The sequence below is a fragment of the Xenopus laevis genome, chromosome 9_10S, assembly GCF_017654675.1.
Source record: "Xenopus laevis strain J_2021 chromosome 9_10S, Xenopus_laevis_v10.1, whole genome shotgun sequence".
NCBI lineage: Eukaryota > Metazoa > Chordata > Amphibia > Anura > Pipidae > Xenopus > Xenopus laevis.
Window position 1 is genome coordinate 97,687,081 of NC_054388.1, and position 72,089 is coordinate 97,759,169.

Below are 72,089 nucleotides of genomic sequence, written 5' to 3' on the forward strand. Positions count from 1 at the left end.
CTACTGTTATATTATTATGGAGAAAAAGGAAATGATTTCTAAAAATTTGCATTATTTAGATAAGTTGGAGTCTATGGGAGACAGCAATTCCGTAATTCAGAGCTTTCTGGATATCGGGTGTCCTGATAAGGGATCCTATACCACACTAATGTATATATTTAAGGAAGAGTTTTGTATGTATTTTTCACCTTGATAAAGGTCCCAATGGGGACTGAAACGTTGGTTTTACATACCATGTAACAGTATATCACGATTTTCACGTCAAGACCCCTGGTACTGTTTTTTTTATTCTACTATATATATATATAGCTTTCTGGATAATGGAATTCGAGATAATGGATCCCATACCTGTATTACCAATTTATGAATGTATTATTAAATCTACTTATGGCCAATTAAGTAATATCAGGAATCTCAGGCATAGATTATTTTCACATTATATTAATTATTCTTAATTAATTCACTAATAATACATTTATAAGCATCATTCTGCCCAGTGCAATCACTTCACTTCTTATGATAAAACGCTGACTATACTCCTCTTCTACAATACAATTGGATTACTGCATTGGAACTATCTGTAATTAAGCCAATTTTGTAATCAGGTTATGAGACGTGGGTAATTGCTACTTGTTGAGAAGATAAGGTGGAGTTTCGTTCCTTTAGAAGTTGCGCTGGAAAAGCAGCTGACTTTCTTTTTATTTCTACCCCAGCGACCAGAAAGCATATTGTCAGCATGAAGCTGTTGTTCCTCCTCTTGTGCTTCTTTATCTCCCTCTCTTTAGCAGATGATGTGAAGACAGAAACAGGTTCTGAAGTCAAGAAGCACAAGCCCCCTAAAATTAAAGAGGAGAATGATGTTCTTGTTCTGACAGGTTCAAATTTTGCTAGAGCCCTCGAAGAAAATAAGTATTTATTGGTCAAATTCTGTAAGTATGAAGTAGTTTTTGTGATAACTAATCTTTCTTTTTGTGACAATTAATCTTGCATTTTATAATGGAAAATACATGTTTTTGGTTACCATATTGTTTATTATCTGTGTTACACTCCTTTTCCAGGCCCCAAAACTGGCCACTAGGAATTAACATAGTGGTTGAAACAGGATTTAAATCACAGCCTTATATCCTTATATAACTAAAGCAAGGGCAAAATAAATTGTTGGTCTTAGCTGGTAACGCTCATTAGACTTTAAATCAAAGGGGTGGTTCATCTTTAAGTTCAATTTTAGTACAGTATGTTACAGAATGGCTAATTCTAAGCAACTTTTCAATTGGTCTTCATTATTTATTTTTTTATAGGTTTTTAATTATTTGCCTTCTTCTTCTGACTCTATCCAGCTTTCAAATGGGGGTCACTGACCCCATCTAAAAACAAATGCTCTGTAAGGCTACAAATGAATTGTTATTGCTACTTGTTATCACTCCGCTTTCTATTCAGGCCTCTCCTATTCATATTTCAGTCTTTTATTCAAATCAATGCATGGTCGCTGTGGTAATTTGGAACCTAGCAACCAGACTGCTGAAATTGCAAACTGAAGAGCTGTTGACTAAAAAGCCAAATAACTCAAAAGCCACAAATAATAAAAAATGAAAAACAATTGCAAATTGTCTCTCTCTACATCATACTAAGGGGCCCTCACCAAGCTCGAGTGAAGGATTCGAAGTAAAAAAACTTCGTATTTCGAAGTATTTTTTTGGCTGTTTCGACCATCGAATGGGCTACTTCGACCTTCAACTACGACTTCGAATCGAAGGATTCGAACTAAAAATCATTCGACTATTCGATAGTCGAAGTACTGTCTCTTTAAGAAAAAACTTCGACCCCCTAGTTCGCCACCTAAAAGCTACCGAACCCAATGTTAGCCTATGGGGAAGGTCCCCATAGGCTTGGCTAAATTTTTTTGGTCGAAGGATAATCCTTCGATCGTTGGATTAAAATCCTTCGAATCGTTCGACTCGAAGGATTTAATCGTTCGATCGAACTATTTGCGCAAAAATACTTCGACTTCGACTTCAAAAATACTTAATTAACCCTCGATATTCAACCCTTGATGAATTTGCCCCTTAAAGTTAACTTAAACTCTTCAAGTGAATTCCTTAAAAAAAATTTAAAAAATTTCAGTATAATATTTACTATAGTTAGTTAGGACTTTACACAATGGTCTCTGGTATTTTTCTTTAGTGAGTTATCATTTCTGTTACTCTTACCTGGAGAGTCCAACTCATTCCCATAGACACAATGTTCCCTCAATACATTTTACACACTTATTAAAACCTCCATGGCAAGATGGTCTGGCATGCTTTTATGCTTTTTTAATTATGAAGTCAATATATATCTCTACATTATCTTCAATAACTGTGACTGACAACAATCCATTTCAGTTAATATTCAGTGTTGCAATATAACACTTTAATTTTCAGGACAGATTTTATTACTAACACAAGGCATTGTGTAAAAAAGGCTAGTGTTCAAATATTTGTAAAGTTCTATTTTATTTCAGTCTTTGATGTGTGATAAGACTGGAGCATTTAGACTCCGAACGACTTGTGTCCTTCCATGACATTGTAAAAAAAAAAGACTGAAATTAAAAGAAATATGGGCAGGTAGCCATCTTAGCACTTTAATCAGTGTAAGGTAGAATCTGTTGGATCAGTTTTCATTAGTTTGGATCCCATTGACAAGTTCCAGATTGCCCATTGAAGCATGGGATGAGATGGCATACACAGACACACAGGGGCACGTTTACTAAGCTCGAGTGAAGGAGTCGAAGTTCGAAGGTTTTTTTTGGGTACTTCGACCATCAAATAGGCTACTACGACCTTCGACTTCGATTCGAACGATTCGAACTAAAAATTGTTTTACTATTTGACCATTCAAGTACTGTCTCTTTAAAAAAAACTTCGGCTACATACTTCGGTAGTTTAAACCTACCGAGCTACAATGTTAGCCTATGGGAACCTTCCCCATTACTTTTCTAAGGGTTTTTTGATCGAAGGAAAATCCTTCGATCGATGGATTAAAATCCTTCGAACTATTTTTTCTTCGATTGATCGATCGTAGTATTTGCGGTAAATCCTTCAACTTCGATATTCAAAGGATTTTACTTCGAGGGTCGAAATCGAGGGTTAATTAATCCATAATTTTCCATTCAGCACTTCCTACATGTCACGGCACTTCTCACATTTCCCTTTCCCTCCTCATAATTATCTAGGGAACTGCACATGGGCATTAGGTTCCCCATTCTGGTGTATACACAATATTTTATTTTGGTACACAATTTATTTTAATAACAGTGTCCACAACATGGCTCCTGCCTGCTTGGTGTGATAGTGTAATTCCAAGACTGAACAAAACAAAATTTAAATAATAAATATATTTTAAGTTTATTTTACTCAACTAACATGATAGAAAATAATTTGGCGTTATTTCTTAGGGTGACAGGTCCCCTTTAAATACATACTGTATAAATGCCCTTGGTTTCAGAATACAATGTTGGATAGGCAGGTATCTGGATATTTTTTGGAAATATTGTGTTTATAATGCTCTCAGCAAGTACAAAACATTACTGAATTATGTAACCACCATTTTATTTCAGACATTGCTTTATCAGACCCGTCACAAACCATTCAAGAAGAATTTTCAGTCGCAGCAGGGATTATGAAGAAAGACTCCTCAGAAATAAATTTTGGTCAGGTTGATATCACTCAAGAAAAGCAACTTCGAAAAGAGTTTAAGATCAAAGAATTTCCTACAATAAAGCTGTTTGCGGATGGTGATCGGGAAAACCCTACTAATTGCAAAGGTAAATTATTGTGCTAATGTGATTGAAAAACAAACTATTTGGGTAAACTCCAGATTCTTTATTTTTCATTTATTTTGATGTTGCCGTCACAGTGAGTGTGAGCTCTTATTTCGCATCATATCCAACTGCCTTCCTTTACTTTGCCCCTTACATATCAAACATTTGGTTCTGCAGAGTGCAATCATTTAGGAAAGAAAGAGTTATAGGATTTAGGTCTCACATATCCATTTTCCTCATGTTTAAGGTGTGAGGACTGCATCTGCATTTGTCACATGGCTGAACAGAAGAATCCGACCCAGCTCTCTTTACATTAACAGCACAGACCAGTATGAGGCTTTTGTTCAGTCAGATAAAGTGACTGTTGTTGGCTTCTTTAAGGTATGCGAAACAAGGACTATATGGTAAATACTGTACATAAGGCAACGCGCAGAAGAACTTCAGGTTCTCATTCTGTTCAGAATTAATAGTTTGCCGTTTGTTTACAGAAATCACTAGATTTGTGTAGAAATTCAGTAAAGCAATAGATTATGAGCACTGTACAGGTATTGGATCCATTATCCGGAAACCCATTATCCAGAAAGATCCGAATAATTGGAAAGGCTGTCTCCCATAGACTCCATTTTATCCAAATCATTCGAATATTTGAAAATGATTTCCTGTTTCTCTGTAAGAACAGTTCCTTGTACTTGATCCCAACTAAGATATAATTAATCCTTATTGGAAACAAAATCAGCCTATTGGGTATATTTAAGAAACCCATTTATCAAAGGTCGAATTTTTTTATTCTAATAAATTTGAATATACTCATAATTCGACTGGGAGGTTATTTAAGAAAAAAATCGAATGTCTAAAACTTGAACAAATATTACTAAGCCTAAAACTCAAATTTAAATTGAAATTCGACTAAACTTGAACTTGAAACATTCGGGGAAAAAACTTGAATGTCAGGAAGGCTATTAACATCTTCAAATGGGACACTGGACCTCTGCCATTGACTTCTACATGAAATCGGCAGGATTTAGGTGGCGAATAGTCGATTTTCAAATTGTTCCCAGGGTCCAGGTATGATAAATCTTGAATTTGAATTAGATTTCAAATTTGAGATTGGATTATTCCCAACTCGAATTTGTGAGTTTTGACCAATAATCCAACTCAAAATTTCATTTCAACCTTAATAAACCTGCCCCTTAATGTTTACATGTTTTTCTAGTAGACTTCTAGAATGACGATCCAAATTACGGTCTATTATCCATTCTGGATAACAGGTCCCATAACTGTACTGCTGAAGGGGCAGTCTCTTTTAAAAAGCAATGGACACAGCAGTCCTAAACACAAAAATTATTATCACTATTTAGGGGCCTATTTATCATGCTATGTAAAAATTGGATAAAAGATCATTGCTTTTGCTTTGTAAAGCCGGCCATAGACATAGACATTTTTCACACCATGACAATCGGTCACTGAGTCAATCGGACAGGTTAAACTAATTATATTGGCTATCGATAATATATAGATAGAGAACAAAGAAGGACCGCTACTGCTCACCGCATGTTCCTGAAACCAGGTGCTCAGTCAAACAGTGTCCCCACTGTGAACGTTCACAAGACTCGACAGACAGACGGCACTTCTGGAATAGGTTTATTGGGGTTGCTGCTGTAAAACCTAATGCCTTTCCAGAGTAAATCCCTTAATCATAGGAGCTATGATTAAGGGATTTACTCTCGAAACGCATTAGGTTTTACAGCAGCAACCCCAATAAATCTATTCCAGAAGTGCCGTCTGTCTGTCGAGTCTTCTATCGATAATATATCCGCAAATCAGTGGGAGATTGTCAATACTATTTGCCAGACATAACTTTCGTACGATCGCTGTCTGTCAATTAATGGCCCGAGCATTGTGTAATTTGTTCTCTTTACTACTTTTCATGAATCTAAATGGTTAGTTGCAGGTTGTTCTTCCGACATAGGCTATAATCTGCGCATCTATGGCCAGCATAACTTGTAGGTGACTGTTGAAATCTATTGCTGATTTTGTTGTTATGGGCAACATCACTGGTGATGTTTTCCTCCAGTTTTTATGCAGAGCAAACAAAAATGGGCCATCTGGCACTCAAGTGAATCCACAGGACCAAAATATAGAAGTAAAAGCAATATTTATTGATATAGTTAAAAAATACACATCTCCATAGGACTTTATCTGCATAATATTGTTTTACTGTTTCCCGAGCTGAGAATCTGGGGCTGGTGCACTTGGACCACTAATTCCACTTGGGGAGTTATCTGCTTTGGTTGTCTGTAGTACCTCTTCTTTCTCTTCCTCCAATTTTTACATGATAAATAGGCCATTAAAACTATTTCCTTTTTTAAAAAAGTATGTCCATTCATAACATTGCAGAATAAAATTCTATACCTCGATGAGCACCTAATATACATAAAGAAAGGCGATATACAGGAAAAAAGAAATGCATGGAGGCTGTAGGGCACCTGTAAATGTTGAATTACTGAAATGCTGTAAATGCTACATTTTCTTTTAGAATGTGATTCCTGAGGACTACTAAAACACATTGTAGACGTTTACCAAATATTAGAAGTAGGTTGTTTCAGAGGTAAAGATACACTTGGAAAAAATGTATGTAGGGGTGACCTAGAAGTCATTAGGATGGCTGATGAATTGCCCAGAGGTAAAGAAAAGGACTGAAATGGGGTTGAACTGGGAGATGAGAGTATGTAGTGAGAAACAGAGCTCTGATGTATACATCATAAGTGCCCCATCCTATTTAGTCTTTGTCTGACCCAACCCTGACATCACTGCTACAGCAGCCATTACTGAAGAAGAGTCAGAGATCAAAATAATAAGCAAAGAATGGATATGCCTTTGGTTTTCATTAATTAACGTGATTGCGCACACGTAGTGACATCACAGGGGGAGCGAGCGGAGTTGAGGAGACCCAGCAGCAGCAAGAAACCTGGACTAGGGGTAGGCAGAAGGCTTTTCAAGAGGTTCCTGCCCAGCACGCCCTAGGCAGGTGCCTGTTCTGTCTACCCCTAGTTATGGCCATGAAGCTGGAGCAACCATCCCTAAACAGGAGAGTGGACCTGTGACACTGCCTGTAAGCAACATACAATGCTGTTTTAATATTTTAACCCTGGCATATTCACAACAATTCACACAATATGTATGCAATTCTGAATGTTCTATGTATGTAATGCTGCATGTTCCTTGTATAAACATTTATTTTACAGTGCTGCAAAATATGTTGGCGCTGTAAAAATAAATGTTAATAGTAATATTTGAAACAGCCAAAGCAGCAACAGGCAGACCTCTGCTCAAAACTGCTCTCATGATCTATTTAGCAGTAGTGAAAGATAAACAATGGCATTATGACTTCTGCTGTTTTCCACTGGAGGGCAGCAGTGGTCAAAACGCCACGTGTGCTGTAGGTCTTAAACAAATGATCAGCAATTTATTTTCTGCAGGGAGAAAAGAATAAACAGAATACTGCATTTAACAAGAGTATAAAAATACAAATTTTTCAGCTATTGGTGAATTATATAACTCATATATAACCCTGAATCCTTTGTATATGTACAAAACTAAAAAAAAAAAAAGAACCTACAAATGTAATTCAATGACGCAAGCATGAGCATATTAGTTTATTCCTCCAGGAAAGCTTCATATTATGATAAATGTTTACCTTTCATCCCCTCAAACAAGTATGCAAATCATTCCATCATAAGAATCATGCGCACCTTCAAATTTATAATGCAACAACATTTCTACATTATTCTTTTCAAAAACATATTTCTAGCTAAGATCTTTATAATAACAATCATTCATTTTTGAATAAACAGGAGCCGGATAGCAAGAAAGAACATTTTTTTGAAGCTGCCAAGGATATTCCTGACTTTCCCTTTGGACTGGTCAGCAACGATGATATATTTGAACATGTTGGAATCACTTCAAATATGATTGCAGTATACAAAAAGGTACTGAAGAATGTTGGAAATAAATAAACAGTTAATAATATATGTTTTAGCACTGCTAAATAATGTAGAACACTTTCATACACAGGACCAAAGACAAATGATTTAAAATATGATCACTAAGACTGTTATCAATAATAGATATTTACTAGTATTATAATATTACTAGTATAATAATAATAACATTTATCTTGGGAAACATGATAGAATGTAATGTTCCATTTGGTACCTTTTTCACCGGCCTTTTATCATAGTCTGATCGGACTGTTTAAAGTTATGTCATTGTGCAAATTCATTCCCTTTATCATATTTTATAAATACTAAGCAATTGATGTAAATTACATCAAGGAATCCCTTACAGCTGCATTTATATTCCCTTATTGGTTATAAAGGACAATCCTGCCAACTATTTAATACCAGAAGAAGAAATTGAAAGCAAGTTGGACCTAGTGAGATTAATCCGAACCTACTTTATGGACGTGGTGACTGAGTATAATTTAGAGGTAAGGAAAAGGTAAACAGATTCAGTTTAAAGCAGGGGTGTATTGTGTGCACTTTTTTCGGTATGGCTTATGATTATTTTGGTTTATTTTACTTATATAGAAAAGCTTTGAAAAGACGTATAATCAATAATAGTTCATGAAATGCCAGTTATGAACCAGAATGTGAAACATTGTATATCTGGGATATTTATAGGGGCAAAACAGTGATGCACAAATCAAATATTATTCAACTGGCACCTACCCTGAACCCACCCAAATCAAAAGACAGCCTTTTGCGCTAATTTATATATCTGCACCCAACTGACACATCTCTGGCATCATCACTGGGGCAGGGCGGAACAAGTGCAAGTATATAAATCACAGTGGCAAGCAAGGCCAACTATAAGATAATAGTATTAAGCGAAGAGGTGCGCTAATATCCTTTTTTCAATATATACACAAACACCTAGAAAGAAAGAACTGTATATAGAGTAGTAAGTTCAACACTTCTTATAATTTCTAAGATATTGGAACTACTCACAATATAGATCGTCAAACAGAAGCGTGTAGGTTGTTTTCCTATGGCAGGGTATATGTACCCGATGTAAAGCTGTGCGGTAGTTCTAGAAGGCAAAAGCTACAGATAGTGAAGAATCGTCGGGAGTCAAGTACAGGCCCTGCGGGTCCTAAAAACTTACCAAACGGCAGCAGGATAAAGCGTTAAATGGACCGCAGGGTAACCGCTCGATGTTAGCGTGTTCCTGAGACGCTGTTAGACACCGGTCTTTGGATGAAGGCGGCCTCACGGATGTAATCAACGTCCCCGATCGGTACCGTATCTTTTTCTTCTCTCGCAATCAGTCAGCAAGCCTCCGGTGCTGTGTAATACTTGAATAAGTAATCGAAGGGGAGAATAAATCTTTTCAAACTTTTATTTCAGTAATAAATATTGCCCAACGCGTTTCATATCCTACGATACTTCCTCAGGGGCATCACACGTGGAACTTCACGTCATGGATTAAATAGAGCAAGTCATTAGTTCATTAGCCTAATTGGCAATTGGCAACAGAATTTCGTTTCCAAAACGTACAATTTCGTTTAAAAATACATCAATTATAATAAATTACAATAAAAGAGTTATTTATAACACGCATAAAACACTGTCATTATTAGATTAAAAAACATTTTAAATCAATTTCTATATTTAAACCTTTTGGACTAAGTGTTTTGAGTTTATGTATCCAGTATGTTTCTTCACGCGATATTACTTGTATAATATCACTTCCTCGCCAGTGATTTTTCTTCTGTACTATTCCCATAAATTTTAAAAGAGAAGGGTCTGAGTTATGGTGAGTTTTAAAATGGGCTGAAACACTGTGTGTCAGTACTCCTTTTTTTATGTTATTCATATGCTCCCTTATTCTGATCTTCAAAGTTCTATTTGTTCGTCCTATGTATTGAAGATTACAGGGACATTGTAATAAATAAATTACATTATTACTGTTACAGGTTATCAGCGATTTAATAATGAATTCCTCTTTCGTTACATTTGAGTCAAATTTTTTGTAGTTTCTATCATTGATTTTACTTGTTTTGCATCCTTTGCAGGTTCTGCATGTAAAGAATCCGTTTAATTTTTCTTTAGAAAAATGGTTGGTTATTGATTTTTGATCAACAGGTGGTAGGCAACTTGGTGCTAGTATTTGTTTAATTATGTGAGGTTTTTTATATAAAATATATGGTTTGTTGGGTAAAATGTCTTTTAAATCTTTGTCTTTTTTCAAGATATGCCAATGTTTTTTTATAATGGCTTCTAATTTTTTATTTGAGTTATTGAAGGTCGTAATGAATGAAATGGGATTATTTAATTTATTTTTTACTTCATTGTTATTGTTTAGTCCAATTCTCTCTTTTTTATCGCATCTGAGTTTAGCTTCCCTAATCGTATCTTCCTTGTATCCTCTATCTCGTAAGTGGGTGCTCAGAATTTTACATTCTTTTTCATAATCACTTGGTTTGCTGCAGTTCCGTTTAATACGATTAAATTGTCCATAAGGTATATTGTTTAACCATTTGGTGTGATGACAGCTACTGTTAAGAATGAATCCGTTGCAACTATAAGATGTTGGGCTGGGACATGCAGGAAAAATTGAGAAATGGCTGGCCTACTGGCGAATTTGGTCTGCAACTTGCTGCAGAGCTAATTTTGTCTGCCAGAATCCACCTGACCTGCAGCTTTCATGCTGACCCCTAAATCACTAGTGCACAATTATTTTGTGTGAAGATTTCAAAAGAATTTGGGATGTATGACATTTTTTATTCGGACAGCTAAAAGTCAAGTTTCCACTGGTTTTTAAATTTCTTGCCATAAAAGTAGAGGATCCGTTATCCGGAAACCTGTTATTGAGAAAGCTCCGAATTAAAGAAAGAATGTCTCCCATAGACTTAATTTTATCCAAATAATCCAAATTGGTAATAATTATTTCCTTTTTCCCTGTAGTAATAAAACAGTAGCTTGTAATTTAACCAAACTAAAATATAATTAATTATGTTTTTTTTAATGTTACATGATTATTAAGGTATGAAGATCTAATTTCTGAAAAGATCCGTTATCCGGAAAGACCCAGGTCCCGAGCATTCTGGTTATCAGGTCTATACCTGTAATATATAATAACAAGTAGATTTATTGCAATGAAACAGGAATGCAGTAGGAAGTTATTGGAACAGTTAAAGAATTGCATATTTTTTCTGAAAAGAAATTCTAAAATTGTTATGTTCAACATAGATTTATATTGGGAGAATAAACCAAATTAGATTATTTTGTATGCCTTTTTTTCATTTAACAAATGATTTTATGAAAATGCTATGCTATCAAGTTATCAAGTCACTTAGATACATGGGTTTATCGATGTCTGTCTTGGTTTTTCCAGACTCAGGTCACTATTTTCGATGTCCCTGTTGACAGTCACATTCTGCTCTTCACCTCCAAATCCTCTCAATTATTTGGTGCAATTTACGAAAATTTTGAATCTGCTGCCCTTGAATTCAGAGGCAAGGTTTGTATTGCAGTATTAGTATTGCAGTTAAGTACAGTATTGGAGTTTGAGCGGGCAGGTTTGAAATAAATTTCAAGGAAGGTACAGAAATAAAGGAAGTCAATAGGAAGGATTAAATACCAGTATGGGTCATTATTTTATTTAGTCTATTTAAATTTAATTTATTTATATTTTTAATTTTGTCTCAAAATCTATGTTTTTAAAATTAAAAACCAAAGGGAGGATGGAGGCATAGCAGTATATAGACAAATTATTAAAAATTAGTGTCGGGAAAAGAGATTTCAAATCAGAGGAATTAGGTTTAATATTTTGCGGGATTTCATATACTCTAACTGTATGTAGTCATATATTATAATGACCTAGGGGCACATTTTCTTAGCTCAAGTGAAGTAAAAAATACTTCGAATTTCGAAGTTTTTTTTTGGCTACTTCGACCATTGAATTGGCTACTTCGACCTTCGACTACGATTCGAACGATTCGAACTAAAAATCGTTCGACTATTCCACCATTCGATAGTCGAAGTACTATCTCTTTAACAAAAACTTCGACCACCTACTTCGCCACCTAAAACCTACCGAGCATCAATGTTAGCCTATGGGGAAGGCCCCATAGGCTTTCCTAGCTTTTCTTCGATCGATGGATTAAATCGTGCGAACGAACGAATATCGGTAAATCCTTCGAAGTTCGATATTCGAAGTCGAAAGATTTTACTTAGACGGTCGAATATCGAGGGTTAATTAACCCTCGATATTCGACCCTCAGTAAATGTGCCCCCTAATGTAAGATTACCTGGTGGTCTAGGGGGCCAGCGAAAGGGTCACTTGCCACTGCCATCACGGGGACGATACTCATTTTTAGCCCAAAATATAGTCAGTGCCATATATTATTCATTATTGCCTACAATATTATGTGTTTTTCAGTTATCCTATATCTTTCCTCTAATGCTTTCCCAGCTTGTATTTATACTTGTGGACACCGACGAGCCTCGGAGTGGGCGTATCTTTGAGTATTTCCGCATCACAGAAGTTGATACACCAGCAGTTCGTATCTTAAACTTGACCACTGATGTGAAGTACAGAATGCCAGCTGATGAGGTTAGCTTTGAAAATCTGAGGCATTTCTGCAGGAGTTACCTGGATGGGAAAGCTAAGGTAAAAAAAATAAAGGGTAATGTGTTCAAGTGCATGTCTAGTATCCAAGGCTGTCATCAGAAATCTTAGGGTCCAGATAAATTAATTTGGCCCATGAACACAAACTCATAGTACCAACATTTTTAGTCATGTCCATTCTATACTCAAATGATCCACTAGTAGTTTGGTTGGTTTTGCCAGGACATAAGGTTGAACCTGATGGATGTCTGTTTTTATTCAACCATAGCTACAATGATACAATCAGGGTGTAAATGTAGAGGAAACAGCAGGACTGGCACTAAGGGGTAGATGCCTAGGGTGCAAATATGAAGGGGCTGCTGGGAACATACCTCTTCTTCTTGCCTACCACACCATCACACCCTCCCACTTCATCCCCCACTCATTCTGTATTGCAAATATCGAGACAGCAGGGGTAGGGGCAAGAACAGGAGGGAGGTGTGATGAATGTGGGGGTGATGAGCAGGGGAGGTGACAAGTAGAGGATCCTGCCAGTGCCATGGCACATTCACCTTATGGTTTGGCACAGTAGGAGCAGATCCTACAACTGCTTTTGGGGGCATAGGAATTATAGGGGACCAAGTGAGACAGATAAGCAGCTGCAATATATGCTTATGGGAATGTTCTTCTTCTCAAGACATTGGGGCCAAAAACTAGTCATTTCACTTCTGAAAACTTGTAGGAGATACTCAGGGGCACATTAACTAAGGGTCGAATATCGAGGGTTAATTAACCCTCGATATTCGACCCTCGAAGTAAAATCCTTCGACATCGAAGTCGAAGGATTTACCACAAATACTTTGATCGAAGGAAAAATCATTCAATCGAATGATTAAATCCTTCTAATCTAACAATTAGAAGGATTTTAATCCATCGATTCGAAGGATTTTCCTTCGATCAGAAAAAGCTTAGAAAACTTATGGGGAAGGTCCCCATAGGCTAACATTGAAGCTCGGTAGGTTTAAAGTGGCGAAGTAGGTAGTCAAAGTTTTTTTTAAAGAGACAGTACTTCGACTATCGAATGGTCGAATAGTCTAACGATTTTTAGTTCGAATCGTTTGAGTCGAAGTCGAAGGTCGTAGTAGCCTATTCAATGGTCGATGTACCAAAAAAAAGCCTTCGGAATTCGAAGTTTTTTTACTTCGAATCCTTCACTCGAGCTTAGTAAATGTGCCCCTCAGTATCAGTACATAGATCATAATATAAACATATGATTTTCATTTTTAATAAGAAGGTCATATAAATAGTCCAATTCATGCTTTTTTTAAAAATTCTTTGAGGATCAGTGGCATTTACCTTAAGTTTTAATTCATTGGGGGTCAGTGGAGTTTGTCCTAAGTTTAAACCTTACACTCCCTGCTGCCCCGTCAAGCTGAGTGTTGTCATTTACTTGATACGTAAGTAACATAAATTAGAAGACTTTAGAAGATTTTGTATTAAATGCCCACAAGGGATCTGTGGGATTAAGTAATTTGGGATTTGGGTCTCTCTTTCTCTCTTTGGGGCAAATTCCCTAAGCGGCGAAAATTCGCCAGCGACGGCTTCACAGCCATCACAACACTTTGCCAGGAGTAAATTTGCTAGGACAACACTAATTCTCTAAAATGTAAACTTGCGTCCAGGGCGCTGAACGCTGGCGAAGTTTTGCTGCTGTTACTTCGGCTAGCAAAGGGAAGTTGCGCTAGTGCTAGCTAATTTGCATACGGCGGGAAGTGAAACTTTAATGGACGTATACTGTATGTTGCAGGAAATACAATACACTACACAAGCCCAGGGAACCTTAATAAAATAAAGTTGTTATAATGCCCTACACATGAGCCCAGTGTATAGTTTATGTGTCATATGTTAGCAAATGTAGGGGAGAACCAGGTAACCCAAAAAACATTTTACGGTCTTTTGCAGGCTATCACCCTGAAAAAAGTAAAAGACGCCAGCATTTTTTGGGACTTAGAAAATTTTTCAACAAAAAATTGAGGCAATCCAATCCACTCCATTGCACTTCGCCAGGTCTGAGGTGGCGAAGGCAAGTCTGGCGCAAGAGGTAACGTTCAGTAAAATCCGCATCTTACTAAATTTGTGGAGTTACGTCCCCTTGTCAGAGCGAAAATTCGCCTGCCGATAGATTGTGAATGATCGCTAGCGTGTGTCTCTTTGGCTAGCAAAGTTATGACTGCGCTCGTTAGGGAATTGGCGTAGTACCGAAATTACGTCACATTAGTCACTTCGCCCTTTAGGGAATCTGCCCCTATATATCTATCTATCTATATATATCTATATCTATATATACTATTGAAGGACTATATATATATATATATATATATATGTGTGTATATATATATATATATATATATATATATATATATATATTAACCTCATCTGTAAACTGTATAACTTTTAGTCTAGTGCCAGACGTAGCAGATTTTCTGCAGGCCAAGTATCTTCTCCTCCACTGCTTGATGTACCTGGACCTGGATAATTTGCCTCAAACTAGGTGCAGGAACATGCTGCGGATTTTGGCGTTGATATGCAAACTCTTGCATTTTGATGCTAAAATACACTGATATGCCATCAATGCTGTGTAAAAAGTATATACTTATGAGAAGAAAGATGATAACTGTTTGTAATTTGACTTCTTCCAAGGTAACGATTCAGTTTTCTAAAAAGCCTTTTATGCTGGACAACAAAAATGTAAGAACTCCAATTTGAGCAGAGAACTAAATAGCTGAAATATTATTTGTTTTCTTGAGACAGCCAAAAAGAGACAGTGAAGAAATCCCTAAAGACTGGGACAAAAACCCTGTAAAATTGCTTGTTGGAAAAAACTTCAATCGAGTTGCGTTCAATAAGACGACAAATACATTTATCATGTTTTGTAAGTATAATTACTTGCTAGTTGCAAATAATGCCAATAGATTTTTGACTCAAACTCAAAAGGTTCTAGATGTCATACACTGCAATTAGTATTTTTCATTATCGTTTTCATAAATCACACAAAATCATGGCTAAGGAAAGCAAAATTATGATTTTATGATTGTTTTGTACTGTGGAACCTTGGTTTGTAAGATGTAGAATATTAGCGACAGTAAACATATTTACAAATAATTTCGAGTATTGTGTAACTTATTCTGTAAATGATAAGGATATTAGAAAAATAGATGGGAACTGATATTTTTTTAGAAAGATTTGAATTTTAGTGGTTTTTGTTTTTCTGTTTAGTGGAACTCATTTTGCAAGATGTTTAATTTCATTTGGCAAAAGAAGTACATGGGCAAAACTTGCAAGAGATTTACCAGTGCAGATGCAACAAAGGTTTTTTTTTTATCAAAATCTGAAAATCAAAATGCAAAAAATTACTCCAACAGCAAAAACTTTATTTACGCTCAATAAATCTTTCCACAAATGTCTCATGCGGGAAAGTACTTGATAAAATCGTGAATCCTACAAATTTTTCGGATTTGTCACTGAAAACTGTGACTTTTTCGAGTTTGACGCCCAAAACCTCAGAGTTTTTTGGATTTGACACCTGAAACCACAAAATCTTTGAATTATTGAATGTAACCCAGCACAGATCAGGATATCAATAAGACATCTGCCATGGACTTCTACTTGAACTCGGCAGGTTTGAGTTGGAGTACTTATTTATTCATACTATCAGAGTTTAATAAATCATGAAAATAATTCATTTTTTTCCCTTTAAAAGTCCAACCAGAAAAAAAACGGACTTTAACAAATAACCCCCTAAGTGTCTGTGTTGGTAGATACAGTGGTGCACAAGCTGCAGTGCCATTACTTCTTAATGGCACTACTTTTGGTGCTGCGATGCGGGGGCATCAAAACTGGCATTAGTATGTGATTCTGTATTGTACACCGTGTGCTCTACTAAGTGCACAATTGAGCAAAGCAGAATTAACTAGCACATTACTGCGGGTTCTGATATGGCTCCTGACAGTCATTTCTCAGAGTGACTCGGATATCGGATGCAAAACAAAAAAAAGAGCCTGTTCTGTGGAGTAACACAAGTGAGTTGTAGGTTACATTTGCAGGAAATTAACACAAAATCAACAAATTGAAAGAACCATCCGAAACCATTGTTTCCATAGCATTTTACCCCGGGAATTTAATTTCTCCTGTATTAATGAATTTGCAAATTCATATTAAATTATCATGATCCATTGTCTAGATATGTGCAATAATTTGCTTAAATAGGGTTGGCGACAGGGCAAATAGCACTTTGTGCAACGCAGTCTAGTGGGCATCACGTACAAATAGGAAAAGTAGTGTGCAGAGTATAAGGTCTTCCCTTTCCTTGTGTATTTAGGGTCTAACATTTAAAAATACATTTAAACCCTTCTGCACTGCACTACTCAAGCCAACACTAGGGTCAGATTTATCAAGGGTCGAATTTCAAAGTAGAAAAAGCTTCGAAATTCAACCATCGAATTGAATATCAAAGTCTAATAGTTTTTTACATCGAATTTGGCCATTTGCGGTTGAAGTAAAATCGTTCGATTCGAAGGATTTCATCCATTGATCGAATGATTTTTCTTAAACTTCAAAAAACTTAGAAAAATGCTCTAGAAGGTCCCTATAGCACTTCAGCAGGTTTCATTTGGCGAAGTATTGAAGTCGAAGTTTCTTAAAGAGACAGTACTTCGATTATCGAATGGTCGAATAGTCAAAGTATTTTTACTTTGAAACGAAGTCGCAGTAGCCTATTTGATGGTCGAAGTATCCAAAAAATGACTTCGACCCTTGATAAATCTGCCCCTAGATATTATCATGCTGGGAGCTGTAGTTCAGAAACATCAGGGTTGTATTTGTAAAGCAATATTGCTCAATAAACATTTCAAAATCTTTTCCCCAACTCTACATAGCCAGCAATTGCTTTAAAATGCAAAATATCCTCCAATGAGAATGCCAGCTGATCTGTATCGATCTACAAAATAAAGGTAGAAGACGCACACCCTAAAGTTAAACTACAGGGTGCTAAATCCATAGGTGACTCCCCATAAGGGTCTCCATATGCGTTACAAATATAAAGATAATGGATGTGCTAATGGGTGTGCTACCCAATTTGAAAAAGTAGTGAATTTATTACAAAAAGGAAAACAATATTATACAAAAACAATATACAAAAAAATTAAATAATAAAGTTAGCCCAACGCGTTTCGACCTTAAGGGTCTTCCTCAGGGGCAAAAAATAAATCAAAAATCAAAAAGGCAGAACGAGTCTTAGCGGCCGATTCACTAACTTCGAGTGAAGGATTCGAAGGTAAAAAACTTCGAATTTCGACCATTGAATGGGCTACTTCGACCTTCGACTTCGAATCGAAGAATTCGAAGTAAAAATCGTTCGACTATTCGACCATTCGATAGTCGAAGTACTGTCTCTTTAAAAAAAACTTCGACCCCCTAGTTCGCCATCTAAAAGCTACTGAAGTCAATGTTAGCCTATGGGGAAGGTCCCCATAGGCTTGCCTAACTTTTTTTGATCGATGGATATTCCTTCGATCGTTGGATTTAAATCCTTCGAATCGTTCGATTTGAAGGATTTTATCGTTCAATCGAAGGAATAATCCTTCGATCGTACGATCGCACTATTTGCGCTAAATCCTTCGACTTCGATATTCGAAGTCGAAGGATTTCAATTCCCAGTCGAATACCGAGGGTTAATTAACCCTCGATATTCGACCCTTAGTGAATCGGCCCCTTACTGTCTATGTCCTTTTATAACCTTTTGTTGGTATCCGTTGAAAATCCGGCGTCTGACGTCACTTCCGCCCCCTGTTACTTGAGAGGTGGAGCAGAGTCGCCTAGGTAGCGTGCTGGAACGCAAATGCGTTCCACCATAGTGTACATCCTGTCTATGGCCATGCTGTACGTTCGTCCAGTCTCCGACGTCACTTCCGCCCCTTCTTATAACAAAGAGGCAACGCAGCACTTCTTGGCTAACGTGCTGGAACGCAAATGCGTTCCAACACAGCGTCCATCTATAATCACAGAAAGAGATCATAATAAAGATGTGATCAGTGTAATGTCAATGCATCTAATTCCTCTGAAAATTGGTAAATCAATAAACAATGGATAATCAGTGCCACAATAAAGTTCTGAAATAAAAGACATACTGTACATACATATATCACATTCTGGTATTTTTCTTTTCAACTTGTATCGATCTGGCTCCATGTTCTTTGTTCCTGCAATTGAAGTTGGAAGCTTTAAGCAGTTATTTCCTAGCACTTAACAATCTGTCCTTTATCCCCATGTTTGATTTCAGTGTAATATAATGAATTAAAAAATGACACAATAATGTCTGTATGTAAGATAAAAGCAAGATGCCTGACGTAGTGTTGGGAATCAGAATTCTCACTGGTCAGTGATTTTCATTTATAATGAAGTTTTTGGTCAGTAGAATTATCATTGGTGAATTTCCCTGCATTTTATTTTTGACAACTTCTATAGAAAACCAAGGGGCGCTGTGGGACAGCATTACTGTATAGAACCCCTTTAAGATGTTTTTAATGAATTCATTTGCTGGCAACAAACTATTGGAATTCATAGAATTCTGAAAACTCTAGAATTCTGACATCGCTAACATCTTTAGGAAACAAATGCTCTCAGATAAATACAAAACAAGAACTCAGAAGGACTCAGAGAAAGGGAGACTAATAAAACAAACTACTTTTTAATTTGGCATTAAACTCTAATTTAACTATGTTTCCTTGCAGATGCACCATGGTCTCAGGAATGTAAGGCTTTATTCCCAATCTGGGAGGAGTTAGGGATGACCTATGAGAATCATAAAAATGTGACAATTGCCAAAATAGACTGCACAGCTAATGATATTAAGCTGATGGTACTGGATCGCTACCCTTATTTTCGCTTCTTTCCTGCTGGATCAAGTACTCAGGTAATTTTAAAGGGAATCTAAAAACTGTTGCTCAGCTATATTTTATTTAAATGTTGCTGGACTATAAATCCCAGGCTAATTTAACATATTATATTTAAAGGGATACTGTCATGGGAAAAAAAAAATTTCAAAATGAATCCGTTAATAGTGCTGCTCCAGCAGAATTCTGCACTGAAATCCATTTCTCAAAAGAGCAAACAGATTTTTTTTATAATTAATTTTGAAATCTGACATGGGGCTAGACATATTATCAATTTTCCAGCTGCCCCAAGTCATGTGACTTGTGCTCTGATAAACTTCAATCACTCTTTACTGCTGTACTGCAAGTTGGAGTGATATCACCCCCTCCCTTTTCCCTCCCAGCAGCCAAACAAAAGAACAATGGGAAAGTAACCAGATAGCAGCTCCCTAACACAAGATAACAGCTGCCTGGTAGATCTAAGAACAACACTCAATAGTAAAAACTCATGTCCCACTGAGACACATTCAGTTACATTGAGAAGGAAAAACAGCAGTCTTGCAGAAAGCATTTCTCGCAGGCACAAGTCACATGACCAGGGGCAGCTGGAAAATTGACAATATGTCTAGCCCCGTGTCAGATTTCAAAATTGAATATAAAAAAAAATCTGTTTGCTCTTTTGAGAAATGGATTTCAGTGCAGAAGTCTGCTGGAGCAGCACTATTAACTGATGTGTTTTGAAAAAAACATGTTTTCCGATGACAGGATCCCTTTAAGTATTCTAAGAGCTCTAGTTCAGCAACATCAGGGTTTTTTCATTAACGCAATATTGCTCAAGGCTGCTGCATTAAAATACAAAATAATTCTCCAATGAGAATCCTAGCTGATCTGTGTAAATCTGGCTCCATGGTTTTTGTTCCTGCAATTGGAGTTGGAAACAATAAACACAGTTTCCCAGCACTGAATAAATCTGTCCATGTCTCATGCCAGTGTAATATAATGAAACCAAACTGACAACATCATCTCTGTATGTTAGATAAGAGCAAGATGCCTGACATGGAGCTGGGAATCAGAATTCTCAGTGGTAGAGTCTCTTGCATCTGTAAAGACATTATGGTCAATTTAATTCTCTTTGGAGAATTGTCTTACATGTGTAGTTATGTTTTTAGTCTGTAGACAACTAGGGAGTGCAGTGAGTTTAAAGCACTTTTAAAGGAAAACTATACCCCCCATAAAAATATATGGCATAAACATCTCATACAGTATGTCACACTGCTTCATGTAAAAAAAACATGTTCATAATAATATACTTTTTTTGTATTATGTGCCATTGGGTAATCCTAAATAGAAAATTGCCATTTTAAGAACTACAGGCCACCCCCTGGGACCATACAATTCACAAACCAAGGTCACACATACATGTTAGATCACATCAGCCAATGAATGTGATCTGACACCTTTTGTCTTTTCCTCCCACACTTCTTCCTGTTACAATTAGAGCTGCAGTATTTCCTGTCAGGTGATCTGTGAGGCAGCACACAGACCATCACAAAATGGTGGCTCGAGAGAAAAGATGTAAAAGGGCAATATTTACTGATATCTGTATTCCAGTTTGGTCAGATTCATTATTAGGCCACTTAAAGGGCATGTAAAGTCAGAAAAATAAAATCCCATTTTTACATTCTTTAATGAAAAAGAAACCTATCTCCAATATACTTTAATTAGAAAATGTGTACTATTCTTGTAAGAAACCTGACTGTATGCAGTGAAATTCTCTCTTCATTTACTAGGAATTGTCAGACGGTCCCTAACTGCTCTGCAGTCTGCAATCATACTTATGAACAGCAGCACCTTACTTCCCAGCCATGCAGAACTCAAGCAGCTTTGTTTGTTTCCCTGTAGAGCAGTTGACGACTGTGTAGAGATTTGTGTTGGATTTTATTTTTGCCTTTTACATCCCCTTTACTGTTTTCAACTCCAGCTGCAGGGACAAAGATCATGGTGCCAGATTTAAACAGATAAACTGGGATTCTATTTGAAGGATCATTTTGCTGCAGCCACTGGTTCTCCAGATTTGGAAAAAGTTTGTATTAAACAATACAAAAAACATAACATTCACATCAGATTACATGACAACACAGGACCCAGTGCAGTCTGCCTATTCTGATTATTAATCAGTCTTGCTGTATCGGCTTCTGGCAGATATTGTTTGATAATTTATGACGATCCCTAAGCAGCCCAGACCACACTGAGCATGTGCACAGTCTTAGTCTTGCAAAGATGTATAACAAAGTTTCAAGGTGGTGACTCCCCTGTGGCCAACTTTGAAAGGATAAATCATTTGTTTAATTAGGCTTGTGGTGCAGTAAGTTCATGTTTATGTTTAGTATACAAAATTCAGCATTTCTAGCCTTATTCTATTTTAGACTAAATTAAACTGTCTGTTGGTTAAAGGGATTCTGTAATGATTTTTATGGTGTCGTTTTTATTTCTAATTTACACTATTGACACTGCAAATAATTCACTCTACAATATAAATTTGAATTCCTGAACCAGCAAGCATTTTTTTTTTAGTTGTAATATTGGTGTGTAGGAGCCATCTCAGGTCATTTTGCCTGGTCATGTGCTTTCAGTAAGAACCGGTAATTTAGGATGGAGCTGCTTTCTGGTAGGCTGTTGTTTTTTGTAACTGAATGTGTCTCAGTGGGACTTGGCCTTTTACTATTGAGTGTTGTTCTTCTATCTACCAGGGAGCTGTTATCTTGTGTTAGGGAGCTGTTATCTGGTTACCTTCCCATTGTTCTTTTGTTGGGGGGAAAGGGAGGGGGGATATCACTCACAAGACACATGACTGGGGGCAGCTGGGAAACTGACAATATGTCTAGCCCCATGTCATATTTCCAAATTAAATATAAAAAAATCTGTTTGCCCTTTGGAGAAACTGATTTCAGTGCAGAATTCTGTTTTCCCATAACAGTATCCCTTTAAGTATGCACTGTGGGTATATAGTTTTCCTTTGAAATAGACACAATCCTTCCATAACAGTGTAGCTCTATACAAATGCTACAGGTTTGTGGGAGCTTTAGTCCTACAACTAAAAGTAAACTTAATAGTGAACCACCCCTTTAAGGTATTGAGACCCAAATTACAGAAAGACCCCTTATCTGGAAAACCCAGGTACTGAGCATTTTTTCAGTATTTTTTCAACTTCTTACTATGTGTCTGTCTTTGCCCATTTCTATCTCTGTTGTGATATAGTAACAGTAACACTTCTTAACTATAAAACGTTCTCTTTCTGTAAAGTCCACTCGTTACACTGGAGAACGGACACTGTCAGCATTCATTGAATATCTGGAACATGAAATGAAATCTAGAAACGCAGAAAAAGAGGAAAAGGTAAATACGTTGTTTGATTGTTGTATAAGGCTAAGGCCACACTAGGCGATAGCGCCGCGATTTGACTCGCGGCGACTTTTCGCCGCGACTTTTAAGCCGCAATCGCTGGGGAAACTTTTGCGCTGGCGTCTATGGGGAATAGCGAAAAATCGCCAGCGTAAAAACACACGCGGCGATCTTTTTTCTATTGTCGCTCGAAATCGCCTAGCGAGGCAATTTTGAGCAACAGTAGAGAAAAGATCGCCGCGTGTGTTTTTACGCTGGCGATTTTTCGCGATTCCCCATAGACGCCAGCGCAAAAGTTTCCCCAGCGATTGCGGCTTAAAAGTCGCCTGGCGAAAAGTCGCCGCGAGTCAACGGACACTGTCAGCATTCATTGAATATCTGGAACATGAAATGAAATCTAGAAACGCAGAAAAAGAGGAAAAGGTAAATACGTTGTTTGATTGTTGTATAAGGCTAAGGCCACACTAGGCGATAGCGCCGCGATTTGACTCGCGGCGACTTTTCGCCGCGACTTTTAAGCCGCAATCGCTGGGGAAACTTTTGCGCTGGCGTCTATGGGGAATCGCGAAAAATCGCCAGCGTAAAAACACACGCGGCGATCTTTTTTCTATTGTCGCTCGAAATCGCCTAGCGAGGCAATTTTGAGCGACAGTAGAGAAAAGATCGCCGCGTGTGTTTCGCCGCGAAAAATCGCCAGCGTAAAAACACACGCGGCGATCTTTTTTCTATTGTCGCTCGAAATCGCCTAGCGAGGCAATTTTGAGCGACAGTAGAGAAAAGATCGCCGCGTGTGTTTTTACGCTGGCGATTTTTCGCGATTCCCCATAGACGCCAGCGCAAAAGTTTCCCCAGCGATTGCGGCTTAAAAGTCGCCTGGCGAAAAGTCGCCGCGAGTCAAATCGCGGCGCTATCGCCTAGTGTGGCCTTAGCCTTAAAGGTGATATTATACATGTAGAGCTGAATCATCAGATATACAGATAGAAACAATAGAATTCTACCTGTATCTGATGATTCAGCAATAACAGTGGTCGATGTGCCTTCAAAGGCAAAATTTTCTGCCGGGGCTTATCAACCGATATCCAAGTCTTCTGCGATAATGGTCGGTTTGTCTCTCACCATATAAGACCACTATGGCCACCTTATAAGTCCAGCATTCCAAATGATGGGAGGGGAAGGGTGCGGGGGGTAGAGTCCTGCGCAGGTCCATTTTTTGGAACCCGTGCCCAACCTGCAATCCGCAACACGGACCTGCAAAACCGCATTCTTACCCTCTTGGACCCGCTACCCAACTCGCAAGTACCTTATCTGCAACCCGGACCTGCGACCTGCTGACCATCAAGAATCAGGAAGTTCTGTCATTGTAAACCGGAAGTGACATCATCAGAAGAAGGCGTGATCAGAAAAAAAGGAGTAAAGCAGGAAGTGCTGTCATTGTAACCCGGAAGTGACATCATCGGAAGTAGGCGTGATCAGAAAAAAGGAGTAAAAATCGCTATTTAGAAGACCCGCTGCCCGACCCGCGACCCGCAGAACCGCCGACCCGTGTCTATACCCGCACCCGGAACTTCTACCTGCAACCCACAGGGTACCGCAATTTTTTGCAGGTATCCGACCTGCTGCAGGACTCTAGTGGGGGGTGAATTCCAAACTGAGGAAATGATTTAGGGCCTTTAGATGGGGACTTACCATGGGTGCCCTCACTTTAAGACCTGAAGTGGCACTGTGCTCTGTGGAAATCTTTTTTTATGTGAATCTTAGCAAGAGAAACCAGTTTTAAACTGAAAAGTATCCTCCATGTGTTAGATATCAGTGAGATGCCTGATATAGTGCTGGTAGGAATCGACAATATCATTACAAGGCTGTTCCGTTAGTTTGCTTTTTTCAGCTACACTCTAGTCCAGGCCCTTGTCCATCCTCTTTTCTTCCCTTCCCCCACCTTCAGTGAGGCTGCACACGTTCAATACTATAAGAATATGAATTATTTATATCTGTACTTTTTAAAGGAAGCTTCTGGGACAAGGAAAACAGAAAATGAAGAGAACGATGACAAAAAGATGGCAAAGGAAGAGCTTTAGCCGGTTGCACAGACTACGCAATTTGCAGCCGTCATTATCAACCGGACATTATTAAGCAGTGAGATTTTGTCCTAATAAAAGAAATGTATCACCATTCAGCTGTTTTTTTCTTTCATTTATATTGGCATCAGGGCAAGAGTTCTAAACAGCTGTGTCAACTGTTATATCCCAAACTTTAGTTTAAACTTTAGCTTCATCTTCCTGAAAGATTGTGTAAAGGTTATTTATAATCGTATCTGTCCCACCAAAGGCCGAAAATAGGGGTAGTCTGGAGAGGCACGTGCTTAGGGCACAATGGGGGGCACTAGGAATGTACCTCTTTTGTCACCTACCTCTAGTCCTGGACCGTGTGACAGCGGTTGATTCTTTGGGGCAAATTCACTATAAGCCGAAAACGTGCTAGCGACGGCTTCACTGCACTTCGCCACTCATTGCCAGGCGTAGTTTCGCCAGGGCTGCGCAAATTCACGAAGATCCGAAGTTGCGCACAGGTTACCGAACGGTTGCGAAGTTGCGCTAGCGATTATACAATAAGCAGTCCGAAGTTACGCTAGCAATGCCTAATTAGTATACGGCGTGCAGTTAAACTACAATGGACGTATATGTTGCAGCAACTACATTACACTACACAAGGCCAGGGAAATTTAATAAAATTTAATAGAGGTCTTATATTGCCCTACACATGGGCCCACTGTATAGTTTATGTGCCAAATGTAGGGGGGAAAGTTACGATCTTTTTCAGCCTATCACCCAGTAAAAAGTAAAAAATGCCAGCGTTTTTGGGACTTAGAAAACTTTTCAACTTTTTTTTGACAAACTCCTATCTACTCTATTGCACTTCGCCTGGTCTGAGCTGGCGAAGTAAAGTCTGGTGCAAGAGGTAAAGTTCAGTAAAATCCACAAGTTAGTGAATTAGCGTAGTTACGTCCCTTCGCCAGAGCGCAACTTCGTCTGGTGTAAGGGTGCGAAGTAGTGCTAGAGTAGGTCTACTTCTACGCCAGCACCCGTTAGTAAATTGGCGAAGTGGCAAAAGGACTTCGCCCTTTAGTAAATTGCTCCTTTGTGCGCCATTGTAACAACCTGCTTAAAAATTTGTAAGTGGTTGCTGAATGTTGCCAGTAGGTGGCGAAATGTTCTTGTCTATAAAAGGGCTTAACGACCCGGTGTTTGGTAAACTTGATAAAAGGCCTGAAATGTCACTGTGAACCAGGTTCTGCCATTCATATCCAATAAAGACATTTTAATGAATAATAATTTGGTGCTATACAAAGAATCTTATTCAAATCCTTGATGTCAGATTGGGCGCAATTTTAATGGGGTGATAATTCATGATGCTAAAATGTATCCAGTACAAAAGCCCTTTAGGATAAACTGATAACTTTAGTGAGCTATTCATTTATTGCCTTCCTTGCAATGTGCTTTATTTAGCATTTTGTAATCTCAATGTCTCACTTTTATCTTCACAGTGAGAAATTTTCTGTCATAGGGATATACATTGTAAGGAATTGTGTTTCAGGTATTTCTATATAAATTAGATCCTCAAAACATCCTTTTTTAACTTTTTTGCAAATTTTTTGTCTACTTTGGGTATCACATCATCAATCACAGTGAGGTTGTGGAAGGCACTCCCGGGTGATGTTGTGATGGCTGATTCAGTTAATGCCTTTAAGAATGGCTTGGATGATTTCTTAATATTCTTGTGATATTCAATTCTATAGTTAGTATAGATATGGGTCAATAGAATTTATCTGAGAGTAGGGAGGGGTGTATGCTGGTTTTCATTTGGAGGGGTTGAACTTAAGATGGCCACGGACGCAAAGACTTCCCATCTCCCGACCTGCCACTAACCATTCCAATCAAATAAAGTAGTAAAAGAACAGATCAGCCGGTGTTCTGCCCCTGACAGCAATCGTACGAAAGTTATGTCCGACCAAAACTAGTGACAGTCTCCCTCTGAAAATCATACGATCAGCAATACATGCAGAGATATTACCCGCAGCCGACAGAAATCTTTTAACCTGTCCGATCAACCAAACGACCGATCTCTGCCGGACGAAAAATGTCGGGACTCTCCACACACGGTCCGAAATCGAATCCTCGATTCATACGATCAGATCTTTGCGTCTATGGCCAGCAACTATGTAACTTAACTATGTATGTAATTATTGTATAAATATACTTTCTTGCCTCTGTACATTTTTTGGTACATACATGTGTTATCACTGCCTAAAGGCAATGTAAACCCTCAAAACAACTGAATTAGTTATGTGTTGGTCGATTGAAACTCTATCCGTAACTAACCCAGCCCAGCAGCACCCAACCCTAACTCTGGTCACCTGCCCTGCCCCATTGTGATTTTTCTGAAGGGTGCAGGCACGCTGGTGCCCGTATATAAAAAGGTGCACACGGAGACAGAAATGGGGAAGTAGAGGGTCGTGTTCAGCCGGCACCCGCCCATGGCCCGACAACATTGTACACAAGTTGGCCAGAACCATGGGTTTTGCGGGGCTTCGGGTCAGCCTCACATCACTAAATCGAATGTAAAATTCCCCAGACTGCTGTTATAAACCCTTTTGCCATTCACAACCATTTTTTCATGTTTTCAATATATTCACAGGTTTTAGTCTTCTGCTATAGTGAATTTGAACAACAGCACCACCTGCTGTTCATTTTGGTTACACGCAGAAGAAAATTTAAGCAGAAAAGAAACAGCTTGTGATGTTGCTTTGCAGAGAAAATGAAAAAAGAGTCACCTGATATCTCTCTTGGGTTTTTTGTTTTCTGCCGACTATAACCAGTCGGCCAAAATGGCTAATATGGTGTACAGTTCACAGTTTCTGCTTGCTGGTGGTAAAATAGGAGGTGCAAACAGAAACCTTCTCTCCTTCATTTTATCACCTGCAAGCAGACTGGACCTGTACACTGAATAATTCAGTGTCACCTGCTGTTCATTTTGGCAACTTGCCTCATATATTGGCACCATCAGTGCATCATAGACATTATAAGGAGGTACTTCAGACTCACATAGACAATTTGTAGCTTCTGGCAAATGCCAGAGAGGCTGCTGTAAGATGCTATAGATGTACTGATGTACATTTATATTCTGTGATTGTGTCGGTAGTAAAATTTGCCTGTGTAACAAACATTTAAGCTTATACAATAACCAATTCAGGGTTAGCATCAAAAGTAAAGGGTCTAGACAGAATGGTATTATCTGAAGAATATCTACAAGTAATTTTATTCACTACTCATACAAAAATGGAGCTCATCTCCTCTACCGAAACCCATTAGTTGCGCCACCTATGACAACACATATGCACCCCCAGGAGACGGCATAGTGATAGTTACCAGCCAGTTTATATCCATTGAAAAACGTGGAGGCGTGAGGTCCCAGCATGAAGTCATTGAGAAGTGTACAGCCGAGAGAAGATCTTGCTCCATGTAATACTACATCCTACTTATTGCGTGACTGGAAAACTAAGAGAATATCGGAGAAAGGCTGAATAATGTTGCCTCGACTGACAGTTACATATCATCGTAAATATCTTTTTCAAATTAGTTTTCTTTCAATTTTGATGATCCAGGAGCTACAAAAAGCAGTCTGGCAATCCAAAAGCTCCCTCTAGTGGATTAATCGGTTACATATTCATGTTTCCATAGGCATATCCATATTTCCAGAGGCATATCCATATTTCCAGAGGCAAAGTGAAAAATGGTCTGCGTAGTGTCTGTTAGAAACAAAGCAGCATCTCACTTCATGCTCAACAGCAGCTGTCTTTAAAATACCTACGCAATACCAAGATTCACAGCAACTTGATCCATTCTTGCACCTCTCAAATAATTTGGGCACCAGTGGTTTTTAAAACAAAATAAAATTGTCTGGATGATATAGAATCTTTTTTGGGGTTCCTAAGTAAATGTTGCATATCATCCGCTCATTACTATTCTATGCAAGGAAAAACATAGCCATGCACTGGATGGGGCCCGAACTCCGATGGTCAAGACTTATAGGCAGATTCACTAAAGGACGAAGTGGCTAACACTAGCAACTTTTCACCAGCGTTGCCACCCACAGGGACATCGCCAATTCACTAACAGGCACAGGTTTTTGCTAGCAAACTGGACCGTCGCTAGGGGTCGTTCTCACTCTATCGCCAGGCGACTTTTGCGTTCTGGCGAACGATCGTTACTCTGCAAATTCACTTAAGTGTAGATTTTACTGAATGTTACCTCTTTCGTCAGAATTGACTTCGTCACCTTAGACCAGGTGAAGTGCTAAAAAGAAGCTACATCTTCCTTATCTTATGTTACTTACATCATATCCTGTGTGCTGAAAACCCGCCATATGCAAATTGACCTAAGCGCAAGATCACTACCGAATTTTCGTTAGGCACAAACGAACGCTGGCGCATCTTCGCTATGAAGTGCTCGCACAGCCGAAGTAACGGTAGTGAAAAAGTTGTCAGCGTTCGACGCCCGGGGCAAGACTTCGCATTTTAGTGAATTAGCGTATTTGCGCCTGTCGAAGTGGTGCGATGGGTGAGAAGCTGACGCTGGCGAAAATTCGTCCATTAGTGAATCTGCCCCTATGTGTTTCATTCACTGTCTGCCCAGATTGTAAATCATTTAATACATATGACCTGGACTCTCTGGTTGGTCAACTATAGCAGACAAACATGTTAACCAAAGAGGAGTGTCAGAAAATTTGCAGTTAGGAGCAGAACATGTTTGTTATTGTGTCTTCTTTCCTTCCCTTTGGGCAATCTAATGCCCAACCCAGGAATAGGCTCAAGCAAACCTTGCTGCACTGCACTGCTCAACCAAACTTTACTCAGTTGTTGCTGGACTACAAATCCCAGAATAATGTAACATAAAATGAAGGTTGAAGCATGCTGGGAGCTGTAGTCCAACAACATCAAGCACCCAATGTCGTCAGAGAGACCGGGTAGAGGGCAGTCCTGGTAGGGTTGGCACCTGGCCAGTATTTTACTGGCCTGGCCAGTAAAAATTATGGTTGATCCCAATGTTATTAATGGGGAAAAAAGGTCAATATATAGGAAGGCCAGTATTTTTTTCCAGAAAAGGTGGCAACCCTAAATCCTGGGGATGTCGGGATTAGACGTTGGGGATGGCGTATGACATCAGTGGGTGGGGCGGTTGGCAGCGGGTTTATGACATTCATATGAATTTATAATTTTTGATCAGTAGTAGTGATGGGCGAATTTGTCTCGTTTCACTTCGCCACAAATTTGGCGAATTTCCAGCGAAATTCACAAAAATGGCAAAAGATTTGCAAAACGCCGATTTTGACGCCGGCGAAAAATCGCCAGAGTCAAAATGCGCGCCAGCGTCAAAGTTGATCATTACGGTTGATCGTCAAAGTTGACGCCGGCAAATTTTAGCCAGTGAATATTTGTAGCAAATTCGTGAATGTATTGGCCGGCAGCAAAACGCCCAAATTCGATGCGAATTCGCGCAGGGCAAATAATTCCCATCACTAATCAGTAGTATTCTTACTGGCGACTTTTCTTGCATAATTATGTTTTCGGCAACTTCTGTAGAAAACTAGGGGGTGCTGTGGGACGGCGTTATGGTCGCTTTTACAACCCCTTTAAACGCAATGTAAAGTTCAAACCATGAAATATAAAGAATCATGATTGGTGAAACAGATAACAGAGAGAGGAAAAAATGCTATTTGAGGTAACAACTAGAAAAATACGCTGCAGGCGACTGAACAATACCATCAGATTTCCGAATCATACAGAGTTTCCTACAATGTCAATTCATTACTGAAGAAAACCTGTTCCACAGAAAACCAGTTGCTGAAATAGAAAAGTCATTTCAATGATATGTGTCGGCATATTGTTTCCTCTTTCTTCTGTAAACTCTAAACATGTCCATAGTGATAGAGCGTGACTAAAGCAAATCTTCTGAAGCCTCTCTAAAGAGTGACACGCCAATAGTATTATTCCCATGGTTTCCTAAGGCATTTACTTAAAAAAAGCAACATTACTGAAATGGTAGACATTAGCTTGGTAGAAAGCCGGCACGATCCATAGTTAAATATCAACTATTTCTTTTTCCCACCCCAAATTAGGTGCCAGCAAGTCTGAAATAATGGCCCAAATATGGCCTCCCCTTGGTATCAGTGCTTGGCTATTATCCTATCATTTATTATCTTCTGTTAATGATCTCTGTCCATCATCTGGATCAGTCTGAACCTTCTGCCCTGTATATGACTTCACTGAACTCTGTCTGCCCTAACCTCTGCCCGTTTTAGGGCCTTCCTTGTACTTTGCTTGACATGATCCTGGTCTCCTTATTGGATTTTGAATTTTCCAAACACTTAGGGGCAAATTCACTAAGCGCCAAACGCTAGCGTTACTTCGCTAGCGTTTGGCATTTTCGTTACTGCGCAAATTCACTAACGAACGCTGGCGTAGTTTCGCTAGTGTTACTTCGCACCCTTACGCCTGGCGAAGTTTCGCTAGCGACGTAATTACGCAAATTCACTAACGCGCAGTGTACTGAACGCTACCTTTTACGCTAGACTTCCTTCGCCACCTCAGACCAGGCGAAGCGCAATAGAGTAGATAGGGATTGCTTCAAAAAAAGTCAAAAATTTTTCTAAGTCCCAAAAAACGCTGGCGTGTTTTCTACATTATGGGTGATAGGCTGAAAAAGATCGAAATTTTTTTGGGGCTCCCCTCCTTCCCCCCTACATTTCCTGACTCATGGCAACTTACCTAGACAGTGGGCACATGTGTAGGGCAAAATACAATTTTTATTTGATGTTTTGAAGGTTTTCTAGGCATTTGTAGTGCTGATACGTATTCCTCCATTGAAATTTGAATTTGGCGCCGTATGCAAATTAGCCTTCGCTAGAGTAACTTCGCTTTACTTAAAGAATCAACACTAGCGCAACTTCGCAACCTTACGGTACCCCTGAGCGCAACTTTGGATTTTAGTGAATTTGCGAAGCGCTGGCGAAACTACGCCTGGCGAAGTGTGGCGAAGTGCGGCGAAGTTACGTCTGGTGCAACTACGAATCTTAGTGAATTTGCCCCTTAAAGGGGTTATTTATCAAAGTTCGAATTTATCTAAACATTTTCTGCCAAAAACTCTGATTACATCCGCACATTTTTTTTCCGCTTATTTATTATTAGATTTTCCTAAAAAAGGGGGTTTGCTGTAAAAAATCCAAAACACAAAACAGCGCACATTAAAAAATCGTTGGGACTTCTCCCATTGACTTATATGCAACCTTGACAGGTCTGAGATGCCGGATTTTCTGATTCTGACTTTTCCATCCTGTATAATAAATTCCGAAAAATTTGTGATTTTTTTTTAAAAATCCAATTTTATACTAAAAAATCATGAATATTTTTAATGATCTTTTGATTACATGCGATAGTAATGGTCCTTTTCGCAGAAAAAGTTGCAAAACTTGTTATTTGTCAACTTTCTTAGAGAATTAGAAGGCTCAGCAGGACAGATTTACAGCTGGATTTTGGTGTTATTTAAAAAAAATCACAAATTTTTCGGAATTTATTAAACCCAGAGGATGGAAAAGTCAGAATCAGAAAATCCGGCATCTCAAACCTGTCGAGGTTGCATATAAGTCAACTGGAGAAATCCCAATGATTTTTTGATGTTCGCTGTGTTTCGTGCAATACCCAGAAGATTTCTGAGTTTTTGGGAAAAAAGCATACAAAATAGGAGTTTTTGGGTGGAAAATCCAAAAAAATCGTGAAATTCTGATTTTTTCTCGCAAATTACATATTCTCGAAAATCTAATAATAAATAAGCGGAAAACACCCATGTGGATGTAATCAGAGTTTTTGGCAAAACATGTTAAGATAAATTTGGAGTTTGATAAATAACCCACTTAGTGTCCCTTTCTTTAATACTAAAAATCTTCTGCAGGCATTCCCTTTATCTGGTCAATCTCTTACCCTTGTCAAGATAAGTAATTGTTCAAAACAAAGAATATGCCCATACTTATTGGCCTTTTCTGTTGAGCATAGTTTTAGCTCTCATCAAACCCACTGGGAAACCTTTTAGGTCTGGATTTATTGGACAAGTTAGTTAGTTACATAGTTACATAGTTAAATTAGGTTGAAAAAAGACAAAGTTCATCAAGTTCAACCCCTCCAAATGAAAACCCAGCATCCATACACACACCCCTCCCTACTTTTAATTAAATTCTATATACCCATACCTATACTAACTATAGAGTTTAGTATCACAATAGCCTTTGATATTATGTCTATCCAAAAAATCATCCAAGCCATTCTTATAGTCATTAACTGAATCAGCATCACAACATCACCCGGCAGTGCATTCCACAACCTCACTGTCCTGACTGTGAAGAACCCCCTACGTTGCTTCAAATGAAAGTTCTTTTCTTCTAGTCTAAAGGGGAGGCCTCTGATACGGTGATCCACTTTATGGGTAAAAAGGTCCCCTGCTATTTGTCTATAATGTCCTCTAATGTACTTGTAAAGTGTAATCATGTCCCCTCATGTAAGGGGGGCCCTGGTGCCAATGTTTATTTAAAAAATATTCTTTGGGGTCCCAATATTTTTTAACTTATAAGGGGGGGCCCTGACCATCAATAGCTTTTTATAACTTGTGTGTGGGGGGGTTACTTTTTTTAGAGCTGATGTCTGTGTGGTCTTTTAACCGTGATGTGGAGTGGGAGGGATCTGGGGTGGGGCTTGGGAGCCAGAGCAGGCGGGGCCCAGGGGGCCCCAAAAACCTTGTTGTACAGGGCCCTGTGATTTCTAATGGCGACCCTGGGGACCCAGTGGGCCCAGCCATGATGACTCAGACCCTATCCCTGCCTGCCCCCCACTGTTGCCTTCCCTCCCACTGATTGCGGCAAGTAAGTATAAGGTAGGTGGTTATGGGTGATCAGACAATTAGTGGCGGCCCCAGAGGGGGTGTGGGGGCCCAGACATAACAGCCCTAGGGGGCCTCACACACCATCCTACTCTGAGTTCAACCCAGGGATGTCAGACAGATAGAGTCCAAAGTTATTTTATTCCATTAACTTTTTGTAGAAAAAGCAAATCATTTGCATTCTAATTACATGACTTAGTAATCATAACTTGATTAGTATTCAGCATTAGTTATCATCTAGTGAATATTACTTTTCCCCTTATGTGTAAACCCCCCCCCCCCCCCTTATCAGCAACTGTATTGTATTTGATCTTGGAAAAATGTTATATACTGTATCTTGTTGATGTTGATTATGAAAAAGTACCTCTTATTCCAAGAATATCCACATATAGTTCACATAAGGTTCATATCATTCCATGCCATGCCAAGCTACCCAGAGGCCCATTTATCGAAATTCAAACAACATTTTCATATTGATTTTTACCTTGAATAAACAAACAATTTTGAAAAAACACAAATCTTAGTTTATTAATTAAAAATCGGATTCAATAGAACCAAGAGAAAAAATCTAAAATTCCCCAAATTCCTACTTTACTAATTTTTAATGTTTTTTTCATGTTTTTTACACTAAATAAATATTGAATATGGTTTAAAAACTTGAATTTTCAATATTTATTTAGCGTAAAAAAACGTGAAAAACGAATGCAAAACTTTGGCAGAATTAGAATATCTTTGAACCTGTAAACCCATTAAAAACGAGTAAAGTATGAATTCTTAGTCCAAAAAAATATAGTTCATGGGGAGCGGCATCATGGGGGATTCCAGAAGGTTCTCTAAAATGCCAGAAAAGAATTTGAAATAAGAATACCAGGATCTGGATTCCTTCCTTGTAAATGACAATATTTTTCCATAGCAATGCTACTTTATACAGTTTTACTTTGAATTGCATGCAATCACCTATCCTGTAAACAGACTGCTGTAAAACTAGTTTATTGAAGGTTTTGTGAAAACTCTTTCCCAATTCTTGCATATGAGGAAGGAAGACTATGTAGGACTATGAATGTAGCCATTTAGACTTGCATGTTGAAGAAGTGACTTTCATTCCACACACTGTAAGTACATGGGATGCAAATAATTCTTTATTCCTTTCAGATTTTTTTTTAACTCATTTTCTTGTCTCATTTTATAGACTTAATTAAGCAGAGATGAATGTCTTCATGATCCTGTTGTCTGCTTTCCCTCTGGCAATTTCATTGCAAATCAACTTAAGCAATGGTAAATATATTATACTTTCTCAAAAATGTTGGACTTACTAGAAAACATCTTAATAACGAAAGTTCTTTTTTTTTTTTGTAGAACAAAATTTCAAAAACTGGACAAACTTTGAAAATGTGGAAATACTTTCAAGAGAAACTGGACAAGGTAAGATATATATGGATTTTATTTGTATCCAACTATTGTTATTGTGCACTTGAAATGCACATTACCCAGATCAGTTTTTTTTCATACAGCCCTTCTTTTTTTTTTTTTGTATTCAGTATATAGATCTTTTCCATTATGGTGCATTACTTGCAGCTTCCAGTCACAGCAATTAGGATTCCATACATTTTTTTCAAGCATTTTAAGCATAAAGAGGGTTAAAAAGTTATCAGTAACTATATGGTGTCAGGATGCTAAGTGCAGAAAGCAAGAACAAAGTGAGTTATGCTGCAGCTCTTTGCACTCTTTAAAGGGGATGGAAAGGAAAAAAATAAAATACAGTTTTTACTTTCTTTAATGAAAAAGAAATCTATCTCCAATATACTTTAATTAAAAAATGTCTACTGTTTTTATAAGAAACCTGACTGTATGCAGTGCAATTCCCCCTTCATTTTACTTGCTGCTGTGGATAGGAAACTTCAGACGGTCCCTAACTGCTCTGCAGGGAAACGATCATTCCCCCCCACACCTTACTTCCCAGAACTCAAGCAGCTTTGTTTGTTTCCCTGTAGCGCAGCCAGCGACTGCATAGAGATTCATATCTGCAGACCCAGTGCAGTCTGTATATTCTGATTATTAATCAGTCTTGCTGTATCGGCTTCTATGGCAGATATTATTTGATTTGTGCTGCTTTGATAATTTATGATGATCCCTAAGCTTAACCTCTCAACTGAAGCCCAGACCACACTGAGCATGTGCATGGTCCTGGTCTTGCAAAGATGTATAACAAATTTAAAAGATGATGACCCCCTGCAGCCAACTTTGAAAGCATAAATCATTTGTTTAATTAAGCTTTTGATGCAGTTTGTTCATGTTTATGTTTAGTATACAAAATACAGCTTTTCCAGCATATTCTATTTTAGACTTTAGTTCCTCGTTAAATGTTGTTACAATGAGCTGTGCCTTCCACTGAATACAGCACTGTTTGCATTTGGGAAGAGGCAAAAAATGGACCCAATCCGCCATGTTTTTGCACCCTTCCATTTCTGAGCCCAGAGTCACATGTGCATCAGGCATCTCCCCTCCTTCCCACTCCCCTAACTTGCATGTCATTCAGATGCACAATTACAGTGCAGCAATGGACGCAAACTGCAATGGCTTACCAGTATCCACAGGGCTTACCTGTATCCACCAACTAGGCACTTTGCACCAAATTTTGCACCTATGGGAGGCCTATTTACTAATTTGCGAGGTCGAGATCCCACCAAAAAATATGGCAAAACTCTCAGAACTTTTTTCTTGAGCACATAAACTTATTTAAGAAAAAATGTGACAAAATATCTCACATCAGTTCTTTTAGCTGAAAAAAAGTTACATGCTGTCAATTTTTTTCATTAATTTTCAAAAAATGTCTTATGCTGTGTTACTTACTGGAACAAAGAATAATTTACTGGCACACAAGGGTAGTGCTTGCCCTTCCAGTTCTACCCTTTTGTACCAGTGAATGCTTCTTTATTCCAGTTTGGTGGAGAAGTTGCCGATTTCTCTAGAACTGTGCACCAGGTAATTTTCTGTTTGTCTACTTTCATGCAAAAAGGGACATTTTAAAATGAACACTGATGATACATTTTTTGTTGTTCTGCTTGGGAATGTATTCTATAGACCATAAAAGTCTGACTTCTCCCCTGGTTAATTATTCATTTTACTACCTGACCAGCAGCAGTTAATTTACTTTACAGATTAACTTCTTGTGTAAAACAGTAGCAAAGCTTTGCTAAAGATTAGTTAAGTGTTATCAACATACCCACCCTGATCCTCTCCAGACCTACTGTGTCAAATATAATTCTGGTTTGTAGACATTCCTTCACTAAATGCATTCACTATGCCTATTCTATCTTAAATTCTGCATTTAGTTTATTCCTACATTCAATGTTCAATAAAAAGAAGGCATTAAACACTGGCAAGTAATAGTTTGAGATATTGAGATATGATTATTCAAAGTCATAGACTTTAAGAACCTCTGCAGTTAACCAAGGACAACTTGCTCTGAGTCTGATAACAAGGAGTTATGTAGAAGGCTTGTACAGGTATGGGACCTGTTTTCCAGAATGCCTGTGACCTGAGGTTTTCCGGACAATGGGTCTTTCTGTAATTTGTATCTCTGTAATTTAAGGGGCCTGTTTGCTAACATTTGCATTTCCTTTTTTTCACTTATCATATTTTTTCTATAATTTTTTCATTTAATTTCTCTGGAACTCTAAAAATTTGAGATTTATTACGTGTAAAAAAAGAGGTTTTAGAGATATATATATATATATATATATATATATATATATATATATATATATATATATTCTTAGTACTTTTTTTTCCATTTGTATTTTTTATATTCAGATCTTTAAATAACTTTTATGGCATTTGTGATTTTAGAGAAATAGAGCTTAATCGAGGTTTCAGAAAACTCTAATACCATTAAAATTCGACCTGTAATAAATGAACCTTCAAGTCTTCTAAAAAACAATGTTAAACATCCTTAATAGGGTTATTTTGTCTCCAGTAGGGTTAAATTATATCTTAATTGGGATCAAGTACAAGGTACTGTTTTATTATTCCAGAGAAAAAGGACATTTTTAAAAATTTTAATTATCTGATTATAATGGAGTCTGTGGGAGATGGCCTTGTTGTAACTCAGAACTTTCTAGGTAACTGGTTTCTGGATAATTGATCCCATATAGGTATTGGTCTTTGAGCTAACAGGTGCACTTTTTAACCTTGATTTAATTATCTATTGCACAATATCTGGAGATATTCAAATGTCATATAAGTAAGGTTGAGGGCTGCCCTTCAGAATATTAAATCAATTTATTCGATTAAGAAGTAAATGTAGAAGCACCAAGACTCACCCTATGTGGATTAATATAGAAGTAAAGAAGTTAATAGGAAAGAAAGTCATTTAAAAACTAGAAGTCTGTGGGGACAGAAGCTGCATTTAATAAATATAAACTCTATAATAAATGTTGTAAAACTGTAATCCGGAAGGCAAAGAAAGGAAATGAGAAGCGCATTGCCACAGAGGCTAAGACTAACACCCAAAAGTTTTTTAAGCATATTAATAGTAAAAATAATGGTATGAGTATGGTTGTAACAGATGCAGAAAAGGCAAATATGCTAAATCAGTTATTTTCTTCAATGTATAAAATTGAGTCATAGTTCCCAGGCTCACTTTATAGATGCGCTGTTTACTCAGATCAATCTAGTCAGTGGCTGACTCAGGATACGGTTCATAAAACTTTAATAAAATTATTGTGAACAAGGTGCTAGGTCCAGATGACATACACCCCTGGGTTCTAAGAGAGCTTAGTTTAGTTTTAGACAGGCCTCTATTTTTGATTTTCTCAGATTCTCTTTCATCTGGTATGATACCTATGGGTTGGTGGAAAGCTGATGTCATTCCAATATTTAAAAAGGGATTGCGATCTGAGCTTGGCAATTATAGGCCAGTAAGTTTGACATCTGTGGTGGGCAAATTATTTGAAGGCTTGTTAAGGGATCAGATTTAAAATGTTGTCCTAGTGAATGGCATTATGAGCAACAATCAGCATGGCTTTATGAAGGATAGGTCATATAAGACAAGTCTGTAGATGACTCAAAACTATCCAGCCCAATTAATTCCATCCAGGACGTGGCATCCTTGCAACAGGATCTTGAAAAACTGGCAATCTGGGCAGCTAAGTGGCAAATGAGATTCAATGTTGCTAAATGTAAAGTCATGCACCTGGGATGTAACAATATCCAAGCCACTTATACCCTTAATGGGACTGCACTAGGCAAAACCCATATTGGAAAAGGACCTTGGAGTCCTTGTAGATAATACACTTGGCTGTAGCAAGCAATGCCAGTCAGCAGCATCAAGGGCAAATATTTGATATTGATTTGGGCATTGATTTGCGGGAGGAGCTGTTATTAATCTACTGTACAGAGCACTGGTAAGGCCCCATCTAGAATGTGCCGTACAGTTTTGGTCTTCAGTTCAAGGTTTTATTCAATCATGGTTTTTTATATTCTGATTTTTTAATTAATAAGCTAAAATTCCAGTTTTGTAAAATTTTAGTTTATTCGAAGTAGAAAAAAAATACAAAAACTTCACAAAATCAAATTTTGATAAACAAGGCCCTAAAAGAATTCCAGTAGCAGCTGCAGGCATGGATAATATCATCTTACTAAACAGGTCCAAAGTTTTATCGTTATGGTACAGCTGTAGATATTTCAGGATCAGCCCGGACTCAAACTCTTGTGTGTGCGGTTCTGGACACTTGCACTTACCTTATGAGCCACTGGAGGCTCTTGGTGCTGGTCCTGACCTCTTCATTGATGTTCCTGACTCTGCCTGTTCCCAGTATGTCTCCTCTCTGGTCTCCTCCCATCTCGTTACCCTCATGTGTTACCCTCATCTGTATTCTTGTGCACTGTTCTGTGAGTTTAACCTTTATTAAACCTTTATTAAATCATAGCTTCAAGACTCTGTCCTATGATCTACGGGTATACCCCAGTCTTCCCACCTTATATATTACCTCGAGAGTACCTCTCTGCAGTGTCAGAGCGTTACAAGATATGTATGAAACCAGAACCAAACTGAAATGATTATTTCATTATTGGAACTGTATAGTGTTCATGTTTGCAGAAGAATAATATTCTCCTTCCTTCTCACTGTGATAGACTTTTCTCCCACACTGTCCTGTGGATCAACTTATAGTGAAGTCACTTTCAAGAAAATTGATCTTATAGCCTGGAAGGTGGTTATCCCAAACATACACCTAGAAAACAGTACGTGTGCCGAGCTTCTGAACAGCAGTGACGCAGTAATAGTAAGATGGCAGAATGGAATGGAAGAATGTCGGAACAAAGTAACTGTACGTCTAACTCAAGCAAGTTTCTTTCTTTATAACTGATCTAATTGTTAAATTGGTTAAGTAAGACTTAATATTGGTCTACCATTCAGAATGACTTCATTGCAATCCCATTATAAGATAGTTACTGACTAGAGCCAGAAAATCCTGGCATTTGATTCCTTCCATTGCTCATTCAGTAGGCAGAGAGTTGGTAACAGAACTTGAGTATCAATTTATATTGACCTAACATGCAGAATTAATTCCTTGCAATCCCATTAGATAATGGCTAGTGGTTATAAACATAAAGGGGCCCATTTACTTAGCTCGAGTGAAGGAATAGAATAAAAAAAATTAGAATTTCGAATGATTTTTTTGGCTACTTCGACCATCGAATTGGCTACTTCGACCTTTGACTATGACTTCGATTCGACCGATTCGAACTAAAAATTGTTTGAATATTCGACCATTTGATAATCGAAGTACTGTCTCTTTAAAAAAAACTTCGACCCCCTAGTTCGCCACCTAAAACTTACCGAAGTGCCATGTTAGCCATGAAGGTCCCCATAGGCTTTGTAACAAAGGCTAAAAGAAAAAGAAAGAAAAGGTAAAAGAAAAATCGATCGATGGATTAAAATCCTTCGAATCGAAGGATTTAATTGTTCGATCGAACAATTTTTCGTTCAATCGTACTATTTGTGGTAAATCCTTCTACTTCGATATTCGAAGCCGGAAGGATTTACATTCGGCAGTCGAATATCGAGGGTTATTTAACCCTCGATATTCGACCCTATGTAAATCAGCCCCCAAATGTTGACTCTTCCATTGCTCATTTATTGGGTAGAAAGTGATGACAAGGATTTAAGGGGTGATTTATCAAGGTTCACAGTTTAATTTCTGCCAGAATTTGATTTTATTTTAACAAAAACTCACAAATTTGAATTATATTGTTAAAAACTTAAATGTTTGGTATTCTTTAAGCCCAAAAAAAAACACAAAAGCTGAAATTTAAAACTTCAGTATGTCAAAGCTTGTGAGTTCATGTAGAAGTCAATGCTGTACTAGGCAAAATTCAAACCATTTTTTGAAGATTTTTTCAAATGTTTCTGTACTAGGTATTTGCGATTTTTCCATAATTATATTCAATAAATTTTTTTTATAAAAAAATATTCTAGTTTTCTAAATTTTGAGTTTATTCAAAATAAAAAGAACCTCTAAAACCTCACAAATGTAATTATTGATAAATAAACCTATTAATATGCCTTTCTTTTTATTTACAGAAAACTGATGACATGGTGACGTTTGGGAACACAATTCACTTGTCACCTGATGCATCACAGGTTATTTATAAAGAAGAAATTTATGTGAATGTTGAGTGCAATTATCCTCTGGAAATGACTGCATCTCTTGAAACCGTCTTGACGCCAGACCTAAGGTTTTATTTTATAATATTATTGCTGTCTCTTCCTCCTTATGTGGTATCCTCTTGAAATCACCAGTCCTAATGCTCATATTCACGTATTTACGTAAAATGGGCATTCCATTTGTTTCGTATGATCAGTTTTTCATTTAAGCTTAGCTTTTTTTCTTGCTTGATTTATTCATCTTTAATCTGTCTTTCTAGTGCAATGCATTACTTTATTGTAGTTTCATATTTAAACCAGGTCCAAATGTTTCCCTAAGTAGAGGAAAATACATATAATTATTAAACAAGGAATAAATCAACACGGTAGGTCAGAATTATTTGCGACATTAAGATCAAACAGGTATTTCAAAATAAAAGAAAGTTTACTTAATTAAATATTGTAATATAATTTAATATAATTATTTTAATGTAAATATTTAGTTTGTTTATGAAAACGAATACATGAGAAATACACACAGCTATAATCATATGACATATCTTAACACCAGCAGTAAAAATAATACTTTTAACAAATATTGATTGTAAAAACGTATTTCATTTTAGAACTGATAATGGCCCGTTTTGAAAAAAATATAATTTATTCAATTAAATGATAGAATGAATTTATAGGGGTCTGAAAAGCAGGGTGTTATTATAGTAGTAACAGATACTGCAACTGCTGGGAGGTCCAGGAACTATAGGGGGCACCACGGGATTAATAATTAGCGGCAATATATGTTTAAGGAAAATGTCTTGTTTCCAAAATGTAGGGGCCCAGTGATCTTGCTGTTGGGCTCCATAACTACTGATGATCACTTCTGTCCCATTTGTGAAACATTTTGAATTCAAAAGGCAACAAATGATTTTTATGTGCAATTTTTTACTTGCGCAACTTTTTTTCTCACTCCAAATTCATTAAAGTCAATCGGCGTTTTTCTTGTGGCTACTTTTTTGTCTCTGAGACTTTTTGTCCAAATGCAAATTAATAGGCGTTTTTTTCTTGCACAACTTTTTTTAGTCTTGGCAACTTTATTGCGCAAGTTTTTTTGTCTTGATGAATTTTTGCTGCAGTTTGTGAAAAAAAATTGGTAGATGGTGAAATCTTGAATTTCGCTGTGAATCCATGCCTGGCGAAACAAATTGTGAATTTTTTTGCAAAACTGCAGCAAGACAAAATTGTCCCTAAAACAAAAAGTCGCCATAAGAAAAACACCCATTGTCTTTAATGCATTTGGCGTGAGAATAAATTGTTGTGCATGTAAAAAAATTTTTGTACATAAATACATTTTTGATGCCTATTGACTTCAATGCGTTTTGACAATTTTTTGCAATTTCGTGAATTTTTCACCAGATTTCTAATCTGGTGTTTGGTGCAGAGTGAAGACAAGCCCCTTAGTGCTCAAGCACTATCTAGCACTCTAGCATCTTGGGTAGTAGTAAATGGCCCCTTGTGTGTATGAACTAACATATATTATTTTTATTTCTATAGCGGAATAAATGTGGACATTGAAGGCAATGGAAAGATTGCAGTGGGCATGGCTTTGTACAAAGATTCAGGATACAGCACACCTTATGAAGAAGCAGTAGTTAAGATATCAACAAAATCCAGGCTGTACGTTGGAGTATTTATCAAAGAAAATCAACCATTGTTTCATATTGTATTGAAAAATTGCTTTGCCACTCCTACAAATAATATGTATCATCCAACAAAGTATTTCATCATTGAGAATGGGTAAGTTAAGATGATATAAGTTTTCTACGGAAACAGGATATTTTTAGGGGTCTCAGATAATGACATATCTGTAGTAGGGATGCACCGATTCCACAATTTTGGATTCGACCGAATCCCCGAATCCTTGCTGAAAGATTTGGCCGAATACCGAACTGAATCCGAATCCTTATTTGCATATGCAAATTAGGGGCAGAAAAGAAAAAAGTGGAAAAAAATCTTCTTTTGTGACGAGAATTTCCCTACTCGCCCATAATTTACATATGCAAATTAAGATTCAGTTTCGGTTCGGCCAGGCACAAGGATTTGGCCGAATCTGAATCCTGCTCAAAAAGGCCGAATCATGGTCGAATCCCGAACCGAATCCTGGATTTGGTGCATCCCTAATCTGTAGTATTAAGTCAAATCAACTGGACTTCCTGTGTTTTTCTTGAACACGTTTCACCAGTTCTCCGACTGGCTTTCTCATTTCAGAATACTGAATTGCGAAAGAAAAACACAGCAAGTCCAGTTGATTTGACTTATTACTACAGATATACCATGACCTGGATGAATGAGAATCTTCACACACAGTCTCCCTCCATCCCTCCAAAAAATAGAAAAGTAACAAGGTCCTTGAATAATTTAAAACAACTCTTATAAAATGTACAACGTTGTTTTGCAGATGTCCTAATGCCAATGATGGCACCATAAGTGTGGCTTCTAATGGCATCTCAAGCGAAGCACAGTTCTCTCTACAAATGTTCAGATTTATGGGTGAATTTACAACTGCCTTTCTGCACTGTGAGGTTTATCTTTGTGAAAAGACTTTATTGTGTTCACCGGTAAGTGAAGGCCCAACTATTAATTCTGCTGCTGTGGTTGATTAAATAATTTAGTAATTTTCAACTTCTGTTAGAACATGGGAGGTTGCAGCACATAGACTTTTCATTATAGAGGTCACCCAGTTCTTATTACTTCTAATCTAGATCAAGAGGCTGGTTTTGCCTCCAATAAGGATTAATTATATCTTAGTTTGGATCAAGTACAAGCTATTGTTTTATTAGAGAAAAAGGAAATTTGAATTATTTGGATAAAATGGATAGTGATGGGCAAATTTATTCGGCAGGCGCGAGTTTGCGTGATTCGCCGCCGGCAAATAAATTCGCAAAACGGCCGAGAAAATTCACTGGCGAAAATTCGTGGCGTAAAAAAAAGGACGTCTGTTCCAAAAACGTACGCAGTTTTGTGAATTTTTCGCTGTTTCGCGGGAAATTTGCAAATTTTTCAGTGAAGCGAAACGGCGCAAATTCGCCCATCACTACAAATAGAGTCTATGGGAGACGGTCTTGCCATATTTTGGAGCTTTCTGGATAATGGATTTCCGGGTAACGGATCCCATACCTGTACAAATAAATGGAAGTTCAACCTGATAGTAGGCTCCGTTTCTCAATGTAGTCAAGGACTCTTTAATAATGTTTTAAATCTTTCAATTCTTTATTGCTCCTCTATTTGGCCAAAGATGATCTCAGATGATCTCCAAGGTGTATGCCTTCTCTATAATTCAGTAGCCTGACTTAATAACACTTAGGGGCTTATTTACTAAACTCCGAATGCAAAAATCCCAAAAATGTTGTGTTTGTTTTTATAAAATCGGATTTTTAAAAAAATCATGAATGTTTCGGAATTTATTAAACCTCGAGGAAGGAAAAGTCTGAATTAGAAAATCCGGGATCTCAGACCTGTCGAGGTTGCATATAAGTCAGTGGGAGAAGTCCCAATTATTTTTGATGTGCGCTGAGTTTTCTGCGTTTTTGGGCAAAAAAACATAAGAAATCAGAGTTTTCATGTGAAAAATCCAAAAAAAAACAAATTTTTTCCTGCAAAGCAAATTTTCAGGAAAATGTAATAATAAATAAGCATAAAAACTCGATTGGATTGGATTGGAGTTTGTAGCAGAAAATGTTGAAATAATATCGGACTTTGATTAATAACCCCCTTATTGACTTTTTTCCATTCTTGAAACTTATTTTGATTATTTAATATTCTTTTGAATTATAGACATGCCCCAGAAGTGGTTTGCGGAGTGAAACAGTTAAAGTCCCTGGCCTTTTACGTGTTGGGCCTATAGTTCGTCAAGGTAACCGCCATAACTTATTCTTTGCCCTTGAGAGGCAATATTACTTAGCCTGGCCCTACTGTAGAAGGATAGATTAAACTACTAATGGTGTGAGCTTAGTTGCTGCATCCTGCCCACACAGCAGCACCTATTTCTTAATAATAATAAATAATACATGTATGTGATCTGTTATCCAGAAACCCATTATCCAGAAAGCTCAGAATTACGCAAAGGCCATCTCCCATAGACTCCATTTTAATAAAATAATCCACATTTTAAAAAATTATTAAATTTTTATCTATAATAATAAAACAGTATCTTGTACTTGATCCCAAGATGTAATTGATCTTTATTGGTTTATTTAATGTTTACATGATTTTCTAGTAGACTTAGGGCCATATTTATCAAGGGTCGAAGTGAATTTGAGGGAATTTTCGAAGTAAAATAATTCGAAATTCAAAGTAATTTTTTTGGATACTTTGACCATCAAATAGGATACTACGACTTCGAATTTACTTAGACTTTGATTTGAAGTAAAAATCGTTCGATAATCGAAGTACTGTCTCTTTAAAAAAAACTTCAACTTCGATAGTTCGCCAAATTAAACCTGCTGAAGTGCTATGTTAGCCTATGAGGACCTTCTAATGCATTTTTTTGTAGTCAAAGTAAAATCGTTCGATCGAACGCTGAAATCGTTCGATTCAAACAATTTAATCGTTCGATCCAACTATTTTACTTCAACCGCAAAACGGTCAAATTCGGTAAAAAAAACTTCGACTTCGATATTCGAAGTTGAAGTATAGCCATTTGATGGTCGGATTTCGATGTATATTTCACTTCAAAATTCGACCTTTGATAAATCTGCCCCTTAAGGTATGAAGATCCAGATTACAGAAAGATCCAATATCAGGAAAACCCCAGGTCCCTTGCATTCTGGATAACAGGTCCCATACCTTTTTTTGCCTTTGCAGAATAAATTTTCCTTCATTGTCCCTGTAGGCATAGGTTTAAACAAAGTAAAAATTAGGCATATACATTCTCTGCATACCTTGTAGAGTTATACATTATGGGGTAAAATATGTTTTTTTTTATTGTAGTTCTCGTTGTTTTGTCAAAATTTAACCTGCCATGGTGGCCTTGTCAAAAAAAAAAATTAAAGTCATTAATCATAATGAGTGTAATTTCAGAATGAAAATAACAACCCAGTTCAATTAGTTGTGTTGCTGTGTAGCTACAGTGTATAATGAACATAAACATTCTTCATCTTCTGTAAAAATGTGTACTGATTGCCTCCCTGCTGGAATTGAATATTGCTTCTTCTTCTCTCATTTACAGAAAATAACAGTGGTAAGTGATAAACTTTTCTATTCAGAATTTTTAAATGATTGGATGATCTTTGGGGAGTAAAAAATACTGTTTCTTGTTTAGTCTGTTTACTACTCTATGTAGGGAATAATCAAATCATGCTGATTTATAACGTCACGCTTTCTTCTCTATTTCTGTGTTTCTAAGACATTAAAATTGATATCTTCTGAATTTTCTCCCTTTGGTAAATCTCTCCATAAAAAGTGTCTTATGAATTCCCATTTGGATAGCTTTGCAGCTGTGCATTTACACCCTGGGGAGGAATATTTATTGTAAATTTTTGGAGTTTTTTAATTAGGAAACTCTGGAGAACTCGCCATTTTTAAACGATTAAAGATGGGGAAAATTGAATGCAACAAAAATACTATGTACCTTCATTTTCAGTCTGCCGATTTTTAAAATGATATGTGAAAAACTGGAAAACTCAAAAAAAAAAAAATTGCTTGGACTTCTATTTGAACTTGGCAGCTTTTACATTTGAATTTTTTTCTTGAACATTTAAGTTGCTGAAGCTCTAATCTGAAAAAAACAAATTTAAATCACTTTGAAAAAAAAGGCTTATTCATTCCTGCCAACAAGGGAGAGAGAACTCAACTGAGTAATTGAAAGCAGATAGGGTCATACTACCTATCATATGGGCTCGCAAATAATCCCAGACAGGGCCTTATTTCAAATTGTAGGATTAACCTATTTCTTCTACATCAAAGAACCACTAATTCCCTAAAGGTACTTACCTCTTTACTAGTTAGTGAGCACCCATATAAGGGTACCATAAGGTAGGGCTACATATTTCACTAAACCCTAATACTGTACTAGACTGTATTAGCTCAATACACATCTACTTGTTTTAGTTGAGGCAAAAAATGGCGCTTCTGGGAACTAAGAGCCGAATTTTCGGTTTTCAACCTGGAAATTCAGCTCTTCTAGTGCAGAGCGTGCGACTAGGGAATAGTCTAAATTTGAGTTTGAAAAAAATGTGAAAATTTGAATATCTCTTTAAAAATTCAACTTCGACCATTCGCCATCTAAAACCTGCCGAATTGCTTTTTTAGCCTATGCGGGACCTCCTAGAAACTATTTGAAGTCAATTGTTGGACTTGGAAAAATCAAAAATTTTTTCTGGGAAAAACTTCGAATCTAATTCGATCTAATGCGCTATTTCTTCAATTCATACGATTATATGGACTTATTCGATCAAAAACTGACCTATTCGACCAAAAAAAAAACCCTTCGACTTATTTTCAGTTGGTCGTTTTGAATTCGAAATTCGACCCTTGATAAATATGCCCCTTTCTGAAAGCACATGCCCAGGCAAAATGACCTGAGATGGCGCCTACATACCAATATTACAACTAAAAAAAATACACTTGTTGGGACATTTTATATTGTAGAGTGAATTATTTGCAGCGTAAACAGTGTCATTTAGAAATAAAAACTATACTATAAAAATCATGACAGAATCCTTTTATGTACTTGTTTAGTTACAGTACCTTTTATTTCTGTGCACCTGACCATATCAACTCTTTCTCCCCAAATTATGCTGAACACGTTAAGATCTTACTTAAAGTGCTTATTTACATTATGCCAATTGTAAAAAAACATTTGTTTTTTTATTTCCTTACAGGCGCAGGAACTTGCTTGGATAAACTGACTTCTGCTGCATTTCTACTGACGTTTTATTTTTTTACATAAAAAATGCTGTCAGTCACCATTCACCAGCTGGAGGAATTTAGCATTTTCTTCTGATAAACATGTGGTTTTTCATTGAGTATCTTGAGATTTTTGCTTAATATTTATATTATTGTATAGCTTGTTTATTTGAATATATTCAATTTCATATACAATACATACATCACACTCTATTTTGACACTTCTGACCTCAATAAACCACAAACTATTAAAAAAAAAAAGCATTTTGTCTTTCTAATGTCCAGCCTTCTTCAGGGAGGGTTAAATGTTTCATAAAATTCTCCCGTTGCACTCATCAGCTTTCCAAAGTTGTTTAATGCCTTCGGCCGCCTATAGTTGTATTGAATCAAAAAGAGAGAGTAGTATTAACAGATCCGGCAGACAAAATTCTCATTGGGGGGCTTATTTTGAATCATTTGGCCAAACAAACTGGACAGAACAATACTGTTATGGAAGGTTTATGTTCTGAGCAGTTCTTTCCAAAGTAAGTTTCTGAAATTTTGTAAAAGTTCCAGTTCATGGATAAGATTTTTATGAATGTATATGCCCCAAAGAAAGTGCCATAAACCTAAAGACTATGCTATTTGTGGCCCCTTGTGTTTCCCTTGCAGACATGATCATTTACTAATTAATTCGATTTGAAATCTTCAGAATGTTAATGAGATCAGAAGCAGGAATGTGACATTTCAGATTTTTGACTACCTTAAAAGAATTGTAAATATTTCAGCAGGCGGAGGGATAATGATGAGGCAAGGGGCCAATGTTTGTATTTTTTTATTTTTGCAAATTAACTTTTTATCACTAAAAATCATGTATTTAAATAATTACTCTAAAACCACAATTTTTCATCATTTATTTATGAAGTATAACAACCACAAAAAACTCTCGCCATACATACAAAATGATGCCATGGAAAAGTGCTCAATAGAGGTCAATGGGAGCTTTGCAAATTGTAATATCTTTTTTTACTTTGAGGTTTTAGAGATTCACTTAAAGGGGTTGTTCACCTTTGAGGTAACTTTTAGTATGATGTAGAGAGTGATATTCTGAGACAATTTGCAATTGGTTTTCATTTTTTATTATTTGTGGTTTTTGAGTTATTTAGCTGTTTATTCAGCAGCTCTTCAATTTGCAATTTCAGTGATCTGGTTTCTAGGGTCCAAATTACTTTAACAACCATGTATTGATTTTAATGAGAGACTGGAATATGGATAGGAGAGGCCTGAATAGAAAGATGAGTAATAAAAAGTAGCAATAACAAGGGGCCGATTCACTAAGCTCGAGTGAAGGATTCGAATGAAAAATACTTCGAATTTCGAAGTATTTTTTGGGTACTTCGACCATCGAATGGGCTACTTCGACCTTCGACTTCGTTTCGAACGATTCGAACGAAAAATCGTTCGACTATTCGACCATTCGATAGTCGAAGTACTTTCCCTTTAAAAAAAACTTCGACCCCCTACTTCGGCAGATAAAACCTACCGAAGTCAATGTTAGCCTATGGGGAAGGTCCCCATAGGCTTGCTAAACTTTTTTTGATCGAAGGATTTTCCTTCGATCGTTGGATCAAAATCCTTCGAATCGTTCGATTCGAAGGATTTAATCGTTCGATCGAACGAAAAATCCTTCGATCGATCGAACGAACGTTTAGCGCTAAATCCTTCGACTTCGATATTTGAAGTCGAAGGATTTCAATTCGAGGGTCGAATTTCGAAGTATTTTTTACTTCGAAATTCGACCCTTAATGAATCTGCCCCTAAATGTGTAGCCTTACAGAGCATTGGTCCGTGACCCCCATTTGAAAGCTGGAAAAAGTCAGAAGACATTTTCTAACTGTAGAAAATAAATAATGAAGACCAATTGGAAATTTGCTTAGAATTAGCCATTCTACAACATACTAAAAGTTAACTTAAAGTTGAACCACCCCTTTAAGTGAACAAGGATTTCAACATATTTATAATGGTTCCGTGATTTTTTTTTTCTCTTTTGTGCTTTTTTTTTATTTTTTTTAATAAATGAGAACACATTGATGCTGTTTTAAAAAGTGAGTTTAGTTGTGGATTAAAAAACGTGAAAATTACACTAATACGAATCTTGATAAATGGTGCCCTTAGGTTTGAAAAAACCCTGGTCAAAACCATTCAAATAGAGATCTTGACCTCTACTGGTTCGAGAATAAAATGAACAGAAAATAGATGCATATCTGGAACCTCCTTCTTAGATCAACATAACATATTATCTCATACTTTTTGATGTACTTTTTGGCTGGTACAGTCTAGTAATTATCATAAATATGGCCATACATGTTCCAATAACAGTGTACCTTAGGCAACTTGGCCAGCCATTGCACCGAATAGGCCCGTGCACGCACACGTATAGACGCGCACACGCTCACAGTCGGAGAGAGGAGAGGAGAGAGGGTACCAGACTAGGGGAAGGAGGCAAAGAAGATAAGTGTCTGGTGCCCCCCAGCTTTGCACCCTATGCATGTGCCTACTCAGCCCACCCCTAGTTCCAGCCCTGACCAATAATATTACACAAAACTATTTAGGTGCATTCATGGTAGGCTAAAGGTTCCATCAAATATCCATGTATAATATATATAACTTTTCTATATAACTTTGAGGCCATCTTTTTTATAGACTTTACTTGTGGCTGTGCTCTTTACATCAAGAAGCCTAAGGGGTAAATTTACTAAGCTGGGAAAATTCGCCAGCGACAGCTTCGCAGCCATCTCAAAAATTCGCCAGGCGAAAATTCGTTGAGACAACGCTAATTTACTAAAATGCAAAGTTGCGTCCTGGGCGCTGAATGTTGCAGAATTTTTGCTAGCGTTACTTCGGCAATGCGAGCAAATCAAAGCGAAGATGTGCTAGTGTTCAATTCTAACTAGCGCAACTTTGTTAGAGGTCTTCGCTCAGGCCAATTTGCATACGGTGGGAAATGTACAGTTGAACGGATGTATATATTGCAGCAAATACATTACATTACACAAGTCCAGGGAACCGTAATAAATAAAATAAAGTTGTTATATTCCCTACACATGAGCCCAGTGTATAATTAATGTTCCATATGTTAGAAAATGTATAGGGGAACCCAGTTACCCCAAAAAATTAAGGACTTTTGCAGGCTATCACTCTTAAAAAAGGGAAAGATGCCAGCGTTTTTTGGATTTATAAACTTTTTCCAAAAAAAATATGATGTAAGTAACAGAAGAATGAGGAAGATCTATGCCCTCCAGTGCACTTCATCTGAGCTGGTGAAGGCAAGTCTGGTGAAAGAGGTAACGTTCAGTAAAATACGCATCTAGAGTAACGTCCATTCCCGGATCGAAAACTTGCCTGGTGATAGAGTACGAATCCCCGCCTTTGCTAGTGAAGTGACGCCCGCACCTGTTAGAAAATCTGCAAAGTCCCTGAAAACGGTTAGTCACTTCGCCCTTTAGTAAATCTGACCCTAAGACTGCTGTACTGAAATTGTCAGCATAGGCATGTGACTGCCAATTTAAAACACCCCAGTGCATGTTTTCCCAAGGCGATCATTTAATAGAGTTGTTTACCTTTAAATTAACTAATTGGTTTTCATCAGTCTTATTGCTAGGGTCCAAATTACCCTAGCAACCATGCACTCATTATAATAAAAGACTGGAATATGAACAGGAGAGGCCTAAATCAAAGGCTGCATAAAAAATTAGCAATAATAACAAATGTGTAGCCGTACAGTGTGTTGGTTTTTTAGATGGGGTCAGTGAAACCCATTTGAAGCTGGAAATCAATGGAAAAAGAAAAATAATAAAAAAATAAAATAAACTGTAAAAAATAAACAACAAAGACCAATTGAAAAGTTGCTTAGTATTAGTCATTCTATAACATATTAAAAGTTAACTTAAAGGTGAACAACCCCTTTAAAGGACATGTAAAGTCTAAAATAGAATAAGGCTAGAAATACTGTATTTTGTATACTAAATATAAACATGAACTTACTGCACAACAAGCCCAATCAGACAAATAATTTATGCTTTCAAAGATGGCTACAGGGGGTCACCATCTTGTAACATTGTTAAACATCTTTGCAAGACTAAGACTGTGCACATGCTCAGTGTGGTCTGGGCTGCTTAGGGATCATCATAAACAAAGCTGCTTGAATTCTGCATGGCTGGGAAGTAAGGCGGGGGCTCCCCCTGCTGTTCATAAGTATGATTGTTTCCCTGCCCAACAGTTAGGGACTGTCTGACAATACCTATCCACAGCAGTAAATGAAGGGAGAATGTCACTGCATACAGTCAGGTTTCTTATAAAAACAGTACACATTATTTAATTAAAGTATATATGAGGTTTCTTTTCCATTAAAGAAAGTAAAAATGGGATTTTATTTTTTTGCCTTTATATGTCCTTTAAGTATTTTTAATAATTATACATGGAGGGTAAAATGCCTAAAATATGCCTTTTGCATTATAGAGATGACACACATTTTCTTCCATTAAAGACACTTAAAAATGCTTGTTTTTTTTTTATACAAATTACAAGTCTACTGTATGTCATCTAAATTGCAATAGCCATTGTATAACTTGTGACTTCATTATTACTGGTGATTTATTGTCCATCAGGTAAACCTGAAACCAGATCCTGCAGCCAGACAATAAATGGAATGTTGACACTGATGTATAACACGGTAACTGGAGTAATGAAATTCCTTTCACTCGCAAAAGCAACAAATATCATTTTTCTCATAATCCAGCCGCAGAAGAACACAGTGTATGATATGGCAAAAAATATGGATACTATATTATTCTAATGAACGGTCCCCCAGGGTTTGATTTATAAATTACAAGATGATGTCACAACTGTGACCAATTGAAAGGCATGATGATGGTTCCCTCGCAGGCATGACAATGGTGAAATGACTTAAAACATGAAATAAAAAAAACAAAAAACAGGCAGACAATAGTATGTACAAACCAAAAAATATGTGAGCATAAGTAATTCTAGATGCCACTGTTCCACAAGCTTGTGACTTTGTAATTTGTAACACCAAACAAAGAATAATGGGGAGTGACTGGACACTTGTAGCGGTAAGTTACCAGTTACTTCCCCCAGTAAGCCAGTATTGCAACAGTAATGATAAAGTAAGATAAAACGTAACTTATGGGGGCTGATTCACTAAATTCGAGTGAAGGATTCGAAGTAAAAAAACTTCGAACTTCGAAGTATTTTTTGGGCTACTTCGACCATCGAATGGGCTACTTCGATCTTCGACTACGACTTCGAATCGAAGGATTCGAACTAAAAATCGTTCCACTATTCGACCATTCGATAGTCGAAGTACTGTCTCTTTAAAAAAAACTTCGACCCCCTACTTCGGCAGCTAAAAGCTACCGAAGTCAATGTTAGCCTATGGGGAAGGTCCCCATAGGCTTGCCTAACTTTTTTTGATAGAAGGATATTCCTTCGATCGTTGGATTTAAATCCTTCGAATCGTTCGATTCGAAGGATTTAATTGTTCGATTGAAGGAATAATCCTTCGATCGTACGATCGCAGTATTTGTGCTAAATCCTTCGACTTCGATATTCGAAGTCGAAGGATTTCAATTCCTAGTCGAATATCGAGGGTTAATTAACCCTCGATATTCGACCCTTAATGAATCAGCCCCTTAATCTAAATCACCATAAAAAGTGCTACAAGTGTCCAGTCACTCCCCATTATTCTTTGTTTGGTGAGACAATAGTATGTAGTTAGTGTTTTCTCTTTAAAATATTTTATTACATTTTTTCACAAAGAAACACAAAAACGAAATAATAATAATGAAAAAAAAGATACAGGAAAAAAAAAGTAGCATTTACAATATTTCCTACATGTAACAAACCACATCTAAATAATAATACAAAAAAAATTCCCCAGATAGCCCCCCCCTCCCCTTGGCAACCAGGGTTTTTATTTTATATTTTACAGCATTCATCCGCTTAAGCGGTAATCCTAGCAGTGATGAGCTGAGCAATATATCATTTTCATAGTTTAACCATGGAAGCCAGATTTTATCGTATGTTTCCATTTCGTTTAGTAATATATGGCCAAGCTTTTCATTAGCTGCTATCAGGATTATTCTGGTTTTAAGGGATGCCTTAGGTATATCTGGCTTTTTCCAGTTGCTAGAAATATTTATCCTAGTTGCCATAAGAATATGTTGACACACCCTGTATGTTGCTCTAGGCATTTTTTTTGGTCTTATTCCTAGTAGCATGACAAAGGGGTCCTTACTAAACCTGGAACATAACACTTTTGATATAAGCTGGGCTACCTTGTCCCAATATTTAAATACCAATTTACATTCCCATCATATGTGAGCCATAGTTCCTCTTGCAGTACAGCCCCTAAAGCAACATGGGTCACATGAGGGATAAATCCTATGTAATCTGGCTGGGACCAAGTATGCTCTATGTAACAGTTTTACGGAAGTCTCCATAAGAGTTACACAGTTACTTCCCCAGTTCGACTATTGTTGGGTTGAAAGTTTTTCACTAAAATCTTTTTCCCACTCAAGCATATAAGGGTGCTTTTTATTATAGTATAGTATAGTATATTGAAGTTAGTGTTTTAATGAACTTTTAGTAAGAAACAAATGAATAAATAACCAGCACAGCAAACCTCTCCTGGAAACCACTGGGTCACTCTTGCCAGATGCCAGAACAGTGCCTTATATTAAAAGGATGCTGTCATGGGAAAAATGTTTTTTTTTTTTTTAATGCATCGGTTAATAGTGCTGCTCCAGCAGAATTCTGCACTGAAATCCATTTCTTAAAAGAGCAAACAGATTTTTTTAATTTCATTTTGAAATCTGACATGGGGCTAGACATTTTGTCAATTTCCCAGCTGCCCCAGTCATGTGCTTTGATAAACTTCAGTCACTCTTTATTGCTGTACTGCAAGTTGGAGTGATTTCACCCCCTCCCTTTCCCCCCAGCAGCCAAACAACAGAACAATGAGAACGTAACCAGATAGCAACTCCCTAGCACAAGATAACAGCTGCTTGGTAGATCTAAGAACAACACTGAATAGTAAAATCCAAGTCCCACTGCGACACATTCAGTTACATTAAATAGGAGAAACAACAGCCTGCCAGAAAGCAGTTCCATCCTAAAGTGCTGGCTCTTTCTGAAAGCACATGACCAGGCAAAATGACCTGAGATGAACCTACATACCAATATTTCAACTAAAATGCACTTGTTGGGTCAGGAATAAAATTTTATATTGTAGAGTGAATTATTTGCAGTGTAATTTAGAAATTAAAACTACATCGTAAAAATCATGACAGATTCCCTTTAAACAGGCCGCCAAGGCCAACCCTAGCATTTACAGGGATATACAACTACAATATTCAAGGCTACAGAGTCTTATAATCTTGTTACACTTGTTTCCTGAGTCTCACATTATGTTTGCTCTCAATTTTAAAAAACAGAACTAATGGGACATTTGCAGTGACCACAGTATTTTATTATTTTTAATATTATTTTTGGACAAAGTAAGATTAATGTGTCTGATCGTATTAATAAAAATCACAGCTTAGACACATGGAGACAGGCAGCAAATGGTAAAGCGTAAGAAAGGTACACAGCTCTAAATGCATACTAGGAATTATGCCATTTTCATGGATTAGCCTTCATCACTAGTGATGGGCGAATTTGCGCCGTTTTCGCGAAACGGCGCCGGCGTCCGTTTTTGACGCCGGCGCCCGTTTTTGATGCCGGCGTCCGTTTTTCTAAAAAAAAATTTTTGACGCCGGCGAATTTTTACCGTGAATTTTCGCGGGCGTTTCGCGAATTTATTTGCTCGGCGCGAATCACGCAAATTCGCCGCGAATTTGTGCCTGGCGAATAAATTCGCCCATCACTATTCATCACTGTTACCAGCACATCAGAATTAACCTACAACAAACCTTTTATCTTTCTACATCAATTTAAAAATGCTTTTCTGTGCCAGATACCAAGATTTGCCACCAATGACTTCAGAAGTTCATTCATGGTCTTGTTTACTGGTCATATTTGATCAAACAAGCATTTTTTATATGCATCCTCAGAGGTGAGCTGTGAGCTGTGAGTTCCCTTTACCATTTGTTCACTTTTTGTTACTGGACTAGCGCATACTTAGGGGGTTATTTACTAAGCTCCGAATACCCGAAATTCCCCGAAATCCGATTTTTTTTTTTTATAAAATCTGACTTTTAAAAAAATCAAAATTTTTCGGAAATTATTAAACCTCTAGGGCTAAAAAGCATGAATATAAAAACACACATATCAAACCTGTTGAGGTTGCATAAAAGTCGATGGGAACAGTCCCATTGATTTTTGGTTGTGTTGGGGGTTTCGGCCAATTTCACAATGTTTTCAGAGCTTTCGGGTGATTCTGAGAAATTCGGAGATTTCGGGGAAAATTCACGAAAAAATTGTGAAAATCTGAGCCTTTCACGCAAAGCAAGTTTTCGGGAAAATGTAATAATAAATACAGAGCGGGTTAGATCGGAGTTTGTATCAGCCAATATTAAGAGAAAATTACGACCTTGATAAATAACCCCCTTATCTATAATACCCGGAATATCTACCCGCAACCCGCAGGGTACTGCAGGTTTTTGTGGGTAACCCGCGGTTACCCAACCTGCTGCAGGACTCTACTTCATGTATAGAAATACTAATATTACTATTATGGGCTTTGGACCATTGGATTTTGGAATAATTTGGCAACATTTGAAGACAATTGTGGTTTACACATTTGGACATAAGCACTATACAGTATAGGGTTTATACCTCAGCTAAATAATGACATCGGGGCAGAGCAGTGACATATGGGAATGGGGTCATGACATTTTGGGAATATTTGTACTTTGTAGGAGCTGGTCCTTGTCATAAGAGTTTGTTATTGCCCAGAATATTGTTTGGATTTCACAACGCTAAAAACCAAACAGTTGTAACCCGAACAGTCCTAAGTAAAACTATTTGGGTCATACAAGTAGGGGGCAAATAAGGGTATATAAACAATGTAAAGAATGATTTATTTCATGGATATTTAAAGACTCACTAGACATTATGGTAATTTTGAACATTATTAAAAGGGCAATAAATCTTAAAGACAAAAATATAATCTTCTGTTGCTTGTAAAAGGCATCGTTAATACAGGGTTTAAAATGCTATGACATTCTTTTTCAGCAAGTCTTACTACTCGACTATTAAAGTCATGCTGAATTGAGAAACAATATAAATAGCAAAGCAATTGTGTCCTGTTAAGATTTAAAAGGGCAATGTATAAAAGAGATACTGACACCAGAATTGAATCCTTTACAGAACCGCTAGCACAGTAAAGTATTTGCATGCCCTTCATAAGTTTTTTACATTACCTATCTGATTATCCACCTTCCTCTATGATGAAGCTGTCATATTTGTGCTGTAGTAGTCTGTTAGTGTTACATCAGTGGAAACCAAGAGAGCTGAAAAGCAGGAAGTAGTGTTCTGGTTATTATGTTAGACATCCAGTCACTCCAGCCTTTATACCTTCCGTTTCTAAACAATATATGAAACATTTTTTATTTTGCACAGCCTATTTACCCAGTTTTTATTTTTGCAGTATATTGAAAAAAATGTTTTACAAAAGGCAAAGGTTAATTCAGCTTTAAACCTACCTATAAATACTGTTATGTGGGCAATATATCACATATCATATGTGTGACTGTAAACTATGAACAACTTTAGAATTTAAAATGGAAGTGTGAAACATTTTACCCACAATGAATATATAATAAGTTACAGTTATAGATTTTTTTTCTTACTTTATTTATTTTCTTACCATACACAGTTACATTCAAATTTCTGTAGAAAAAAAAAGCCCGGTGAGCCCAAGAGGGAATTATTTGCCACAATCCTTTTCATTGTTATTCTTTAGATGTTTTTTAATGTGTCTTTGACTTCTGCAATGATAACATTACAAAGTGTGTGATATCATTGGAGCATGATGCGAGTTTGAGCGTTTAAAGGAAAGAGTCGAAAGGGTCTAAAGAAAAGAAAGAAGACTTTCATTCAAGCACCCTGGGAGCTTAGGCTGCATTACTAATAACTCTCAGGGGTACATTTATTAAAGGTTGAGTTTCTTTGGTTGAGTTTTAAAGGGGAAAATGGAAAGTATTAGAAAAAAACAAACAAATTCTTCAAGATTTATTATGCTCTAAAGCAGTGATCCCCAACCAGTAGCTGGTGAGCAACATGTTGCTCTCTAACCCCTTGGATGTTGCTCCCAGTGACCTCAAAGCAGAAGCTTATATTTGAATTCCAGACTTGGAGGCAAGTTTTAAAACCAGGTGCACTACCAACAAAGCCTCAATGTAGGTTGACAATCCACATAGGGGCTACCAAATGGCCAATCACAGCACTTATTTGGCACTCCAGGAACATTTTTCATGCTAGTGTTGCTCCTCAACTTCTTTTACTTCTGAATGTTGCTCACGGGTTCAAAAAAGGTTGGGGGTCCCTGCTCTTAAGCTACTAAAAATTGGAATTTGAAAATGCTCCAGCTAAAACCAGTCAAAATGATGTAAAATTTAGTGGCAGATGGGTCCTTTAACCTTTGGAACATATGTTTTACCTTCTGGATTCTTGAGAGTTTCAGGCTGGTGTTCATTCGATAATCCGACAAATTCAGGTTTTTCAGGTGACAACTTCATACAGTTATGTTTTCAAAGCATCAATTCGAAAAAGTCGCACAATTCAAATTGACACTTAATTTTGTTGCAATGTTTTTTGCAGCAAGCTTTTGAGAACTTTTATTGGTAAATAAAGGGGATTCAGGTTTGGGAGTTTGGTCAAAAATGTTTTTGAGAAAAAGCCAAGTTTTAGCCCCCCTTTATGTTTCATCAAGTTTTATTTAAACTCCTTTTTCCCTGTTCTGTTTTGCCATTTTCGTTTTTTCGTTATCAATTTTGCAATTATCCTTACATTGTTCCTACTTCCATTTTGCTGTTATTATCTTCCACTTCTGTTATGTTTTCTTGTCACCTGTTTCCTTTCATTATCTTCCCATTATTCTTCTTCTTTCAATATATTGTGCTATTTTTGTGTGCTTTATCCAAGGCTGTAAATGCTAAACCTTGGTTTGCTCATACTTAGTTGTAAGCTAAACACATCTCTGTTTAATACAGAAGGAGGGTTATTCACCTTTAAAGGTTCAGCTGAATCCAATCCCTTTGAGACTAAAAGTGCTGCAGAGACACACAAAAGGGCAGAATTATCAACATTCATATGTATAGCATGATTCTAATTTTTGCATCAACGATTGCAAATTTAAGTTTGCAAAATTCAAAATTTGGAGATTTATGAAGCACAAAACTGCAAAGCTTGAATATAAAAATGTTAGCAAATAGGCTTTTCTTACAAAGGAAAACTTTGGCAACAGAATGCTGAAAAGCAGACATTTCCAAGCTTTGTCAACTCGAAACCAATGTGAATTATGACAATTCACAAGACCTTTTTTTGATTATTTGTTGAGATGAAAAGCTGACAGACCCCTTAATTTTACCATATGTGGTAGAGTGACCACAGAGAAGTGTAAAAAGGTGTGTTTTGCCTTTAATTTCTCCATAGTGAGAGAGGTTTGCAGTCTGGCCCTGGAAGTTATAGTGTTCTGTTAATCAGTTAATGCAGAATTGAGCGTTGGGTTATTAACTGATTTGATGTGTATCATGATCCTCAGCTGTAGGGAAGCATTGTCTTATGAATCAGTTTTCTTATGGAACACATTTTGATATGGCGATACATTAGAAGTTATGTAGTTACTGCTATATAGATGATATATATATATATATTCATAGATAAATAGATAGCTAGACAGACAGACCGACAGGCAGACAGGCAGACAGACAGACAGACAGACAGACAGACAGACAGATAGATAGATAAAAAGACAGATAGACAGGACAGATAGACAGTACAGATAGAAAGATAGATAGATAGATAGATAGATAGATAGATAGATAGATGGATAGTTTTAAAGAGACAGACAGACAGACAGACAGACAGACAGACAGATAGATAGATAGATAGATAGATAGATAGATAGATAGATGATAGATAGATTTAAAGAGACAGATAGATAGATAGATAGATAGATAGATAGATAGATAGATAGATAGATAGATAGATAGATAGATAGATAGATAGATAGATAGATAAAAAGACAGACAGGACAGACAGATAGATAGATAGATAGATAGATAGATAGACAGACTGACAGGACAGATATAAATAGATAGATAGGTAGATGGATGCATAGATAGATAGCTAGCTAAAAAGACAGACAGACAGGACAGATAGATAGATAGATAGATAGATAGATAGATAGATTAGATAGATAGATAGATAGATGATAGCTAGATAGATAGAAAACATGGAAATTGCTTAACTAAACATCACAAAATAGCATTTCTACTTTGGAAGAAATATGAACTATATGATATATTTATACATGAATATCAATGCAATAACAAAGGCATTAGTCATTGGTAACAATCATATGTCAGTTAATAATTTAATGTTATTGAACTTTAAATGGAGAGAAATGTAGCACTAAATAGCCAATGACTGTCCTTATGACTGATCATGAGCTCCTCTAATCAGCCCTTTGTATTCAGCTTGGTCTATAGAAGAGTTAATACAGGATCTCTGGCCAAAATGATGCGGTCACCTGATTACACCTTCAGCATGAAGTCATACAGTAGTTCAATTCTTGTTCATTAGATCAGAGGGGGTACTGTGAGTGCTAAAAATTCTGTTAGATCAGTCAGTTCTGTTCTTAGGTTAAATGAGCTGAAATACAATTTGTAAATACTGCTGTTCTGTGGTGTTCATTATTTGTCATTGGCTGTCACTTTATATGTGATATAAAGTGATGAGAGAAACTGTCCTGTTTTGCTGAAAAGAGAAAGAATGGGCTTCAAAAAAATTTTTACGCGTACAAAAATTTTTTTCTCACTTGTGCATTAATGTCTATGGATGTTTTTCTTGTGGCGACTTTTTTGTCTCGGCGACAATTTTGTCTTGGCGACTTTTATGTCACAGCGGAATTTTGCCGAATTTTTGATGGCGAAATGCAGAAATTCACCACAAATCCATGCCTGTCGAAAAAATTCGTCCATCGCTAAAGACTGCAAGGCTACTTCATGTTACTTTATTGTGTACAGTAGATTCAGAGAAAAACACTAAGGGGCCCATTTATTAATGTTTCCATTTTCTGATTACGCCAAACCTCCAAAAATGTGCAATTTATTTAGCATCAAAACCCCAAAAAATACAAACACAAAACCAGGTCATGTAGAAGTCAAAGGGAATTGTTTTCCAATTTTAAAATCTTTCTTTAATTCAAGCTTTTAGAGGTTTTGGGGATTTTGTTATTGCACAGTGTTTTTGTATTAAAACATGAGTTTTGTTGTGGTTTCTAAAACCAATAAAATCAGAATGTTGATAAATGGGCCTCCCAGTTAATGACACCTTTTATAAAAAAAAAACATTTCAAAGAATATTTGACAAATACAGTATAATACTCTTCTTCTTATTAGTCAGTCCAATAGCAGTTAAATCAATGCAATACATTTTTGACTTTCTTTTCTTTACAGCCTTCCAATCAAAGGCATGTAATGTCTAAAATAGAATAAGGCTAGAAATGCTGTATTTTGTATACTAAATATAAACATGAACTTACTGCACCACAAGCCTAATCAAACAAATAATTTATGCTTTCAAAGTTGGCTACAGGGGGTCACCATCTTGTAACTTTGTCATACATCTTTGCAAGACTAAGACTGTGCACATGCTCAGTGTGGTCTGGGCTGCTTAGGGATCATCATAAACAAAGCTGCTTGAATTCTGCATGGCTGGGAAGTAAGGCAGGGGCTCCCCCTGCTGTTCATAAGTATGATTGTTTCCCTGCTCAGCAGTTAGGGACCATCTGACAATTCCTATCCACAGCAGTAAATGAATTTTTTAATTAAAGTATATTGGAGATAGGTTTCTTTTTCATTAAAGAAAGTAAAAATGGGATTTTATTTTGTTGTCTTTTCATGCCCTTTAACATGTGGAACAGTAGTCTTTACTGTGTTGTTTAACACAAAGGATATGAAAAGCTTGGGGATCAATACTACAAGCATCCGCCTCATCAACCAAACGTGCCTTTTTTACTTGATGAGTAGCTCTCGGTTGGGATGTCAATGGTTAACTGGACTGAATCAATGTGGCAGCACTGTCTCTGTAAGTTGCTGTAGCAGGACAGCAGTGGAATATTGTTCAGGATTGTAAAACATTTTAAATGGGGATTGTAACAAACAGGACAATAAAGAAATAAAGACATAATGTCAGTACAGGTAACCTATAAAATATACCTTATGACATAATGACACTGCTATATTCCATGAGTCGTGTAATTGTGTCAATTCAGCTACTGGGTTTACGGAAGGAAATCAGACCCAAAGTAATAATGTCTGTTTCCTGTCCATAAATCTCTCTATATCCTACATAGGAATTCTGCTCACATTTTTCTAGCTAGGGTTTCATTAAATTAAATGCGTCCTATATATGTTCAACTGTAGTTTTGCATTTTCAGCACACTTTCAACTTCTTACATGCAAAACATTTCTCTAGGAGAACTAAAAGCTTAACTAAAGAAGTAGGTAGAAATGTGGTACATTATGTTTTGGGTTTCTGTACCAGCCCAAGGCAACCACAGCCCTTTAGCAGTAAAGATCTGTGTCTCCAAAGATGCCCCAGTAGCTCCCCATCTTCTTTTCTGCTGATTCACTGCACATGCTCTGTGCTGCTGTCACTTACTGAGCTTAGGGACCCACTCACAATATACAGTACACATAGAATAGAAATGTCACAATATAAGGCTGATTAGTAATTAATACAGATAATTACTACATGGCAGCACAGAAACCAGTGCAATTAGCATCAGAATTTAATAATCAGCAAACCTGTAGCATCAGCTTATATTACAGGGGAAGCTCATTTTCTGCTGGATAATTAGTGACGACCCCTAAGCTTAGCTTCTCAACGGCTGCTCAGAGCCCACTGAGCATGTGAGTGTCACAGACACTTTCCAAGATGGTGACCCCCTGTGACAAGTTTGAAGTCCTGGATCATTGCTGCTATTGAAAAGCTGAAACTTTAGGCTGGTGCAATAAGTTCAGTATATAAAATATTCCATTTTTAGCCACATTCATTTTTAGGATTCAGTTCTCCTTTAAATGGGTCCATCACCCTAAATAAATGTTTGTATAATGAAAGAAAATAATTTTATGCAAAGTTTCAATGATTTTGTGAATGTTATTGCGGTTGCTTGTACTTTAGTTTTGTGTAGAGATTATTTCTTTTGTTTACTTTTAAATGTTTTTTTTTTTGCCCTTCTAACCCATAATTTCGGTTCGGTATTTGGCCAAATCTTTCGCGAAGGATTCGTGGGTTCGGTCGAATCCAAAAAAGTGGATTCGGTGCATCCCTAGTCCAAATGATAAAATGTATGATTAAAAGTATGTTCTGAGCCCAAAAGGTCCAAAGACCTGAACACTGCTTGATGCTTTGTATAAAATGACCAGCTATTAAAACATATTTTAATATGTTGGCGCTATATAAATACATGTTAATAATAATATTAATAATATTTTGCTTTTACTGTAATGTATTTATCATACAAACACGATTCAAGAGTAGGCTGCCACAAAGACTGGACTTCACTCCAAAATTGATGCAAATAAAAGGATTTATTCCGCAAAAAGGAACATCTCAAGGGGTGGCCAACCTTGAGATGTTCCTTTTTGCGGAATAAATCCTTTGGATGCGAGTGTGCTATTACTTCAATTTGTACGATTCAAATTCGATAAAAAACGGGCCTATTTGAACGAAAACTGACCTATTCAGCCAAAAAACAAAACTTTGATTTTTTAAAATACATTTCTGTTGCTCTTTTTGAATTCAAATTTTGAAGTTTTTTCAATTTAAAATTTGACCCTTGATAAATCTGTCCCCTAATATCCTTATATTTTCCAACAAGGGGTACTTTGTTTATTATAATACACAAGTTTTAGTGAGTCATGTGACAAAAATGACATCCCTACTCACCATTTAAAACTGATGACATCACTAGTCACCATTTATAAGGATATCATTTACAAGATATTCACGGCTTTTGTGTATTATATATATAGTAAATATTAGAAAATGCTTTTACACAAAGGGACTTTGAATAGGAAAAAATATTTATTTAGCGATCAATATTTTTGGCCCTCACTGGGGCCTTTGTCAAGTTTCAAAAAGCAGCTCAATTCAGAGAATGAATAGCCACTCACCCTAAGCCACCCTAAATATACCTATAAGAGGCTGCTTTATTAATGTCTAAACTCACATTTTTACTGTGGTTTGAGTTTTTCTGCTAAAACTCACAAATTCAAATTTGGGTTCTAGAAGCTGGCAAAATGATGCAGAAGTCAACGAGAGTGTCCCACTGCAAAATTCAAGTTGAGTTAAAGTTTTTTTGTAATTTTTACAAAAATTTGCGGCAATCAAGTTTTTTTCATGTTTTTTTTCATGTTTTTCCAGAAATAAGCACACATTTGAGTTTAGTAGGTTTTCAAGTAGGTTTTCAAGTTTATTTGAATTGGGAAAAGTAAATAAATTCCCAAATTAGATTTTTGTGAATTGAAAATTAAATACATAGGTTTACAATTATGTCTCCCAAATCATTTTCAATAACATTATATTTATAGCTTTATATATTATTTATATCTGAAGCAAATGTATGCCTGCTCAGAAGAGAGTTAGAAATCTGATGAGCCATATCTTAATAGTCAGTTATATAGTAATTTCTTTTGTGTTTTGCACAGATACAACTACTACTACTACTACTACTACTACTACTACTACTACTACTACTACTACTAAATCCACTATCCCAAGTAAGTGCCAGTCACTATGTATCCTTGTAAAACGTATAACGTATTAAAAAAATATTTAATTTTTTCTGCATTTGAATAGGCTGTATTTGATCGCTCGAATTGAAGTAAGATCTATTCGATCAAATTCGATTTAAAGTATTTTTAAAAAAAGATTAGATTTTTCAAAGTCCACCAATTGACTCCTAGGTTCTAGGAGGTCCCCCATAGGCTAAAAGAGCAATTTGGCAGGTTTTAGATGGCGAATGGTCAATATTCAAAGTTTTAAAAAGACAGTATATGATAAATTTCGATATTTCAAATTTTTTTTCAAATTGAATTTGGACTATTCCCAAATCAAAGTACACAAAAATTAGCTTGAAATTAGAATTTTTTAAAATTAATCTGCCCCTTAGTGTTTACAGAAAAATTAAATGATGTAATAATAATAATAAATAATTTGATGTACCTCCTTGTTACTTATTTATGGATTCTACTTTTTTTCTACGGTCCACTGACGTAAAATTTGGATTTGACTGTATTTGTTAGTGACAGAATTTATGTACCCAACTTTGCAATTTTATTCTAATGGAGCATTGTTATCTTTATACGGTGAAAAGGCCAGGAAATATATTGTTCAATTGGGTGAAACCAATTCATTAAAATAAAAAAGTAATACATTTTCTGTTACTGTACATGACACAATGTATTTATTCTTACAGCCACCACCACAACAAAGAAACCTGGTATGTAACGTACACAGCAGATTTATCAAAAGTCAAATTGAAAATTAAAATTTTTAAATTCAAATTTCGAGTTTTTTTTAGTGTTATTTGATTAGGGAATAGTCCAAAGTCGTTGGACCTTTGATAAATCTGCCCCTTAAAGTCATAGAGACATATTAAACCTATGGGTCCCTACAGTCCTATGCAAAAAAAATATTGAGTGAACAAAAATTCCCATAGACAAAAAAAATCTCGTCCTTTAAGGAAAATGTTTGGCAACTTTCCAAAAAAATCAAATGAAATAATTCTGGCAGACATGCAAAGATTTTGATTATAGGTTTTAATGTTTATTCACCACTTTCAGGTGTATAAAATATTTAGCATATAGTTGTTTTGTGCATGGTTTCTGCAAAAAACACCTACATTTTGCACTGCTGTGCCCTTCTTTCCTTTTCTGTGAAACACACTGAAATTCGCATTGCGCACAAAAATTGGCAAATGAAAGTGTTTACGTGAGTGAGGGCAATGTGTGTGTTTGTTGCACGCAAATATAAATTTACAAATTGCAAAATTAGTTTAGCAAATATTTTTTTCCACCACCAAAGTTGTGGTGTAATTTGAAAGCAGATTGTGTGCATACATTTTTGAGATTATGACATATTTAAAAAGGATAGCTGCAGTGGGAATAGAAAGCCTCAATTATACTTGCAGAATTTTATCCAACTTTATAAATATAAATACGTAGAGGACAGTGATGTTCAATGTGTGAATAATTCTGTGCAAAGTTTATAAATGAACCCCAATGTTGCATTGATTCACATAGACCTCATGGCGCTATGTAAATGGTGTACCAAGATGTTTAATTAAATAAAGGAAATTTGTTTTAAACTATAATCTGGAAACGAGTGATTCTGTTTGAAAAGGACCCTGGAGTGCGCTGTCCAACCAATATCCTGCAAGTTGTTGATTCACATACAATAACGAGTAGATAAATACTGTATATTTATCTATAAACTTGTCACAGAGCCGTCCGGCTTAGACTTTACACCTATATTCATGCTCTCTATGATACATGACAATACCAGGGCTGTGACTTTTCACTGACACACGTGACAACAAATGCTCTTTTTCACATTTAGTGCCTTAGAGAAAGGAGTCTAGAATGGTTAATCGTTAAAGAGACAAGTCTAGCCTGTGCTTGTATAGGCAATGCTTGGGGAAGAAGAGTGTAGTTTCCCATATTTAAGAAGATTGTAAACACTGTTTATGACTCATTCATGAAATTGTATGGAGGAAAGAGCACACACAGAAAGACAAGTAGCACGTCCAAAAATGCTTCCATAAAAATGCACATATACATTCACGTGGAGTGATGCTACTGACCTTTGCCATAAAGATGTCTGTACCCCAATGCATTGTTTGTGCTCTGAGGGTACTTCAGTAGGTACTATAATTAGTAAAAACAGTTTACAAGCGACTTCATAATGGGCCTTGAGCCTGAAACATGTTGTGATAATAAATACACATTTTTCAGCAGCTAGTACTGCGTCAGAGACCTTTCTCTCAGCAACTCCTGATTAATTGCTTACTATTTTGCACCTGAGGTGGGGGTGTAGATTGAGATCGAGAGGTAGCAAATATCTCCAGAAGCGCTGTCATTCACATTGAGTAATAAAGTCCATAGCTAAGTGAGTCCAAGGACGGGAAGGAATGGGTAGAGGTTGCAATAGACTGCATGGACGAGAATGGCTAGATTAAGCAGAGGCACAAATGGCACAGACCACCACAAAGTCTTTTACATCCTTCCGGAGAGTTGGCCACCAGACAAGTTGACCCAGATGTCCCGCCTGTTTGGAATGGTGGCTTTGCTGGAGGATGGGAATGCGGAGCTTGAGTGGGACATATACCATACCTATGGGAGTATCAGCAGGGGCAGAAGACTGGACTGATAAGATCTGGTTGGCCAATTGGGGGAACAAGGAAGAAATTATTTTCGTGTGGGGAACAATTGGTTTTTGATCTTCACTGAGGTGACCCTCAGAAATAATGCTTCTGGATAAGGCATATGCCTTCCGATTTCTGGAGCCAGGGTGATATGTGATAATGAAATTGAATCATGGGAAGAAGAGTATCCACCGTGCTTGACGAGGAATCAATCTATTGAGAGTCTGGATGAATTCCAAGTTTTTATGATCAGTATAAATAGTAACGAGATGGGGTGCTCCTCAAGTGCAAGTTTGTGATTTGTCTCTGAGAGATAATGGCTCCAGGCCCGATGTCAGAAGTGTCTACTTCAATGAAGAAGAGTTGCAGAAGATCAGGATGTCAAAGGACAGGAGCAGAGGCAAATGACTCCTTTAGGGACTGGAAAGCTTCCAAAGCATGAAGGGCCAAGCATTAGGTTTTCCTCCTTTACGGATGTGGGTCAGGATAGGAGCAATATGGGAGGAGAACCCCTTGATCATTTGTCGGTAATAGTTAGCGAACCTGACAAATCTTTGTACGGCCTTGGTACTTGTGGGGAAAGGCCAGTCCTGGATTGCATAATCTGTAGAAGGATGCGTCTTGAATCCTTCTTGAGAAATAATATAACCCAAGAAGGGAATTTGGACACCTTCTAACACACACTTCTCCAGCTAAACAAAAAAGGTGTTTTCCCTCAGAAGAGAAAGTTCTTCTTTCACCCAGGTGTCATCTAAGTACATGACCACAGATTGCCCCAGACGATCTCTGAAGATGTCATTACCAGGTTGTCATAATGATCATCTCTGGTGTTGAACACCATCTTCCATTCGTCCCCTTCTCGGATGCGGATTAAGTTGTACACTCCTCGAAGATCCAACTTAGTGAAGATCTTTGCCCCTCTGAGTTGATTAAAGAGCTCAGAGATGAGAGGCAGAGGATATCGGTTCTTAACTGTGATCTTGTTAAGGCCCTTGTAATCGATACAGGGACATAACCCGTCATACTTTTCCTCCACGAATAAGAATCCCACCCTCACAGGAGAAGATGAAGGTCGAATGAATCCCCACTGGAGGTTGTCTCGAAAATAAAGTTTTTTTCAGCATGATTATCCTCCTTTATTATCTGTTAAATTGTACTTGGTTACAGGAACACCCAAAATGCCTGGTAAGGAGCCATGTCCCGTGCTTCATTTGCTGATGTTGAAAAACAGCTTCAGATTTTTTCTTTTCCAATATTTATGAGCCCCAGTTCTCACTGTTAGGTTTTTTTAAATAAATGATCTTAAATAATTAGCAAAAATACAAACTAAAGATAGGTAAACATCAATGTTGCTTATATTATTATTGTCTTTATTTATCAGGTATAACAGTTGAGTTGTCAACCACTGCTTGTAAGGAGAAGTTCTAGTCAATTCTGTGTTTAAAATACAATCAGCCGTCATGTTTCATTATTGAACTAAAAGAAACTTTATTAAAATACTTTTTGAGATTATTTAACTATAGGGATGTTTAACTATATTAGAAACAGGACTGCTGTCCATATATAAATGCAGGTTATTATTTGCAATTGACTTTTAAGCATCCACATCATCATACTGTATTTTTTACACCATTTCCAGATTCTCCTAAATATGGATTCATCTTAACAAATATGTCAAATCCATGAAGCCTTTTGCTGTTTTTGATATCATTATACAGCACAGATCTTGAGGGTTTAAAACCAAAATGCGTGTATGGTCAGTTAACCATAGGGTTAGATTTATCAAAACTTTAGATTAGCGCTCATCACAGAAAAACTTACCCACTTTGTTAGAAGCTTATTTATGAAATGGTAAATTCTAAGGGGCAGAGTTATCAAAATGTGAAATTAGTGCTCACCACTAGTGATGAGCAAAATGTTTTTCCAGGTTTTACCTTGAAAAAGACTCCAATGGCTGAAAACGATTGATGCATGTCAGAAGAAGTTTGTCGCCTATTGTCACCTTTTGACTTGCATTTGGCTAATTTTTCATACATTTTTGGTGAAGCAAAATAGGTCAGATTTCACCAATCATTAATCAACACAAAAAATGTACTTACTTTCTATTCAATCCTAAGGGATTTTTAGAAATGTATTTATCAAAAGTTGAACTTTCAACTACTAATAAACATGACTAAAAATCTAGGAATAAATAAAAAGTCAGTTATTTTTTTGTGGTGAACTTTAGGGATGAGTGAATTTTTTTGCCTTATTTTGCAGAGAAAAACAATTATAGTCTATAATGGATAGTGAAAAGAAATATTGCACGGCTTGAAAAATTGTTGACACTCTTCATTTCTGTGGGATTTTTAAAAGTGTATTTATCGAAGGGTGAAAGTGAAAGTTCACCCTTTGATAATATTATATATTATTAATATAATTAAAAATCCCATAGAAATGAATAAAGAGAGGCGGTATTTCACTCTAGCGGACTGTGGTGATCTCTAACTTCACTCTTTGATTAATATACCCCTAAGAGAGATAAATAACTCCAATGAAAGCCACAATGAAAGCCTAGGCCAAAGTATCTCTTTTGTGTAACAAAGCTCAGAATATAAGGGGCACATTTACAAAGCTTGAGTGAAGGATTCGAATTAAAAAAACTTCGAATTTCGAAGTGTTTTTTTGGCTATTTCGACCATCGAATGGGCTAGTTCGACCTTCGACTACTACTTCGACTTCGAATCGAACGATTCGAACTAAAAATCGTTCGACCATTCGATAATCGAAGTACTGTCTCTTTAAGAAAAACTTCGACCCCCTAGTTCGGCAGCTAAAAGCTACCGAACTCAATGTTAGCCTATGGGGAAGGTCCCCATAGGCTTGCCTGCGTTTTTTTGATCGAAGGATATTCGTTCGATCGTTGGATTAAAATCCTTCGAATCGTTCGATTAGAAGGATTTAATCGTTCGATCGAACGAATAATCCTTCGATCGTTCGATCGCAGGATTTGCGCTAAATCGTTCGACTTCGATATTCGAAGTCGAACGATTTTAGTTCCTGGTCGAATATCGAGGGTTAATTAACCCTCGATATTCGACCCTTAGTAAATCTGACCCTAAAAGTATATTTGCAATTCAATTAGTAAAGACTGGTAATTTTAAAGTGTACATTATGAGTTAAAACATTTTTTTGCATCTTGTTTTCTTATTAATGAAATGTATCAGTTGTATTTATTGTATGCTAATTTGTGTGTGCCCTTTGTTTGCAGATACTGGAGAAAATGCACATGCTAGTAAGTTGCCTGATGTTTACAGATGATAAATAGCTACAATTTTGCTTAGTAAGGAGTTTTTGGTTTTTCACTGTTGATTATAATTAATATACCGGTAGTTGCTATATTCTTACCTTCATGCTCCAAAAAAATAATATTTTAAAAACTTATTGTACATTAATTTTTATTTGTATAATGCAAACATTAAAATATAAATACATCATTATTTTCCTATTGCTTCTCTCAAGGTGACTCTGTGGCCTCACATATTAATATCAAAGCATTCCCTTCCATTATCTTCCAACTAGACTCCTGCAGCCTCTATGCTTTGGCTTTAATGTGCTTTATTCTTTAATTCTGCATTTTTGGTGCAATAAACATCTCTATATTCACTCCTTTTTTTTAAACAAATTGTAGTATAGTAGAATTTTTAAACATGTGAAATTCCTGTGCAAAAATCTTATTGACCTTGCTTGTTTGTATATAAGTATTCCTCGAGTTAGTTTAGCCAATAGCCATACATGTAGTAAAAAACTAAAGTTATAATGTAATTAATTCTACTTCTAGTTCCATTTCCTGTTTGAATAGGGAGGTAAAACATTTTTCAGCTACACGTGGCAAGTTGCAAAACACAACAATTTCTCAATCTGTTTCACTCATCACTGCTATTGATTCCTGCTATGTTCTAATCAAAATGCGTGATAATATTTTATTTCACTTTATTTCTTAAGTAAATCAAGAAGCAATACAGGGAAGTGTCAAAAGTTCTTTCAGTGTAAAAAATTAGTATATTAAATTGAGGATTAGGTTAAAAACAGTCACCCATTTTTTTCCCATAAACACGGTGTGTCTTTTGCATTCCATTATGTCATTTGACCCCCACCCAGTTGGGAGACAATTAGGATT

General features: G+C 36.9%; 2 protein-coding genes across 3 annotated transcripts; both read left to right on the forward strand.

Moving 5' to 3' along the window:
- The first annotated feature begins 608 nt into the window (after positions 1-608).
- On the forward strand, positions 609-24,912 carry pdilt.S (protein disulfide isomerase-like, testis expressed S homeolog). The gene is given in 12 exon segments (XM_041578029.1): positions 609-678; positions 681-929; positions 3,596-3,802; positions 4,047-4,180; positions 7,654-7,788; positions 8,178-8,288; positions 11,198-11,323; positions 12,278-12,475; positions 15,224-15,344; positions 19,201-19,382; positions 22,645-22,737; positions 24,747-24,912. Coding segments are annotated over 12 exon segments (1,698 nt in total). The 3' UTR covers positions 24,819-24,912.
- A 9,750-nt stretch (positions 24,913-34,662) lies between these two features.
- On the forward strand, positions 34,663-48,518 carry gp2.S (glycoprotein 2 (zymogen granule membrane) S homeolog). Of its 2 annotated transcripts, XM_041578946.1 has the most exons (10): positions 34,663-34,834; positions 34,912-34,997; positions 35,079-35,144; positions 39,858-40,051; positions 41,308-41,462; positions 42,922-43,164; positions 43,826-43,985; positions 45,202-45,280; positions 46,595-46,606; positions 48,249-48,518. In XM_041578946.1, exons 2-10 carry the CDS (start codon positions 34,928-34,930, stop codon positions 48,314-48,316), a joined length of 1,047 nt encoding a protein of 348 aa, XP_041434880.1. In that variant the 5' UTR covers positions 34,663-34,834; positions 34,912-34,927; the 3' UTR covers positions 48,317-48,518. The 2 variants fall into 2 exon arrangements, with proteins under 2 accessions (XP_041434880.1, XP_041434881.1); XM_041578947.1 differs by lacking the exon at positions 45,202-45,280 and having other exon boundaries at positions 34,667-34,834.
- The last annotated feature ends 23,571 nt before the right edge of the window (positions 48,519-72,089 follow it).

Excerpts from the sequence above, each read along its gene's own strand:
- gp2.S (XM_041578946.1), top strand. The coding sequence starts at position 34,928 with ATGAATGTCTTCATGATCCTGTTGTCTGCTTTCCCTCTGGCAATTTCA. Across the intron at positions 34,998-35,078 it reads GCAAATCAACTTAAGCAATG|AACAAAATTTCAAAAACTGG; the intron begins GTAAATATATTA and ends TTTTTTTTGTAG. Across the intron at positions 41,463-42,921 it reads GTCTTGACGCCAGACCTAAG|CGGAATAAATGTGGACATTG; the intron begins GTTTTATTTTAT and ends TTATTTCTATAG.